The sequence below is a fragment of the Solea solea genome, chromosome 1 (genome assembly GCF_958295425.1).
Source record: "Solea solea chromosome 1, fSolSol10.1, whole genome shotgun sequence".
NCBI classification, from domain to species: Eukaryota; Metazoa; Chordata; class Actinopteri; order Pleuronectiformes; family Soleidae; genus Solea; species Solea solea.
The window spans coordinates 12,052,937-12,125,025 of NC_081134.1; the positions used below are offsets into that span (position 1 = coordinate 12,052,937).

A 72,089-nucleotide genomic window follows, 5' to 3' on the forward strand; every position below is an offset into this window, starting at 1 on the left:
TTCTCAGGGAAAAACACACAAGACACAGAAAGAGACACAGAAACACACTTTTCTTTAAGTCTTTGTTGGCGCGGGTTGTACCAGAGGTATTGTCACACGCAGCTCGCAGGTGGTAATGCAAACTCAGACCTGTGGTGGTTTTAAAGAAGCCTGTGTGTGTGTGCGTGTGTGTGCATATACATGTATAGATTATGCAAACAAATATATATATGTAACAATGGACACAAGCGATGAACAGGCTTATCAGAGTTGCTCCAACTCTGAAAGCTACGAGACAGCACTAAGCAACTGCAGTAGAATACAATCCATTTTCATTCATAGGAATAATAATAATGTTTTTCACTATTTTTTTATTTTTTTTTAATTAAATCATCAAATCTAACAAAAGCAGACTTGTGCAATCCAAACCAAGGAAACGGCACGTGAAGAGATCATTAGAGACACATAATTTGTATTTTGCATGCTTCGATATAAAACCCTATTATACCTGTTTGCAGAGAGCAACTCTCAATTATTGATGTAATTAGAAAGAAACGTTCACCTCAGGGTGTAAAAACAACTCTGCCTGTGATTTTAGTGCAAAAGCAATGTCAAATTAGATCCCAATCAACCACCCAGTCAATGTTTAGATAATTAGCTGGGGGGCCTTCACACTGACAGATAGGAATATCTAGCTTTGTGTGTGTGTGTGTGTGTGTGTTTAGGACATGTCAGCGAGGTTGTTATCCCATACACGGGATCTGTGTCTCCACTCTTTGTTGGCAGAGCAACATAAGCAACTGTTGTGTCCGCAAAGCTTGTAAAAAAAAAAAAAGAGAAAGAGAAAAAAGGGTGTTTGTGTGCGTGTACGTATTCAGACGTTCAAGTTAGTGATGGGGTGGTGTCAGTGTGTGTGTGTGTGTGTGTGCGTGCGTGCTTGGGGGTGGCATCGGAGGAAATTCATTTGTGGTTGGAGAACACAGAAGACAAATTGAGGAAGTGTTGTGCTAATGTGTAGGGGTCAGCAGCAAACACACACAGGTTTCTGACTGCCACTTGGGTGGCCTGCTCTCTCTCTCTCTCTCTCTCTCTCTCTCTCTTTCTCTCCCGCTCACCCACGATCAGCCCTGAAGCCATGAAGCCACCCAGCTACTCAGCCAACACCACTACCCCACCCCCCCCACCAACCCAGAGCAGAGACTCCACCTCACCTCTCTGAGCATCAGCGTGTGTCTGTGTGTCTCCTCGTACATGTGTCTCCACCAGCCACACAGGACATCTATCTGGGACTATGGGGGTCTTTATTTTCCATTTTCTCCCCCTTGGGGGCTCAGCAGCAGCAAAGAGAACATCTCAGAGACTACCATGTCCATACTGAGGGTTGCTTGTTTTATAAGTGGAAAAAAAAAGCAAGAGAAAACAGCAGCCAGACTGTCCGGTTGAACGTGTTCTGCTGTGAGTTGTTTCTTAGATCACATCTCACGTCATAAATCAAAGGCCCAACACTTCTCTCGATGATCCACAGACTTTACTTTGGACAGTTTTCACGGTGGCGTCTTCTTCACTGCAGAACTCGCTTCCAACACGAAGTACTGCCACTCTGACAATTGGAGGATTACTCAAGAGTAACTGGAAAAACAAACCACTGATGACTTTTTAGTCAAGTACTGGCAAATTAAAAAAATGGTGTACATTGAAATGTATACATAAATCAAATGAAACCGCTTTGAAGCTGAAAATCGCGGTAATGTGTCCAGAACTGTCACATTATGCATTTATCTTGACGTAAAGCATCACTTGTTTACAACCATTTGAAATTTTATTAACCAGATCTGGGTCCATTCCCAGACTCTAACCCAAAAAACTGAAGGAACGAAGCCAACTGCTATATGACATTAACATCCTACAACCATATTTTCCTGATTCCCTCGGCACACAGACTCACACGAGTACACACTAACCACACAAGAACATGGCAGAAAAAGCACATTTCACACATCAATCAAGTGCAATCAAAAAAAAGAAAGAAAGAAAGAAAGATGAAAAGCCCTTGAAAAGAGGTCAAATTATTCCTCAAGGCGACAAAAACCAAAAGCCCGACAAGTCTGCGGCCGTGACATGTGATTTCCAGATCTGCAAAAGCAAACATACACATTTGCGCGCATGTGCACATGTGCACATTAAGTCACACAGGCACTGATTAGTTTATGTGACACAAGGATAAGTGCAGTCACACGCAGGTAAGCATGCACATACGCACACTGCAGCAGGAAACGAGGGTGGGCTCGGGCCACGGTGCCGTTGTGTGGAGAAGACTCTGGGGTCTTTGTGTAAATATACAAGCCTCTGCCCAAACACACCCGGCTGCCAGATCTCATCATGTGGTTTGAAGAGAGAGGTCAGAGAGTGGGACCGCAAAAAAAAGGGTTAACATAGCCAAGACAAAGACAAAGAGCGCGGACAAAGTGAACTAAAAGTCAGGTGACAAATGTAGTCTTTCACCCTCAAATCGGATCTAGTCTCACTCCTGTGGGGTGAGAAAACCACTACAATATGAGTCATTTTTCATTGGAATGAAAATGAACAAAAGTGAGGTCATTGTTATTTACATTTTCAAGTTTTCTGAATAAAAAGCTGAGTTTAATATGCTGACTCACACATATACAGTAAATATTCACTTTAGAATGAAGTCTGGAAACGGATGGATAGATACGAGATTCTTTGCCGACACTTAAAACGTCCAGTAATTAAGTTGCACACTAAAGATAATTAGAGTTATTATTGCAACTACCTATAGGAAAAGCCCACATCAGCAACCGTGTGCTCTCGAAAAAAAAATGGCTGCCAGCAGGGACACAAGGTAAAACTCTTTTTTCAGCCATTATAAAAGAAAAAGAAAGAACAGACACCTGCTTAATCTTATTTATAGAAACAGTAAAGTTTGTAACCAAATGTTCATAAAGAAAATGTTTCCACGTGGAAACACAGGAGCTGCTACTGTTCTGCTGCTGCTGCTTGTTTGGTACACTTAGGTCACGTCGGTGGATCCAGACGAAATATTGAAAATATCAAAGTCACAAAATACCACGTGTAAAAGTATTGATGGAGGCAGCAGTGGATCAGCAGCTCCCGTGTGTGACGATGTAGAATCGCTTATTTTCTCTATGGACTTTGGTGCAGGGAGTGAGCAGAGAGGCAGATATTCTCTCAAGTTATGAACAGGCCTAGATTTCCCTCGAGTTCCTGCCGACGGCCATGTTTTGAGTAAGAGCGTCCTGAGCTGGGTGTTGAGGTTGGCAGCCCTCGACATGGTGTTGACAATGTGTCAATACCTCAAAGAACTGGACTATCCTTTTAATTCTTCACTGTGTCAGTGACGCAGCACTTAAAAAAAACATAATTTACAGACCCGAGGGTCATGCTAGCAACTGTGATATTTTTGGAGGAATAATCATAAAAACATGACATTTTGACAGATTAACAAGCCGAAAATATTTAAAGTACAGTAGAGATGGAAGACAACATCGTTTTTCTCTTCTCCGCACACAGCAAAAATCACATAATCGAGCCACAAGAGAGACGGTCTAAATGAGTCCTGCGCGGCCACAGACACAAAAGAAAACAGAGGACAGTAGATCACAGACACCAGCACATGTGCACACAAAGCATCCCCACAGACTTCCCTGGCCTCATCCCTTTCCTTCGTGACTAAGGAACTTCAAACCTGTAATTTAAGAAATGCTTTGCCGAAAAGAATGCAATAAATCTTGCGACAGCAAAGGGAGAGAAGAGGTGAGAAAAAAAAAAGAAAAGAAAAGAAAGAAGAGAGTCAAGCGCGAGTTAGCGTCTTCCTCCTCTGTGTTCGTGTGTGAGGGTGGGGTGTCGCTGATAACTGATACAGGATCAAGCTGGGTGGTCCCGGGCCTACGCATAGACCAGTTCTGTATACAAATAAACTTAACCCCCACACCATTGTGGTCACCCCTCCCACTGCTTTCTCGCTACATCTCTGGTCTTCACAGCTGCACAGTGTGCACATGTAAACACACATGCACAATTCAAACATGTACGAGCCTGCGCTCCTCCTCCTCCTACAGCAGGGTAAACAGAGTCCCGCTGTTAGGTGACAGCAGTGATCTGATAATAAGTAGTGTGGTAAAACAATTACAAAGATCCCAACGAGACGCGGAGGAAAAACACACCATCACAAAGAATAATGGCTGAAAGCAGACCGGCCTTTATTTGGACACAATGTACAAAAAAAAAAGCCAAGAGTGAAACAGTCCGGCAGCATCCGGGCTTCTGTCCGGTCATCAGCTGATGAATTTAGTCGGCCTTCGGGGTTTTTGCTGCTCTCTGGTTGGTCAATGAGACGTTGCCACTCCTTATCCATGGGAGCTAGATCTCCATCAGCTGGTCCATTCCAACGATGACCTCATTAGTCCTCTCAGCTGAGAAAGAGAGATTTATAAGCTGTTTGTATTAAAAGGCAGATTCTATTGCTAACATGAAATGTGGTCATTATTGTGTTTTCAGTTAAAATGATTTTGTTCTTCTCTAGGAAACGAACAAACAACAAAAAAAAAGCCATCCATCAGAACTCATAAACGGTTGATTTACACCCTACAACATTACCTGTTAATTGCTCTATGAAATAGTTTTGTGTGTTGGAGTAAAATGAAATGAAAAATGAAAACATACTCGATTGACTGCGATTGACTGAAGTTGCGTCGGGTCTGTTACCCTCAACAAGTGCTGACTGGTGCAGATTCTGCCCAACTGTGAATTGTGGGTAAATTCGGGCAAAAAAAAATATGTCCCCGGCTAAAAAGTGCGATATTTTTAACAGGAAAAACATACACATAAAGAGGAAAAGTCCATCATTAAGTAGTAAGGAGACTCTCGCACATCGTCTGAACTTGCAAGAATACTTTTAAAAAGTAAAAAAAAAAAAAGATGTTGTTTCTTATGAGTTAAGACAATGATATTCATACTGCCATATCCATATTTTGTCCCACTCACAGTGGTGTACTCTATTTGTCTGTTAGCCACACCTATGTAAATACTTTGACTGTAATATTGGACCAATGGTTTCCCACTTTCCCACTTAAGAAAGTCATGAGCATGCAAATATAGTAGATATATGTTAACAATGTTTTGATTTATAACATGAAAAATCAAAAAACAATGTAAATGACATTAACAAACAAGATAAAGCTTATTTCTTCGAGAGAGTTTGTCATCATTCTGCATTCACAGACATGCGGGATAAATATTTATCACACAAGTGACCCACAAAATCATTTCTAGTATAAACAAAGTGTTGTTTGACAGGAGGCTGTTGGCTCCTACAAAGACATTTAAGTTAGTGATGAGGGACAAATACTTGGCAACTTTATTACTGTACACACATGCTTTTGCCAAGAATATAAAATTAACATTGGATTAGTCATCAAGTTATTTATGTGTGTTCAATGTGCTATCACACTGACAGAAATGGAAAAGAAAGGATGCCCAATTTGTAGTTAATGGGCTACAACATGCATCTCCTCTGTATGGCCCTTTCATTTATTTGAGTTCACTCCCAGAATCTTGCGTGTGGTAAGACTTAGGTCACACTGACCGCTACCTGAACCTCGCTAAAAGAAATAGATGATGCCTGGAACAGAGTCTGCCAGCATTTTCCTCACTATCTCCCTTTAAGAACCCAACTCAGTTCAGCATGAGGAGAGCAGCCTCTCCTCCCTACATCCCTCCATCCCCGAGCACCAGTGCTGATCCAAAGCAAACGGTGGATGAGAGTAATGTTCCATCCACAAAGGCAGGTTTTAGTGTGAAGGAATCTGCTGCTCAGACTTGGTTTATCCTGCTGTGCCATGTGTGTGTGTGTGTGTGCATGGGCATGTGTGCAGGGGAGGACAAAGCAGAGGGAAGCAGAGGGAGTGACTGGGGGAGAAAAGGACAAAAGTTACTTAATTTGGGCCCTTTGATTTGTCAGTAACTAAACGAGTCTTTGTCACAACATATGCCTGCACCGTGTGAAGTGAGGCGCACACTCGCACATGAACACACGCATGACCACTAAACAACATGCAAATCATGTGCAACTATACTTTTATATTGTTGTAAGTTATTGTCCGGAGGCCATCTCACAGCCCATAACAAATAGAAGTATTAAAGTAATGTAAAGGAGGAGAGGTTGGAGTTTCTGGGAGAGATTTGACTAATTCTCCTTTTCTCTATACACTTCTTTTCAGTTTTAAAGTGTTGTATTTTTGGCCAGGCAGGCATGTGTGTGTGTGTGTGTGTGTGTGTGTGTGTGTGTGTGTGTGTGTGTGTGTGTGTGTGCTGTCACTGTATAGAATAAATATACCTTCACTGCATTTCTGGGTCTTGTCTCAGACCTTGTGCTTTCAATGGTCAGTAAGTTAAGACCATATGTATTTACAAATCAAGAACAGAAAATAGCCGTGTGTTTATAAACAGGATTATAACTTGATTTGGAAGCGCTTGTTTCGAACCAAATATAGTTACAAATTTAAAGCAAATCCTTTAATCGGAGTCAGCATGCAACAAAACATCAGGTTAGAGTTTTACAGGGAGGCTGACAAGAGAAATGTGTGTTTGTCCGTGTATATAATGTATAAATACATGCACGTGTGTGCATTTGTCAAAGCAGCCAGGGTGAAGGTATGTATCTGTTGAATATAAACACCTGATATAGACCTACATGTGTGTATTTTACCAGTGTGTGTGTGTGTGTGTGTGTGTGTGAGAGAGTGTGAGAGTGGCTGCTGCCAGGGTGGTCCTTCACCACTAACAGCTTCAGCAGTTGAGTGGGTGTGCAATGTTTTTAGCAGCCTGAGCCGATGGTCAACCATCGAGACTAGTGGCAATGGACATTCAGTGCGTTTCCATGCACGGTTAAGTCAACCGACGTCGTTAAGTCGGACTACTGTCCTTGTCTCTGTGTACAAGCACTAGTAGGGAATCAGTTTATTGAATGTGTCTAGCTCTGCTCCACTAGGAGGTGAAACCCTTTCAGGCGTTTTTTGGTTCAGCATGTCGAACCCCATTCCAAGTCTTCCCATCATCCATTAGCTATAAAATATCCAATTGTTTAGGCTGAAAGAGCAGAAAATCAGTCTCACCAGTCCAAAAAAAACTGTACACTGGTCTGATACATGCAATAGTAGTTTGACTTTCAATCGCAGTATCAGGACATTCAGAAATTAGATTTAGTACCATTTCAGTTGGACTAAAATTTAGAAACCCAATTTTAGTCAGACTAAGAAAATTATTCTTTTATTTTTTCCAATGTCATGTAAACCAAATATCATGTTTTTTCTTAATGTCTAATACTAAGTAAGAGGGGCAAGATTCTGTTGAATGTCTTTCTAATTAAATAAAAAACATTTTTTTTAATTTACATGAAGAAACTGTATTGGGGTACTTGTTAGTGACAAGGACAGATTAAAATGTTGTGATTAGGTGCATTGTGTAGAAACACAAGTTGTATAAGAGCACGTATTGCATAGAATCATGACAAAATGAAATCACATTTGTTTTAATTTTTCGATGTAATATGGTTTTGATTCCCTTGTTTTCTTTTTGTTTTGCTTTTTAAAGGAGTGTTTGTGTCCACATGGGGGCTGTATTCATATTGTAAAGCCTTGAAAATGTATGGCCTTTATGATAATTTGTGTTGATTGTATAGAGTCCAACCTGTTTATAATACTATCTGAAATAATGTGAACCGGACAGAGAAACTAAACTACTGCTCTACTGAAATTTGTCTTTTTAGTGTATAGGCAGAACCACTAGGATTTAAAAATATAAAGTGATGTATACAGGAAAGTCTGATATATAACGCCAATTTGAAATGCAATAAAATGACCCCAACATCACATTTTGATAAAAAAAAGGTATTAGAGTGCACAGTTTTTTCACACAATTAGGCCGCTCAGTGTGTAAGCCAAGCTCACCCTCTCTTTCTCTATGTGTGTGTGTGTGTGTGAGCATGGACGTGGCTGGAAGCTGCTGCTGTTGAATTCCGGGTGGTCCTGCTCTGGCCCTGCTCTCTAACCTCTCCATCAATGTGACAGACACACACACACACATACACTTACACATACACACACACACAGAGCTAGTTTTGGGCACAACAGGATTAAGGAAATAAAACAAAAAAACAACTAAGAAATCTATCACACAGACTTCAGAATTAAGAAATGATCCTAGTTGGCAATTACTGATACCACACACATATATTAGTGCCTTTTCTCAGTCAGCCAGAGACAGAGAAGGCTGGACAAAATAACAGCAACAATAAACCTGGGCATGACAAACTTGAACAGAAAGCATTAAATCGTACAGTGGTGCAATGTTGTATAGCCTCTTTGTTTTTAGCCATTTGCGTCATTGGGACAAAGTTTTCAATCCATTTTGAAAAGGCAAAAATAGTGAACCTTAAATCCACCCACATTTATACTGTGGGAGCATGAAATACCACACTAGATCAAGAGCAATGAAGTCAGTCAAATGACTTGTCCCAAATAGTAAAATCACCATGGGTGTGTGTTTGTGTTTATGCATTCATGTTGGCCTCACCCTCTGGATCGATCCGCTGACCGTTCCCCACCAGGCAGTACTTGAGGTCCGCTCCTCGGCCGATGACAGCGTTACTGCAGATCACGCTGCCCTGGATATTACACCTGAAAAATGACACACACACAAATAAGATGGATCATAACATCATCATCATCATCATGCTGTGTTTGCCAACGGGCTGTTCAGACCTCCTGTGCATTCCCAAGATTTAATATGGGGAAGTTAAAACCTTGGGTTAGTTCCCTAGGAGGTGAGCCAGTGTTTAATTTCTGTAACCAAGTGAACTTCTTTGAATGATTAAAGATGAATATTTTGCTGGGAAACTTTTTCATAGGCCACACTGGATATTCGTACATGGTTCACATTCTGTTCTCACACGCATAGAACGGTACATACACACAGCTAAGCACATTCATACTGGGAGCTGCCCAGAACAACCACAGCCTTCCACTGTTGGCTGCTGACCTTCTACCCTCCACAGTTGTGTAGTGAGCTTCATGAAGGAGGTCAAACTGACAGAAGAGACATTCAGTCTGTTTCCTCATCAAGCTCATAACCCTCCCACCTGCTTCCAAGAGTCAAACATATCCAACCGAATGACCGTGTTGACGTGCCATTAGCATGTACATGTATATACAGCATCGTATAGAACAACAACAGGTCATGCTATGTGGCGGGATGTTTGTGTAATTAAGACATTGTTGGCCCTGTGCTACAGTCCCACCTGAACTGGCAGTGCCAACCCACCATGCAGCAGGTTCACATTCAGCCAAACCATCACCATAAAATTCTTGGAGAGGAGACACAGACAGTCTTGTGTGTCCTCCGTTGACTAATCGTGGAGGGTGTGTATGTGTGGGTTTGAGAATGTGTGTGTGTTTCAGTAGCACGGAGAGCCCGGCGGAGAACACATGTTGATCTTGCCCAGGTTGTGACGCACACACACTTGGCCCTCTGCACCGCACACACAGACAGGTTTGTATTGGCCCAATCTGTTCAGGTGGTTAGGCCTAAAGGGAGACTGAGAAAGGAGTGTGTGTGTGTGTGTGTGTGTGTGTATGTATATGTGTGTGTGTATGAGTGTCTCTGTGCGCGTGTGTGTGTGTGTGTGTGTTTCTCTCTGTGCGTGCATGTGTGTGCCCAGGAGGTGGTGGTGGTGGTAGATGGTGATGGGAGATTACAAGATTCAGAGTTTTGTAACATTAGAGAGAGAGGGAGAGAGAGAGAGAGACAGAGACAGAGAGAGAGACCACCAAAGAAGCTTCAGAACTGAAACACCGCTAATTACTAACACCAGGGCTCCTCCTTGCCATGACCCCCCATCCTTTTTCCCTCTCCTACACACACACACACACACACACACACACACACTTACACGTCAACCCCCACCTTCAGTGCCAACCCCCCTGTAAATTTGACCCTTACTATCCCCCTTACCAAACACGCAGCGCTTTGTCAACAAGCTCTGGTCAGCTCCAAACAAAGAAACGAGAAATGCTAGGGGTTTCTGCGACATGGCTGAGGTCTACTAATCCCCTCATACTGGCTTTTTCTTTCCCTTCTTTCTCCTTCCTTCTTATGTCCTCAAAGAAAGAAAAGCAAGACTTGCAATTTCTTTATTGCGGCGCTAGCTTGCTTTCCCCTCTCACTTCTTTCTTCCCTTCTCCTGTCTTTCATGCCTTTGTGCGTGCACCTACATGGGCATGATGAGGGTCCCCATGTTGGCTGGCTGGGGTCCCTCAAAGGCTTAAGAAGAGATGGAGAGACAGAGAAAGAGAGAGGACAGAGATGGCGTTGAGGCCTTGATGGAAAGAAAAGAGAGGGAGGAGTAAGAAATGGAGATAAAAGACAAGGAGCTTGTGAACGAGTGAATTAAAGTTTCTTTCCACCACAGCTCCTATCTAAGAGACAGACCAATCTACATGCTAATTTTACAGTTTGCACAAGTCCTCTTTTAATGCAACAATACTAACCGGGATGCATCAAGTCACAAAAAAATTAATTATTAATGATTATTAATGCATTTCAACATGACAATGTAAGATCTGATTATGTAGCAGCCTTTGCAATTTGCTAAATGTTTCAAATTTCTTTCTTTTTTTTTGCTGTCTGGTAAACAGCTTTCAATCCCACATGATATTCCCCAATTCCATAACCAGTGTGTTTGTTTGGAGCCGGTCTCTGGCTGGTTGCACACCAAAAGATGCATTGTTCACTCAGCAATCTCTGTTTGACCCCACAGAGCTCAGAAAACAAAACCTGTTGCACCTCCCTTCAACTGACACACATGCACAAGCATCTGTCTTAGACACACACACACACACAAACACACAAAAAAGCCCACAAACACACTCATTTGTACACCAAACATTGAATGGACAGATATGCAGTGAATGTATTTGTAATGGGGGGAAAGAAAACAGAGTAAAAGAAAAAGCATGCATAAATAGGGATGGGTACTACTACAATACTGCTTATTTATCCGGTACTTTAAAGGTACTCTTATTGGTTATTTTTAGGAGAATTAATTTAACAAAATAAGTAAAGAATTACCAATTTGGTAACATTTTTCATTCTTAAATTTAGGAGAACTAAATCAGGAGTAATTTTAAACCAGTTATGATGAAGTTTAATGTTAACAAATGTTAACCTTGGGTTATGGTTAGGGTTAGGGCTAACCATGTTTTAGACAACAACAGACACTGACTCTTATGATTAAAGAAAGGAAAACCAAACTGAATAACTATTTACAACATCAAAAATACTGGTTACATGGATTAGGCTAGGCCATTCATTTAATTTGTAATTCATTCAATATATGTTTATACTTAAAAGAAGTCAGTATTCATATTCATCTTTTATCTGACTAACAGTTACTATTAACTCATGGTTGCATAATTTAAGTGACTCATCGTGGGTTCCTACTAGCATAACATACCTGAGGTGGAGGGGGACACAGGAGACGTGTGCTTTGAGCTAAGCTGTCGAACACTGTGCATTTTTCAGACTGAACGTGATGTGCTTGAGATGAGATTGCTTGTATTTACGATCTTTACGAACAAAACTCTTACTGCACTTGGGGCAACGACTATTATTCACATCAATTCTGGTGAAATATCACCAGACTTTGGAACCTTTAGCTCGTTCCACTGCAACTCAGTTGGTGCAGGTCTCTGTCTGTGTGGCTCTCGCTGCCCAGACAGGCAGCAGGAGCTAGCCCCGCCCCCTGCACAGACGGCAGCGGGCTGTGACAGAGATGCATACAGACCTCTCCTCATGATTGGGAACTGTGAAAATCTGTCACAGACAAATGGCATATTTTTTTTACCATTAAAAAAAAAAAAAAAATACCATTAGCAGCACCGTCAACGTCAGCACTTATTGATATTACGACTAAGTACTTCAAAATACATCCCTGGGGCCCATTTAGTACCAGGTTTCGGTACCCATCCCTATGTAGCAGCAGTAATATTAATAGTAGTAGCTGTTCATTTTAATGAAGATTAAAGTTGTTTATTCATTTCTATGAATGGAGATTAATGGATTGTTCATTACAAGTTTTTCCTGGCAATGACAGATGATTTATTTAACTGTGAAACCTTTGCTTCCTAATCACCACAGTGTGCATGTACTGACTGAACACCGCCTGATGAGATGAAAGCGAACAGGAGGATTCAAACTTTGATTCATAAACATGCCTCAAGGGCGAAATTCTTATTGAGGCTAAATTAAAGTGTTGGCACAGGCACTTCAAAGTACATGTCACCAACGAGTGTCTGCATGTGCGTGTTTTTAGAGATGCATGTGTTCTCACCCCTCCTCAATGGTAACCCCGTGCATGATGATAGAGTTGGCGACTTTGACCTTCTCTTTTATAGTGGAGGAGTTGCCAATGGTGGACCTCTTTATGGAAGTCTTATCCGCTACCTGGCACTGAGAACCAATGATACTGTCTGATCCCACCTGAGGGCAGAGAAAACATACAGGAAACCTTATAATTTGTAAATCTGAAAGACATAATAGCTGGGAAGCTAAATAGATAAACTGACTGAAGATGAAAATGCAAGATAACTAAACTTTAATTACAGCTAATATCGAACATTATTCTTACCTGACATCTCTCAGAAATAATAGCACTTGGATGGACTGCTGGCTCCTCAAACATCTTTGGGGCCTATTAGGGAGATGGCATAGAGTTAAAAGCCCAAAGGAGAAGGTACAGATCATTCAAATTAAAGTCTACCCTTATCTGAACATAATATGGACTTGAAAGTAGGGCTGAACTACTTGGGAAAATACCTTATATTGCAATTTGATTTGGGCAATCATTTTTTGAGTCAAAGTTCAGTTCATTATTCACTGTGCGATACGTTTATGATGGAGCATTGCAACACAACACCATCAAAACTCTACATTCCATTGAAAGAGAATTTAAAGATATGAACTGTTCCCAACATACTTGAGTTTATTGTTATAAAAGAAAGATCAATCTAGAATAGGCTAATTCATTTTATTTGAAAAATAATTATTATATCAAACCTACTTGAATGTTCTACAGAAACAAAAAATGTTTTTCCAAGATTAACAATGAATGACCAAACTGATAGTTTGACTGTCATCAAAAATCAAAACAAAGAATAGAGTGCAAACTACTAAAAAGAGAGTAATACAATTATACAGGAGGGATATTGTGCACTCAATTTCAAATATATATACAAGATTAGCTCTCCAGAGTTGGGTGATGACTCACCAGTCTGTTTGCCTCTATGTAAGCAGCTAGAGTGTTGACACGGTAGCACAGGCCCTGTTCCATAATGTGCACATAGCATCGCAGCTTTCCTCCATGGTAAGCCTCACTCATGTCACCGTGATGGTCGTTCCAACAAGAGCGCTCCTGGGCCAGCTTGAGTAGAGGCTCGTCCCATGATGAGATGAAAATTTCTAAAGAACAAAGTGACACAGATGAATTAGCAGGTACAGGGTTAAAAAAAACAAAACAATGATATATGTAAATGTTTTTTTTCTCAGCTTATTACAAAATCTAAGCCAGTGTTTAATCACAGCAAAAGCCAAACATATCTGTTCTCAATACTGATGCTACTGAATACAATCTAAAGCTATTTTACAAAAAAATTACATTGATGTGGTTGAGGATGATTGTGCTTCTTTTCTGATATTGTTATATGATAATGTACAGTACAAAAAAAAAAAAAAACTGACCGTGGTTTGCGGGGCAGTCTGTCCTTTTCTGGTTCTGATCCTCTGCATCGTCTTTGGGTCTGTGACTGTTGGTTGTTTTGGAAAATTGCTTACGTACCAAATATGGTACCAACTCACCACGGATTGATGTGATGGATCTATATATATTAAAAAAGAAAAAAGAAAAAAAAAAAGGAATAGATGAAAACCAAAGCAAACTCAATATCAGTGAAGGGGGAAGATGTCCTGATTTAATGAGCTTTCTTGAGATGACGCTAATCTTCCTGATTATCAGTAGGTAGAAAAATGGTAAATGTAAATGAAGAGAGCACAGATCTCTGCCAAGGCATCTCAATATCCTATCTTGATCACAATAGTAGTGCTCACAAGCAAAAACTGACAAAAACAAAAACAACCTCTGTGGAGGTAATGTAAGAGAATATAATGAGTTGATAATCAACTGAATATGTCTGCACACAAGATATTTCTGTATTAACTAAACACTAACACACATAAAATAATGCTTAAATGATTTAAGCATTTACTGTGACCTTGCACTGACTTGAATCAAAACATTTTGCTGCATTCACTTCCACCTTAACTGGCGATGTCTTTGACAAGAATTTGGCTGCTTAGCCACATTTGCAAAGAGGAAAAGAACAAGGTTGTGCTCAAAAAATTTAAATAAATAAATAAATTTTTCCTTCACCCTTCACCCTTGAACATCATGTTACATACACAGTGCACTACTGCGTTGGCAATGTAGACATTTACAAATGGCACAATTTAAATTTGAATTGCACATGATGTGTACAATTGATACATCCTAAAGAACATGCATCAATAGCAGGGGGAAGTTAAATATACTAGAATTATTATTTAGAACAAAAACACCCAAACATTATTGCCTCAAATTTACTGTCAGAAATATGCATTATTAACCACCACATTTGAAGCAAATGTAATGGATGAAACATACATTTAAGTCTATGTAAACCTGAAGGTAATTTCGCCAATCTATCCTCTTTGCTCTGTGCTCTGCTCAGTGCCCCCCCCCCCCAACTTGCCCTCACTTACTTTCTTTTAAAGGGAGATTAGAATTTCCATCTGAATGACAGGAGAAAAACAACAGTTACTCTGTCCATTTCTCTCCTTGAGCAAGAGAGGCAGATAAAGAGAATGGAGGCGAAAGCAAGCGGGACAGAGGAGTCCAAAAAAAAGCTGGAGACAGAAATGAGTCATCTAACAAGGGAAGTGATATATGGTGGAAGAGGGTGTAGTAGTGATGTAATGATGTAAGATTTATATCTACGGAAATTTAAGTGTAACCTCCTCTCTTTACCAAAACGAGGTGCAGAGATATAGTTGTGAGTGAGTTGTGGGATCTGTTTCAGATTGGGTTTAGGTTATTTATGAGGGAATTGTAACTCCTCTAGTGAGGACACATTACATTTAAAAAGACATAATATAACTACTGGTAACAACAGATTTCCACAATTATACACTGGCGCTAACTTTTCAATGGGACCTGTTCCAAAAATTGACTAAATATTCATGAGAGCAAGGAGAGACCACAGCCTTGTGTTTGAAAATGTTGGCTCTATAGTGTTCTCAACCTTTCAAATGTATCTGGAGTGCATCTACATCAAGTTGTTTTTGAATGTTTGATATATATATACACACATGTACAAATCCCCACTCGCTCACTTGGGCAGTCTTGTGTTTCCTCAAAGCTTAGGTCCTCTACCAGAGGCCTGGGTGTCTGAGGGTTCTGCTCACTGTTCCTAGGACTGAGCTCTTGTGGACAGAGATCTTAGATGTTGTTCCTGGAATCTGTTGGAACCACTCTCCAAGTTTGGGGATTACAGCTCCTAGTGCTCCTATCACCACTGGGACCACAGTTGCCTTTACTTGCACATCTTCTCTAACTCATCTCTCAGCCCTTGGCATTTCTCAAGCTTCTTACGTTCCTCCTTCTTGATGTTGTGGTTGCTTGGGATTGCCACGTCTATCACTACTGCCCTCTTCTGCTGCTTATCAACAACCACCATGTCTGGTTGATGAGCCACCACCAGTATTACCAGCCATCTTAATTTGCTACCAATATTTCCTCTTTAAGTGTGCACAGTTTGGAAGTGTACTGACTGAAATGTCTTTTCTGAGTTATTAGTGCCAAGGAATAAACTTCTTTCTCAGTGGTTGCATCGGTGCTGTAATATTACTAATCTAAGCAAGTGGTATTTCAATACAAAGTGATATTGCAGGGCATTTTTGGCTGAGTAACATCTTCGTATTGTTGGTTTATAGGATACTTTGGTTTATAACACACTGCACTGACCACCTTTGATTATGAAATGATGAAGTTGTGTTAATAATCACAGCCCAACCAAGTTCAGAAGTTCAATTCTTATATTCATGGGGACATTCTACCCTGACAGTTTTACTCTCCATTTTTGGTTTTTATAAAGGAAAGGCTCTGCTTGTAAAATAAGGACTATTTTCCACTGACATCTCAAAGAATATGGAGAAACTGAGCCTTGCACTGTGTATCAAATCAAACAGGGTGGTGACTTTATCATTACACTCATCCCTAATATTATTTATTATTATATCACAAATCCCAGTTCTTAGAGCAAAAGATGAAGTATATTATTGTACATGGGAGTCAGTGCAGGTACAGAAGGCTCTACTTGTCATTGCTTCACTTCTGAGGCTAAAGGCCTAACAAGCTGCCTCAGTGGCACATAGTAAAACAAATTAACACCTCACAAGAATACCCCGCTAACAGGACCTTTCGAAGCCTTACACACCAAGCAAGCACGTTTAGCACTTCATACAGATTAAGCAGAAAATAGGAGTTCCTGTCAACTGTATGTAAATGCTCAACAATTCGGGGAAATATAATTATTATTTATTTTATTTCATATACGGTTAACATAGAAATTATTTCCATATATACTGTGAAATAGATTTAAAAAGTGATGATGTCTTACCACATGACACCATAAAAAAAATAATATATATATGTATATATATATATATATATATATATATACACTGTATCCATTATATCATGTATATTTAATTAAATAGATTAAATAGACATAAAAGTGGAGCCTTTATGATTTGCCAATTGTGCTTTTGCGATTTCCGTTTAATAACAACTAACTGGTAATACCACTCACACAATAAAGAGACATTTTCAAATTATTTAAAAAAGAATTAAGGCTAATCCTCTCTGCAGGACTCACTTGTTTTCTACGAGGAAGTCCACCACTGCTTTTTTCAGGCAGTAGAGGTGAGCGTCCACGAGGCCTGTTTTGATGTGCATCCTGGGATGTCTGCAGGGGGAAGACAGAAGCAGACACAACATGCAGTTATATTAAAGTTACTCTTTTTCAGATTTAGAGAATCAGAAAAATTAAGTTGTCATATTAAATCCATGGATCAGCGTTTCTCAAACAGTGATGACATCCTCAAAACCATTGTTTCGTGCAGCAAACCTGTGCACAAAAACTACAAAAATATGTAGTATTTACATTTAAGAAGAACTTTTGCTTCTCCTTTACTAAACTCGATCATTAATTCACCTCCTTGCAAGAACATGAGATGAAAACCAGACACTGCCTGTTGTCGTCTGTCAGCTACCATAGTTGTCACACGGTTTATGCTGATTGGAGGGCCACATGCACAGACTCATCCATTCATGCCTTCACACATGGACACGCAGATAAGTCTGAACATGTGACATTTATGAAGCGAGACCCAAAGGAAACCATTGCATCCTCCAAGGTTCAATAAAAAAAACTTCACCATCACCCCTTCATCCTCTCTGACAACCTATCCTGCTCTTCCTTTGGCCTTTCAATCATTACATCATAAAAACTGCAGAGGGCATTGTTCCTGGAAAAAAAAGAGACCAGACCAATGTTTTTTCATGATTTAGTCCATTTACTACAACTCACATGAACCTTCTCTTATTTCAAAGCGTGATGTTGTGATTTCAATTTGAAAGTTTGAAAGATGATTTGAAAAGTCTGTGTCTCATTACCACAAAATAAAGTAACTGACAAAAATGAGTTCAATGTTTTTTTGTTTTTTTTATGTTCACAGTGATGATCAGATCATTAAATATCCCACATTGAAATAAAATAAGTCAATAAATGAATGAATGAATGAATGAATACGCCTTGAAAGTGAGATCTACAATGAATAACATTTAGACACAAGCTTAGGTTTATTTGTTTTTCACCCAACACAATGTTTATACAGTGTATATATAACACACTATGTATACATAGTGTTGAGGGGAAAAAAAGTAATTTTTGATATTTTGTGAGCTGTGACTCAGCTACCTTAATTTATTACTAAAAAAAAACAATTATTAGCTGGATAATCACAGTACAGAAAGCCAACCCTCCAAGTTGATGGTTTACGGTAGTTTCAGCATTTGTGTCCAACAGGTCACTTGACAGGCTTCAAACTAGGAAGGTGACTTACTAAGGGCATCGGTGTGCGCAGTGCCAACTTTGTTCGGATAAGAAATGCAAGAGATATTGTTTAAAAAAAAACAACAAAAAAATAGAAAACTAACCCATTGAACTGATACTGCACTAGTTGAGTGCCAGCAAGGATGCATATTATCTCCATTTGGAGACCCTAGCACAACATAATCAATAGTAAGTTAGCAAATTTAATACAATACAATAATACAATAATAACTTCATTTTAGAAGCTATAAGTATAGAAATTGAAAATAACTACACAGCTGCAAAGTTCCAATATGTTACTTAATGTACGTGACATTGTATTATATTGGTAGTGAACTGACTAACTGAACGATGACACACCTGCAGTTGAAGAAACTGAGTTTTCTAAAACCATTTTTTAATATTACTCGCTGTTCCTTTACCTTTCCATTACTCACTTCCTCACAAAAAAACAATTTTTCTCTCTTTACAAGGTAGTGCAGTATAACTAGAGTGACTAAGGAGGATTGCTTGGTCACAAACATTTCACAACCAGATGCTGAAAGCCATAAATCCAGCTGCATGTGTGTTCATCTGTGTTAAGGCATTTTATTTAAAGCATTAAAACACATGTGCGTGCACACACGGACACATTCTGTGGCTGTCAAATGTAGTTATTCATACAACATTCCCCAGGTGTGTGCCTGCGTGTGTATATTGTAGGCTTAAAGTGGAATTTATGGGAACACCCAGCAAGTGACATCAGTGTTCAACATGAACAGGAGAGAAAAGAGAAAGAGCTGGCAATAACGGTATTGTGGCAAGGTGTGTGTGTGTCTATAAATTGAGTGAATAAGACTGATAGCAATTGTAGGACAATGGGGCCCTAAAATCTATGAAAAAAAGACGACGTGAAAGGTTCTCCTTCATGTCAAAGGCATGTGGGTACTCAGTTGGTCAAAATGAAGGTCCATCCATGTATATGTTACAATTTCTTGCAATGCAATGGAAATATTTTCATTTGGTTCAATTTCTAGCAAGTCTAAATAATTATACTGTGGAAATAAATGTATGCCTGACATTTTGCTACACATTAATGACAAAAGACAATTTTCACCATCACAAAATTCATCAATAAGGCTGGCTTTGCATTGTGTTCCATGCAAGTTGTTGGCTTAATTAGTGGATTAATTAGTGTTGATGTGAGTCTCCGAAGTCAGCTTGGTGTGTCCCAGCCTTAACATCACCAGATTTGTGCTGTGATGTAATCACAACCTAACTAGGATTAATAGGCTGACCAAACAGAAATGTACCACAATTAAATTTGCATTTGTGTTTTTATACATACTGTTATACATTACAAACTTAATTTTTTTCTCCTTTTAACATCAATTTCCTTTTTTTTTTTAAATAGGTATTGTATATGTATTCATACTGGCTGTTTGGAACCATTTTAATGGTTGCCAGCCCTTCTGATTCAAAACACTGCACACTGGCCACATGCTAATTTATTAAAGTACACATTTCCCCAAAATCCCACACCAAACATCTTGCAAACAAGGGTAAACATCTTGCTTTTCCTAACAGCACCATCATGTGACTTCTTGTTGCTGCTAGTGCTGTAGAGCTCAGTGTCAAAGGGAGCAGGAATTTACTGCCTCTGCAGGCAGGGATGACTCAACCCTTGGATTAATGACTGACTACTTAAGTACCACTACAGTCCTCAGTGGGAGAGAAGACTCACATCTCTCACACTCTCAAAAGCACACAAACACACAGCGTAATGTCTTATTTAGTTACAACTAAAATCCCACAGCGGACGATGACTCAGATGCAGCAGAATGACTGTTAATGCCCCTCATTAGTCAGGTTTCCACTACAGAGCCAACAGGGCTGAAAGGCTTACAGCTTATTCAGGACATTCAACTATTGCCTCCAAAATAAAATCCAGTCGGACAGACTCTTCATTGAGTTCACTCGCATATTTTAACCTGTGCTCTTCGACTGAAATACACATAGTGGTGTCATAGCATTTGGGTAGATATTTACATGTGACAAAACCCTCACATTCAGCATGCAACATCATTGACATACTGAATAACAACTTAGCATTTTGAATGTTTGAAAGTCATCTGGCTATGGTTTTGGAGGTTTAGCACTGCCAAGTGTTAAACGTATGATAAATCTTTGGAGGTGCTTGACTGTTGAATAAGACTACTATGAGCATCATGGTTGAGTAAGTTGCAAAGCCCAAAACCACATGACTGCTGTGTGGGAGCATGCTGGTTTTAAGGCAAATGACCAACAAACTGGAGGTGCTTTTACTTTAAATTTGCCGTAAAAAAAAGGTAATAGTCAAAAACAGTTACACCACAAATGTGAAATACAACTTATGCACCCACCACTCCATTCAACTTGCCAAGTCCATGTTTTGAGTCAAAAAATGGCTTCTCTTCTTCATAAGGTGTAGCAGTATTCTTAATTTTGTCTCGAGGAAGATAATTATCATCTTCATTATATGACTTACAGACTGTTGAATTAAGACAGGAAAGGAACACAGAGTTCTGCACAGTGATAATTTATGCAGTAAAACTCTTAGACACAATGTTATCTTGTCCATCCGGTGGAGGTTGCAATGGAAGTCATTTAAAGTTTGGAAAGCAGAAAGTGTAGTATTTGTGCTGAATGGGTTTTTAGCTCTGGTGTCTTGCACCTTCATTGCTTACAGATGCAAACCAAACCTCCTGGTCCAATATTTGAAAAGGTCATTGCAGTTAAGACATGCTTCGATAAACAATTTGATCAAACATCCTCAGTTGCCCTGCTTGGCTGTCTTTATCATGATTTAAAACAAACAGATGTCAACATTTATGTATTACTTGCAGTTCTTTTTTTTCCAATACACAGTTAACCAGCTCTCCAGGCTTGCGTCCGCTAGATTCAGACAGGTGGCAGTGATGTATGAGTGGAAGCTCTGCAGGAGCCCCTTCACACTGTTTTACAGATTCCCAGGTCAGACACTATTATGTGCACAATGTTTTTAGCAAACACACTCCAAGCCTGTGGAAGCTGTGGCAAAAGAGACTTTGCTACAGTCTAAATTTAAACAAAATAAGAGGGTGATAATCAATAATGAAAATAAAGCGCTGTGACTATGATTAAGGATGCTTGTAAGGATTTAATGTAATAACAAAGGAGATGACTCAGTTGTGATAAGCAAGTCTTAGAGTGCACAATAAAAATACACATAAATGATAAATGACAGGGTCCAGATCACCACCCGGTCGGAACAAGCATGGAGTTTGTATGTTCACCCCTTGTGTGTGTGGGTTTTCTCCGGGTACTCCAGCTTTTCTTCTCAAAGTCCAAAAACATGCAGAGGTTAATTGGACACTCTAATCTGCCCGTTGGTGTGAGTGTAAATGGTTGTTTGCCTCTCTGTGTTTGCCCTGACGGACTGGTGAGCTGTCCAGAGTTTACCAGCAGCCCCTTGACCCTCATGTGGAGGATAAAGTGGATAAATAAAATGACATGACACAACCTGTTGTGTGAGCGAGTTGTGCAGTTTGACAACTGGATGGTACCGATGTGCAAAACAGTCCTATCTTGTAAAACTACTTACCGGTGGGTTATAAAAACCCACAAGTCTGGGTTTATTGTGGTTTACCTGAGGCGATTTTGCTCTTGTTAATCTTTTTGTGTGATTTAGTAATAGGTGTGTGTATGAATCATCATTAATGTATTAAATTATCATTATTAACTTATATGTCTTTTAATGTCAGCAAGGAATGTTTAGCTGTGGGCACAATGTGCTTCCATAACACTGTGACAACATGGGACTGTTTTCTTTCCATCTATGGCCACCTCAAGGTTGTGTTTCTTTGTGTGTATTTAAAAGCATTTCTTTCTTACTTGATCTATAAAGTATATAAATAAATACAACACAAACACAGCACACACACACACACACACAAGGGAAGCACGCAAGCAGCTGCTCCGGCCCCCCTCTTATTGGCCAGAATTTACAGTGGCTTTGGCTCCATGAAGTATTTACGAGCTCCCAAAACACCCTCTCTCACACATACATGCATTTTGGGGCTTAGAAACGAAAACCTACCTAGAGTACTCTTCCTGTAACAAAAATCCCACACACCCACTACAGAACACAGTCTTCAAACACACAGACCGTGATTAGAAACCTAAACATCTGCTCCCCCAAAGCTAAGAATCTACAGATGCACACAACATACTTATCATCAAACCACACACATTCAAAGACACACAGAATGAACCAAGGATGAGTTTTTGAAACAAACAGAATTAAACAGGCCCTGGGGCTAAATTATTAAAAATCATAACATTAATAAGCTGAGACATTATCAGTCCCCGAGTGCTAGAGAAAATATATTTCCTATTTACTATTGCATATTTTATCTCACAACTCTGTTTATGATTAGGATGATGCATTTTTGCTACTCCCAAAAGAGAATTCTCCCTCTCACAGAGCCTGTGTACAAGAGGCGGGGGAAACTCTCACACACTGCAGCAATCACACAAACACGTGTGTGCGCACATAAACACACACACACACACGCACCTCCTAAGCTGCTCTCAGACATGCAATTAAGTCTATAGGTGCTGAATATAAGAACATACATTTCTGCACAAGAGGCTCAGGACTTTCTCCTGCCAGCTACCTAGTTTCACCTCATGCATCAGACGGTGCTTGTGTATGTATAATCCACAGTGAGTGAATGGGCGTCATGCTCAAGTGGCAACTGGCTCTTAAAATCAGCCATAAGAATCTCAACTCCTGCTTTGAATCCTTCAGAATTGTGATATGATATGATTTTGCAAAACCTCAAAATGGGGTTTTGCAAGTGCAAGTTTAGAGGCATCACCTGCAACAAGGCTCCAATTGGACAACACTAATTGTCAATCACACTGGTTCCCACTAATGTGTCATACTTAATTGTTTATGTTCCTCTAAATGAAAGCGAAAATCACAATACTGACATCATGGTCTATTGAAGAATACCTGAATCTAGCGACTGATACCATAACCTTATCATCGATACCCCCTGATGGCTATTCAATGTATTGCTACTTCCAGGTTGACTTCACTTAGGAAACCTGAAGCCAATGTGCTTTTTTATATACAGTATATGATCTATCTTTGGAGATTCTCCTGCAGTTGTGAATGTGTCTGATCCAGATAATCTCCCAAACCATTCATTATATGCCATCAGAAAACTCTATACCTAATTCTTCAGGTATTATGCAGCATTACTGTCTGAAAATGTCTACAGTGACACTTGCATCAATGCTAACCATACTAGTTGCCACAAGTCTGCAACAGAGGATGGAAATTATGAAGCAACCGTCATATACAGGAAGAGAAATGCAAAGATTCAAACTCCCATATATCAACAGCTGTTAAATCAAATGCATATTTCTTTTAATAGTTTGAGTAGCCTTCCCTTTGTAAACTGACTTACTTCCTCATGATGGACTTCCTTATTGATAGCCCCTCCTCCAGATCTGCCTCGTTGGCCATGAACAGCAGCCGTTTTCCTGATGGATCGACACCAACAAAGTCTCTCTGTTCAGCTAAACAAAAACAAAACAGACATTCTCAATACATACAACAATTACTTTGCATTGCTTTCAGCTTCGTCACATAATTAAAAAATATGACATCATACAGAATACAACTAGTTCTCTTTTCATTAAATACTCAGTTACCTGTCTTTTTCTTGCCCTTCTGTCCAGGGACTGTCTCTGTAAATTCATGGGCTTTGCTCATCAGCATAGACAGTGTTGCATTGTGGGCTCTGAACAGATCAACCACCTCATGAAGTGCCACATCTGTTATAAGGTCACAGCTCATGACCAGGATGTCCGTCTGAGGAAGGAGGATGAAAAGAAAAAGAAAGTAAAATACGATCAAGTGCTACTTTGTGATTTGTTGTTGCATTAGTGATTTATTTCACTTCACAGCCACTGTAATATCATGCTATCGTTTTGTATTTTTCATTTATTAAGATAATTCCAGTGTTTCATGCTGTATCTGTGGTGTGCGCTCCTAGACTATATCAGTGTGAACACCTCTGATACACAACCAAACCAAAACTGCCTGCAACCTTGTCATCACCCAAATATTCCTGACCTGGACCGTATTTCGATTAGTAAAATATGACAATAATACAAAGAAAATACAAATTCTGGTGGCAAAACACAAGAGACACTCTTGCTTAATACCCTCCTCCATCATTATGGACAGAGAAATACAATTTTTTCAGATTACTCAATTTTCAGTAGTGCAGCGCTATAATAAGTAAACCTACATAGATTAAACAACCATACGGCTACAAAGCAAACAGTCCATCAGTCACTTTAACAGGCTGCCAATGGTGTTGCATGCCTGCATGTGTGTGTGTGCATGTGGGTGCGCCCACATTTGTGTGTCTTTGTGCAGCATCCACCCGTCTGTCCAGTGATGAAGGCTGTCAGCATAACGACTAATCCCACCATTAGCTAGCGCCACTTTAATGACAGGGACATCTTTACACCGCGTGTGACACAGAGAGAAGGAAAATAATGAGTGGAGAGGGGCAGCATTTGAGCGGGAAGAAGAATCTTCAACTATTGTCAAGAGATCAGAGAGAAAAGAAAAGACACTATAAAAAGACAATTGTGTAATGTAGGGATGACTAAAGAGAGTCAATCAGCCTGTCATCAATAAAACAATGGAAAATGAAAAACTACAGCTTAGATGCAGAAATCAGACTAGTCCACTGGAACACTACATCTTGTATATGTTGTATATTTGCTTGCAATAATAATATTGTGAAACAACAGTATTTGGCAAAAAGTGATAAAATTGTGAACGTTTTGTATTAGAACATTAGGAAATGCTAGTCTGACTATAACACAAACTAAGTAGAAATATTTTGATAACAAGCCTGAAATAATTCACTTAAGTGTGTTAATAATGTGAACTGTTTTTAACAGCTGAGAGGAGATCTGTGTGTGAGTGAGTCAGTAGACGGTGATAACACTGGGGTCAAGGGTCACTCAGATGACCAAGAGCTAACTCTGAGCATAACCTGGTCTGGACCTGGCGACAGGAAGCTGCCACAGCAAAGCTGGAGGTGTCTGTGGGAGATCGACTGACACCAAGACCTTTCAACACTCTCCTCCCTCTATCACACACACAGGCTAGCTCGCATGTTCAGAAACAGAGCTCACAAGCATGTGCGCACACACAGACACACACAAGGCCTGCACAATCCCCACAAACAGGCACTCAGTCAGGCGGCAGCAGAGTGGAGTCAGCTGGAGAGACAGAGACACTTTGGCCTTTCAACAGACAGAATCTCTGGACAGGTCAGGACCACACACACTGATGCACACGCTTGCTCACACACAAACACACACAGGTTAAAATCTGAAGTTTAAGGATACAATGAAACTTTATTTGTATGGCACTTCTTTTTAGGCTTCCTATTAGAGTCCTCTTTAACAAAAATACAAGTTATAATAATATTGTTAGCACAATAACAGTGCTTAATGTGATGTCACGACCAGATGCCACAAATGCAAAAACTTTAAGGACCAGTTTCAAAATAAACTGCAGCCATGGCATCAACAGAAAATATTACTGTACAGAAGAAAAGAGGAGGACAGGCTCAGTAGAAAAAAATTACTAAAAAAGGACAATGGAAAGGGAAAAAAAAGACCCTTTAATTAGTATGTTTGCTTTGTCCCCTTCAGCCAAATCTCTCACTCCTTTTTCTCTGACTAACATTTTCAGACCAAAGGTTCACTTTTGAACCTGCAACTCTAATATACTGTGCATCTCTTTTGGCCTGCATAGACGCATTCTGCCAGGTGATTAAGCCTGAAGGAAAAAGAAACAAGTCAAAGGGGCTTTAAGTAACCAAAGCAGAAAGAGCATGTAAAGTACTCCTTTCATTTGTTTGGATTATTGTGAAAGACCTGAGCAATACTCAGGCATATCCGTCCACTTTTGTGTTGCATCGCTGTTTGAAGAGTGAACAAAATAAAATATGCTGCTTCTAATCTCTCTTTTCAGTAATCAAGAAGGATGACCCACTGTGCTCACCCGGCGTACACACCGGTTCCTGTAAGCAGTTTGTTTGATAGGACACACCAAATCCCCTCATCGGACAGTGTTTGTGTTAAGAGATGAGTGGGTGAGTGAGTGACTGTGTGTGTGTGTGTGTGTCTATACTGTACTCATGCGTCGCTTTGACAGTTTGAGTGATATCTCTGCTGGGATTTGGCAGGCCATGGTTACGGTTCTTCACTCATCACCCTCCACTGTGTGAGCGTGTGTAACTCAATGCCTCTAATCTAGCTGGCTGCTCAAAGGATTAGGAACTTGACTATTCTCAATGGGAGCATGCTGGAGCTAGTCCTATTTAAGTGCGTGTGTGGTTATACCATGCATCTGTTAAAGAACTCTTGGGTGAACAAAATAATACAAATCTGTACACACCTATTCAAATGACAGAGGAAAAAATAAAACATTAAACTTGCTTGTCACAACAAATTTGGCATTTTGAGTCTTTGATAAATCTTTTCCAAAAGCAAATCCAAGAGATTTTGCTGTGAAGAATGTAATGAGCTGCATTGGCAGTGCACTTAAGTCATGTACTGTGTGTTTGATGTGGTTAACGCTGAATTAAAAAGGGTACCTTGAAGCATATTTTGATCATGTTTCAACTGTGCCCATTGGGGATAAGAATATGTGGGAATTTAAATTCAATTCAACCTAATTCAAGAGTGAATTAGGTTTGACTAACAAAGTACTACCATCTAGCTCAATTATGTTAAAGAAATGTGAGCGTTTGCTCAACATAATTAAGCTTACTGCCAGTTATGTTTCATACTGTAACTGAAAATCCTCACTGTATTTGTAAACACACAAAAGTAATAATATCAAGCTAATCGCCCCAGAACGCCTCCTCCTCTGTAGCTTCACACTTGACTGAGCTTGTGATTTCTTTTTTACGAACAGTCAAAGATGTAGAAGTGGTAAATCTTTAGTGAATCAACAAGCCCCGAACATTTGGGACACAGTAATTACATGGTATTAAGAACAGCTCTCAAACACTACACCAACTATTTGAAAATCAGTGATAGCCAAACAATAAACAAGAGCAATTCCTTAAGAAATACATCAACATTTCTTAACTACACTGATAAAAACATGTTTTAATGGTCTCAGGAGGCCAGTCAGAACTGTGGCATATACAGAGGGACGACATATACCCAAATACAAATGTTGCACAGATGTGCATGACTACAGGATGAGAATAAATGGTGCGCCGGGTAAACTGGCAGCACAGGGAGTTTTGAGTCTTAACCATGACCTCATCTGTTTAGAAAGAACTGGATGAGGGAAAGGATGGAGGGATCAGCAGGCAGGATACAGAGGGGGTCTGGAAATTGGGGTTGAGGGTCATGGATATCATGTCAGCATGTGTAAACGTGTGTGCCTGTGCATGTGTGTATTTTAAAAAAGGTGAAATGAGGCCCTTCAACAGCCTTGGCCATCCAGGGGAGGGAAAAGCATGGATGAATGGTCACCCAGCAGTACACACAACCTCAACCTCAACTTCAACCTCTCCAACAGAGTTTATCATTTTTCTGCATCCTACTATTCTTCAGGTTTCCATGTATGGGGTAGACAATATACATAAACAAGAAATGCACATCCACCTTCTATTACAAAACACTGGCTTACATTACAGTGGCAATTGAGGGATATGGCATGTGTTATTTGGCCTCCCTTTGACCACACTTAAAACAGTACCTAAACAAAAAAACAAAAACTACATTTTATTAAAAACAATGCAATCTAAGTTGTCTTTCACACATTAAAGTAATAAAGAGCCATTATTACTTCTATAATGTTTTTGTATATTGTATAATGACAAATGGAGAACTGGCAAATTCTTATTAATTCACAACAGTCCTGTTTTGTCTTGCAAATAATAATGAGTCTTCTGTATTTGTGTTGGCTATTTTCTGGTTTTGTATCCAAATATCTTCACATTGATGTATTTATCCTCTTTGACTTATATACAGTACCAGTCAAAAGTTTAGACACACCTTCTATTTACTTGAATGAGGAAGTGTGTCCAAACCTTTGATTGGTTTGTCAAAACTTTTGACTGGTAGAGTATTGGTTAATCATTTCAAACAGAACTCCATGACAGTCCAAGTGCTTGCGTGAAGAGGTAGAGATGCAATAAACAGATTAGGCAGAAACTGACTGGCATAACTAAATCAATGTTTACACACATGTAACACACACACACCTTGATCTTCTGCTGGATGTGTCTGAGAGCGTCTGCAGTGCCCATGTCTCCATCCTCGGGGATACAAACAACCTCCAGTTTCATCTTCACGTCCATCTTCATTGTGCTCATCATCTTTTGAACATCTTTGGTGGTAATTACGATCACCTCTAAAAAAACCCAGTTAAAAACAAATATTTATACATCATATACAGTAGATGTTGTATATTTTAAGTATCCTTGACATTTACTGTTGTCAGAGAAGAAAAGGAGATGTCTTTCTGGCCTTCCTTCTTCATCATTTCAGGACTGAATGAGTTCATCAGAACCTAAATCTATACATTTGCTTCTTCAAAGCAGACAACAATGTATGGAGCATTAAAAACTCTAAATCAATGCAGAGAATTCCAACAGCAACAAGACCACTGGTTGAAGTTGTTTTTATATATATATATATATATATAAAAATATATATACTGATAACATTACTAGACCACTCTATAAAGCTAAAACACATAAGTCCTTCTTGTTTAAATATCATTGTCTGCATACAATGTTTTATACAGGGCATTTGTTCACTCTTGCTGTGTCAGCCTATTAAAACGAAATTGCAGAGCTTTGGCTAGCTGGCTGCACACAGTAAACTACTGGCCACACAGGATGATTATGTATAGAAAGTCAGTTTTATTTAGGCTAGCACGGACCTACAGGCTTTTATAATGAACAGCGCTGTTTACTAGCAAGAACACTACACTACAACAGATCCCTTTACAAGCCCAGAGTTTCTGGGCCCAATGCATTCTGCAGTGCAAACGTCTGGACTGTAAATCTTGACAGGAAACGCACACCTGACAATGAGGTGCTGACACACTGGTAAAGGTATGACTAGAAAAAGCAGCCCAGCTAAAAATGTTATAGGTTTACGCACATTGAGAGGAGAAACTCAACCTTGCTGGAGGAAATTGCATGTGTCATGCACTCACTAGGAGCGGAATTAAGTTTTCTTATTAAAATATAACAGCTTTGGAATAGGTAAGTTTGAGTTTTGAAGCAACTATTATATTTGGTGCATCAATGATACATTTAACATCTAACTCTATCAATTAAAGACGAAATTTTCAATCAATGATATGAATAGAAGTTAAAATACAGTACATATTGGTAGAACGTTAGCCAAGTTGCCTCCTGTTCTTCTAAATTGTAGACAATTTTAGACAATTCTACACCTTGACTGGACAACACGTGTGGTTAATTAAACTGATTTGACCTAAACAGGAAAAACTGCTTATAAAAAGGGCCTATATATGACAATGTGTATCAGAGCAGAAACCAAGGCCACAAGGGGATTCAAATTGTACTAAGCATAGAAGATATATATATATATATATAAAATAATAATATAATAATAATAATAATATAATAATAATATATTTGTTTACAATATGTGTACATGTAATTAGCTGCTACAGAATGTCTAACGACAATTAAAATAGTAAAACTTATTTGAACAAAGAAAACAAAGAATGTGAAAAATAAAAAAGAGTGAGTAATTCCACAATTTTTCACTTTCTTGCAACCGTGTACATTCAGTTCAGTTCAAATAAACATCATCCAGTCCCATTTAGGTAACTAACTTGGCATAAAAGAACACCACATGTGGATACATATAGCAGAAATAATTGGCAAATTATATTATAGAGATATACTAGAAATAACACAAGGTAATTTTTAAGAAAGATGTCAATAAACACAATGTTGTTCATGTTTATACAGCAAATATATTTAATGAGGTACCATCAGAGAAAACACAAGGGATGCAACTAATATCAGCTCTTACCTTCAAATCCCACCCTCTCTAACAGATTAAGAGGATACCACATGAGGGGCTTGTTGCCAATAGGCAGCATAGGCTTGGGGGTGTTGTATGTCAAGTCAGTCATACGAGAGCCCCCTCCAGCTGCCATCAAAACCGCCTGGAGCTCCATGATATCTGCCGAGGATGGCTATGAGATTGGGGCAAACAGACAGCTTGAAAGTAGGGTACTGGAGTTTGGAGAAGATATGTATGAGGAGGACATGATTCCTCCAGATTTTGAACTGATATAAACCGGGAAGATGTATTTCAACAGCCAGTATAAAAAGGGGGTTTTGCAACCATTTTTGTCAAGTTATTTTATCATCATGTTCAGATTTCCTAGTTAAAAGATTTGACCCATCCACCCAAAAAAGTGAAACTGGTTTACACTCAATGACCACACAGTTTCCTTGTATTTCCCTCCTTTAATCTTTATTTGAAAAGCAAGTAACACATATGAGTACAGATAAGTTATCTGTCCTTTACAGACTCTCAATTGCTTTATGCCAGCTACTCTATTAGCTTCTTTAACAGTTAGCTTATCATTTAGCCTATGATAATTCCACATCAAGGACCTTGCTGTTTTGGTGTGTTCTCCAGTCTTTTCTGAATATAGAAGAAATAATCCATACATCAATATTACAATTTAAAAGGCCATAGTCTAAGGAAAAACATCATTGATACTGATGCACAATTCAACAGATTTGTGATTACCTTTAAATGTTTTTATTTGCTTTCAGTTCAGCATAAAGCTACTGTGAACTTGAACTTGCTGGTCCTGATTCTGGCAGTTTGAATCACTGAATCCCCATTATGAGGCTTAGCCCCGATTAGTTATGTTTTTTATCAAGAACAAAGTTATAAGGCAAGATACATTAGATGATATGAACCATACTGTTGTACTGAAATTAAGATAATGACAGAGGTGGTTTACGAGGTGGTTTACATGACCAGGGAAGTGAAGCAATGTTGTTAATCACTTAATTTAACAGTGCTAATACAGGTGTTCATAGTGCAGGAATGAATGAGGACCAGTCATCCTGTTAAAATTCAGTAACCCATCAAAATGATTGAAATTTGTTTTGTTTTTTAACGGACAAAAATGCATAACGTTTCTTTAAGCACAGCAGACCATTAACGGTCATTAATTAATGACCGTTAGACTAAACGTTATGCGTTATCAATAACTGTCATCAATAACAGAGTGTAGTTATGACAACACACAGCAGCACAGTACTGTTCCACAGTTCAGTCAGACTCACATCAGACTGTGCATGTATTGAAGCATTTTAGAACAAATGGGAAGGATGGGACTTAAATAAGCATTCCATTTGCATGTCTTTGTGTGCTAGTATGTAATATACTGTGTACTGGCATATGATCGAGTCACAGTGCTAACAAAGCCCACGTGAGGACATCCCCAATTAAGTCAAAGAATCACACTTTCGCTACGAGGCTGAAATATGAGACAAACGTACCTGTCAGAGTCTCCTTTGTCCCTGTAGTTCGACTACCAGTGAAAATGTCAACAGTGCTAAACACATGTAACTAAGTTGCTGTCAGAGTTGTTAGCACTTGGCTAACGTTGAGCACAGAGCAGCTAACGACAGCACAGTTTCGAAGGCAGTTCAAACGCAGTCGGATACGTCCTCTGAAAAGCAAACAAACCGGGAGGAAAGGGACAGTGACTAAAGTCAAATTACTCCCCAAACTGAGTGATATTGCTTCTGTAGAAGAAAGCTAACCGGTGGCACTTGTATGATGACATCTGTGTGCTTACAGGGAAATGTGTCCGTGTAGAAAACCATTTCCTCCGTCAAAAGGTTCCTGCGGCAGAGAAGAGAAGAGAAGAGAAATAGAAATTGAGTAAATCATTTAAATGTAAAATAAAAAATAAATAAAAAACAGAAACACTGTAACGATTGCAACGGTTTATTGCAGTTTATGTTTTATTCCCCAAAACCTAAACCACAATATGTCTATAACAGTGAGAATTACTTTCATAGTTTTTGTCAGTTGTTGCAGATTAGCAGACATGCGTTTATTTTCCCTTTGGACCACAGACGTAATTCCAAGAAATTAGTATGAAGAAAGTAGTGTGAACAGATAAGCAGCTAGAAGCCACCCAGCTACTCCTCCAGACTTCAAGCTTGAAAACTCCCAATTCACAGAGCTGAGACGTAACAGCAAATTGAGCTTGGGGAATGTGGCTTTGGTTTTGTTTGCTCTGGCCAGGAGATGAGCTTGACTGCTCATTGCTGCTTGCTCGAAACCAAAGAAACAGACAGGAGGGAAAGAGGAGAGAGAGAAAATAGAGAAAAAGACAAATGAGTGTGTCAGCCTGTCGGTTGTTGTCTAAATGCCAGTAATGCAATTAAATAAAAAATGGAAAGAGGAAGCCTAGTGTGCTGACATGCTGAATGAGGAAGATTAATTGAAATGGAGGTCCCTACAATTTAGTTCTTTACAAAAAAAACATGCATGCTTGAAAGACATACACAGAAATATTCTTATGCAAAGGCATAGGCAAAGGAATAAGAAAGAGGCCACCTCCTCTTAGATTGCACGGTGAAGTCAATTGTAATTTCAGGTTATTGAAACCCATTTGGGTTCAGCCATTGAAATGAGCCACCAAAAACCTAAGTTTGTTTATTATTTATCACGTTTCTGAGAGCAAAAATGTTTTAACTCACATGAATAAGCAATAATCAATAAATGAAGTATCTAAAAACAATGTTTATGTGCTTGCAACAGTAGCAGCCATGACTGGAGACATACAGTGTGCCTTTGCTTTCCCACATGAAAGGCCTTCTCAGTGGCTAACTGCGAGAAAACATTGTTCATAATTAAACTGAAAACACCTCTCTAAAATGGTTTCAACATATGATATGGTATTATTATGATTATTATTATTATTATTTACATGTAACAGATTATAGTTTCCATTATGGTCAATAACAAAAGACCCTTTATGTTTTTTTGTCTCTCCTCCACATCCCTAGGTGTTGTCATTGTGCAGGTGGAATCCCCTTCTCTGCCTAAAGAGGGGAATCTGGAGGGAAAAAAATGAAAGCAATGTAGAAAATGTCAACCCAAACAGCTGACACTCACAGAGATTACAGATTGGCTGGTTTATCACAGATCACATCATTGCTGTGTGTGAGACATCTACAGCTTTACTGGTGTTGCTGAAAGCTCATATGATGTGATTCAAGCAGGTTACACAATGGGCATATTGAAGAAATAAATCGTGAAAAGAGATACAGATTGTTGCCCTATGTTTTCTGAAATAGAAAGTGCTTTGACTTGGGGTGGGAGAATCCACAGACAATTGGAAGTCCAATGATCCCTTTCCTTTTGCATATCATCAAAGCCTGGCTAATTTGTCAAATCAAGACATCCATTTGAAAGGATGAGTGTGGAACAAATAAAAAAAAAATCTAAAAAAAATCACAGAATGCTAAGAGAGAACCAGATGGATATTCACATGTGAACAGATGTAGCGACGAGGGTGCACGTCCAGTCAGAGAATGACTGGAAACGGAGCCCTAAGATTTGCTCTAATTTCCTTCTCCTTGCTTGGCCCTGTAGCTGCATCTTGTAAATCATTCTCAATTCACTGAAACAAGCCAGTTGGATTAGCTTGGTTTAGATCATAAACATTTGCAGCACAGACCACCCAGGGAGCGAGCAGAGCCCAGGCAAGATTGTGTGCAAGCATGTCTGCATGTGTGAGTGTGTGAGTACGTGTGTGTATGTGTGCTTGTGTGCATGCATGTGTGTGCACGTGTGTGTATGTATTTGAGACGCCACCCTTTGAATTATTCAGACATGGGCACTGCAGCACTGTGCATATACACTCAAATGAGGTTTCTCTCTTCTCTCTCTATAATACACACACACACACACACACACACACACATACACCTATTCTGTGGTTTAGAGTTTGCACCACTTCCAGGGCCAGTGCACTGTGGGGCCCTGACCGCTGCCGTGGAAACCAAAACAGACTCATCTGACATTAGCACACACATACGCACACAAGCCACAGATGAAGTTATCTCACTGCTCAACTACGTAACAATGCTCCCAATATTCAGTAAATCTGTTATTTTATTTATACTCAATTCATTAAGTAGAGTACTGGTTGGTCTGTTTTAATTGTTGTGATTAAAAGCTTTGCACTTCTGAATGTCTACAGTGTATGGGTCGTCGTCTTGTTTTGTTCCTGCCGCAAAAAACGTAACCAAAACAATTGATATGAAGCGTGTTTTCCAAGGACTTTCACACATAAATGCATTCTTTTCAACGTGCTATGTTCAACAGTCTGCGTCACCAGACCTTAAAATTCATTCTTTCTCACTTGAGCGCTCTTTGAGTAATTCTCCTCTTGGTTCTCGCCACATGCTGGAGGGACCTGGGAGCCAAGCTGGTGTCAGAACCAGGAAATATCTGGGTTGGGTTTTGAAGAGCCTCAGTGGGAAAAGCTGGGCAACTCCCTGCCGCAAGGCGGGGGCACTTTTCTCTGTAAGCTGCTTGTCTGCCTAACTCAGGGTCTGCCTGACATTTCCAACCGTGCGGGCTGTCAAATTACCTGTCTATTTACAGTACTTGTTTACTCCTCTGTCTAATTGCAATCTTGCCTATGTCTGTATTACATGGCTGAGTTGGAAATCAATGGGGTCAGATTATATTTGAGGGGTTTTATGATTTCTGGATGCAGCACGTAACACAGAGAGTTGAAAAATGCTGCACTTCCTTTTTTTAATTAAATTTGACTTTAGACATTGGGGAATGTATGTATACATATATATATATATATATATATATATACATATATAATACATTTATTATACGTATATATATATATGAATAATGCAAGATGGAGTAAAAGAGAGAGAAGACAGAAAAAAGACCATATCTTTCAACAGCAGCCTCCCTGTCTTCACTGTATGTGTTCTATGTCTTCTGACCACACTATGTCAGATGGACTGTCCACTGTCTGGGAGGTCCCACACACACACACACACACACACACACACACACACACACACACACACACACACACACACAGGTTTGCACAGCTATTCTTCTTAGGACACTACATTGACTTCTATTCATTTGTACAGCCTAAACTTAAGCGTCACCATTTGATGCCTGACCCTAAACCTAACCTAACCACAATTCAAATCTTAGGCCTAAACTTAACCAGTACCTCAGAATTAAGGTTTTGACTACTGATCCTGACAAGATGAACTGCAAATCATCAGTGATTGCTCTTTTGTAAAGGTTTTAAAAGAATGACTCAGTAATGTGGTCAGCTCTTTTTTATGTATTAATATGTCTCATTTTATAGGCGACACACCCAGCATAGTTTTGGTCATGTTGGATCTCTCTCTTTCGAAGGTGGCCTATATTAAACTTTCCTTCCTTTTCAGCAACAACAGACAGCACACCTACACACACACACACACACACACACACCTACACCCACAAAAATCCCTTTTCACCGAAATAAATGTTTATAGCATTCCAAACATTTCATGTTTGAGACAGTATGTGTGGTCCTGTCTGCACCTAGCATGAGGTTTGAGGTTAAGGTGTTTGTCTGCTAGTGTGTGAGCGGCAGTGTGCATGGCAGTGGCATGTGTGTGCGTGTAGGTGTACGTGCGTGTGTGTGCGAGAAGAATCAAGGAACACCCATGCTTGCTTATTAAATGATTGCGTCTTGAAAAGGAACAAACAAGCTTAGGAATTATTTATAAAAAAAAAATGATGTATAGTGTTTCAGACTGGTTTAGGAACATGGTGACATCATGTTTACTGATCAGCAATCAGGAGAGGGGATCTAGTTTAATGGAGTTTGGTGAAGTAGTTTTTATAGTTTTGTAGTTTTTAATATATATATATGTATATATATATATATATATATACAAAGCTTCAGTAGAAAATGCAAAAAAGAAATGTCCATAAATTATGAAAAAGTAATTATTTCTTACCATTTGCACTGGATTTGTTGACAGCAGCAGTGAAATTGCCCCAGTGTGGTTGACATATACAGTACACAAACACTGAGATCATATTTTTACATGGATCTTGATGTGTTGAATTTCCGTGCAGTTTCAGACACATAGTCAGGGGTGCTTCAAAAGAGAATATAAATCTAGCAGCACCAAATATGTTTAACATGTTAAATGTTTATTTCACATTTATTTTAAAAACAAAAAATGTGGAGTCATTATTATAAAGTAATATAATTCTTCTTCTGACTTTCAGACTCTAGCACTAAAACAATAATAACCCAGTCTTAACAACAGTAAATCCATTCATTAACAAATAGCACACTATGCATCTTTAGTGGGTTGTGTTTTTGTTTTTTCTTGTTTTTAAATATCTGTGTTGTTTCCCTGAAGGATTGTAATGTCAGGCAGTATAACAAAATCTAATGGCCTCTAAATGCATTTAAAGCCTATTAATGAAGTAAATAGCAAACAACAATTATGCATGAGGACATTTTCACACATGCACACAAATAATTATATGAAAGATATACCACGGGTAGCACTTTTAAACACAGTTAAATCAGTTCCCCTGGTATTCTGTTTAACATTATGTGATCATTTTTATTATTACGTTTTTACCTTGTTTACTTTGGCAAACACATATGAGTGTCTGTCAGCTACATTGCATTACACCACGTTGAGATATTTCCAGATTGAAATACCTCAACAACTAGCTCTTCATTGTCCACAGAATATTAACCTGGAACCTAGAACTGGAGGATCTTCTTTTAATCCCATTTACAACAGGTTACCTTTTGTCAAACAGGTCACATTTTTCTCACTCAGCTCTTATAAGGGTTAAAATATGCTCCCAAATGCTTCAAATGATAAGAGTTAGAGTTCCCTGAAAAGAAAAAGGAAAAGCTGTTGATGGGCCATATGGAACACATATGGGACATATGTGTATGTGCTGATGTGTATGTAGCAGCATTGTCCTCTGTAGTCAGTATATAGACTTGATGTGAAATGAATTTTTAGAGAAGCAGTAACTCAAATAAAAAAAAGCTCTCAAGACTAATTCACTCAAAACGTAAGCTATTGCCTTTATACACTTACATAAGGTGCAAACTGAAGGGGCAGTAACTAATTTTTGAAACTAAGCAACTAAACAAAATCAAATATTGCTGAGCCTCTTGTGGAAGAAATTAGTATTTGAAAGTCTCACGTGTGTCTGCTGAGCACAGGGAGTCGCAGTAGTAGTATAATGAGTGTAAATTTAAAGGTCTTAAAGAAAGTCAGAGACAGAGGGAGGAAAGAACAACATAAAGGACGTGTTGCTCCTTGAGATAAATACTGTCATTTCTTGTAGGAGGCTGAGTATCATTTAAAAGGGTTTTGTATTAGAACGACAAGGGGTGCATACGCTTACACGCACACACAGACACGCGTGTCTGCTCCAGATGTTGAAAATATTTAGTTTCAGTGAAGGCAGTGCAGCCTCACATCGGAGAAAAGATAAATCACAACCCCTGGACTGCAGCGAAGACACTTTTAGAGGTCTTCGTAAACCCACAGCATTCACTTTGTTCCCCTATGGCAATACTCGCAGATGCTTTTTGGAATGACACTCATACGCAGAGAATAGTAGAACATGGGTAGCAGGGCCAATTATTTTCAATGCTTCTCATCAAATTTTATATTCTACTCTGGGGGAAGAGTATGAAATGGGAATATTGTGCTACATAAAATAGAAGATGCTCAGACTTGTGTGTTTTATTTTCAAAGGTCATGGCATTGTCAATGGTGACGTGATGTCACTGAGGAGGAGGGTGTTGTATAATATATAGCCTATTGTATATAATATAGTACATCAGATATTATTGAGACTATGTGAAACGAGTGAGTAAATCTGCTCTGTACATATAAGGTTGACGCTCTCAGAACAGCAGTTATTCATGAGCAGTCATCACAGGTTATGTGTGCCAGTTTTAAAGCAGGACTGCAATGTACATAAACAACGTTACATTAAGTCAGGATGAGATCAAACAAAGCTCAAAGTCAAAGTCAAAGTCAGTTTTATTGTCAGTTTCTGCAATACATACACAGACATATTCAGGAATTGAAATTTCTTGACTCTCGGTCTCCCTGACAACACAGTGTAACAAATAAACAACACAGAGTAGCAGATAAAAGTATTTAAAGAAAAATATAAAATATACTATTTTGTGCAAAAAAAAAAAGTGGCAAACAGTAAACTATAAATATAAACTATAAGTACAAATATCAGAGACAGTGGAATACAGTGAGTGAGGTGTGCAAATTGAGCAGTATGTAAATAATTCAGAGGGATTTGTATAAAGCTGATTATATAAATGCACTCTGTGTTTCACAGTAGAGTAGAATTTTCAATCTGTAATACATGGTGACATTCCCGTGGTGGTTCATTGGGAACATTGTGTTTTATGTCAACCAGCAATAATATATATTTGCTGAAAACTAAAGCAAAGAAACTGCAACAGTAACAGAGACAAGAGTTGGCTACAGCAATGATCGGAATGCCAAGAAAAGGTTCTGATTCTCTTGGAAATCATAAAACTATTACAGCAGGGTTGTTGAACCCTTATTTCCATCAAGAGTAATTTCAATTTTCATTACTTCCTTTGAGGGCCACACCAAATTAGATTCCACATATGTCATATAAACTTCTCCAACATGACGGCTGCAGGCAGCCTTGAGTCTTTGCATGAATCAGTTTTGAAAAGAACTGCTCACAGGAGTTTATCCCAGAGCAAGTCTGAATGGTACAGGGAGGATAATCTTGATCAAGCTTTGTTCTCGTTGTTGCTCTTAAGCTAAACGTTTTTAAGTTGTCAGACACATCAGCGTACGTCAGTTCTTCATATATATATATATATATATATATATATATATGTTATTATATGTTATTTACTTTTAAACTCACCAGCATATTCAGTTGTCATCGCAGCCCCTTTCCAGTTGCACTTGTCACAGCATGCGTTGTAATCCCTCCCTTGTATCACAAAGGAGTCAATGTCCTTCAGTATTTCTATTTTCTATAGGTTTTCCCCAGAGGTGGAAAGTCATGAATTACATTTACTCACGTAACTGAGTAGGTTTTTTGTGTACTTGTACTTCTTAAATTTGTAATTTTTTTGGAAGTACTGTTGGCCTGAATTAATGGTGAATTGCCGTTAATTAAGGTCCTTGAGTGAGTAAGTTGAAGCATCATTTGTGACTGTAGGAGCCAGAGTTAAGTTAGTTTAGTTCAGGGTTAGGCCGGGTGGCTGATGCAAGATTTGACACTTGTTACAATGTAATTTATTAACAGTTTTTGTTCTATTTTGTTCTTTAGATAAAAGTTACCATGGACGCTTTTATGTCTTTGACGGCTATGATAGATAAAAGGAATTGGAACTGAATGTGTACTGAAAATGATCTAGCAGTTGGATGGATGTGATGTGTCCGTTTTAGAAGCTGTACTGTATGTTTTGGTGTAACAAGGTTTTTTGACCGTCAGGTCACTACGTGACATCAGGTTACATTGTCTTACCATTGGAATCTATAGAATGTCATTCACAAACTGAATATTAAGGGAATATTTCTATGTGATGCTGATCCTCGAGTAGCTTGGATACATATGGATGGAAATGTAACTTGGATCTACGGCAAGTGGAAATAAACGTGCACACCCTTCATACAGTTCTCAGCTCGCCTTATTACAACAGTACCTACGAGTCAAGCCAGTTGAAACCTACTTACAGCTAACGACTATTCAGTGGCTTTGGAATTAAGTGTACTTTCGCCACTACAGTGACCTTTGACCCATTTTGACTGATACATTATGTGTTTTCCTATTTTTTTTTGTCAGCACTTTCATTAGTAAAGGTTTGCCCTTACTTAAAAACAATTCATGTGAGATTTGTGTCCCCTTGTCCTTTTTGCACGTCACAAGAGTACATTTTTTAGATAAATTCTTCTACTTGTACTTAAGTAAAAGGTTATCAAAATAGTGGTACTTTTACTTGAGAAGAATATTTCACTACTCTTTCCACCTCTGGTTTTCCCTATGTGATTAATCAACAATGAGATGTTTTCTGCAACTGTTTTAGGTTATTTTCTTTTATTGCTGAAAATAGTTATTGCTGTCCTTCAAATGTGTTTGGGCAATTGACCTCACTACCAGAAGGAGAGACACGCTCCACACCACAGGTTTATTGTTAGCAATGTTTGGCTGGAAAATACTTGGATCTTCAACTGGCACAAAAGGAATGGTGAGCATGAACCTCAGGAGAGAAATGCTTCCAACCTTTGCTTCAGTGGAGTTTGCACACCAAAGGTCAAACAACTGTACAGTATTAGAGTTAAAAAAATATGACTTCCCTTATACTTTAGGGGAAAGGAAAACTCGCTCATGCCTATCATTGTTATTGCACAACAGTTGACTGGAAAAGCAGATGTGCAATGAGACGCATGCAACTACTCTCTGTAAAATCACTCTAGGTTCTATCATTCATGGCTACACCACTGGATTTTTGACATCGTGACTCAAGTGACACACACACACACACATACACAGACAAAATATTACCCCAGCCACTGAATATCATCTCTTTACAAGACACCAGTAGAGAGAACCTTTGGGCCTTCATTCAAGGGAGGGATTTAAAATCCCCATTATGGTTTTGTGAATGACAGCAGTTTCCTGGTCTTGACCACTTAAATGGTTGTTCTCCCTCTGATCTCGATATGGAGACTTTTTGTGCACAGTAGGCGTCATTAATCATACCTTCAAATTTGCACGCACACACGCTCAAACTTAACCTCACCACAATTCAAATCTTATCCCTAAACTTAACCAGTTCCTTCAGAAATGAGGTTCTGCCTCATCAGAACCATTAGGACTACTGATCCTGACAATGACAAGTGCAGTGTTTTGCCAGAAAATAAAATCCCAGAATAAAAACAATACAAAAATGTAAAGAACATGCACATTTCACTTTCATTTACATTAAGCAGGTTTAAATAAATTAATCACGCAAGAATTCAAAATATCTCAAATATATAAATATAATATAATATAAATGAAAAATGTATTGATTTGTTCTACATTTTGCCCAAGTTAGACTTGAGTGAAGTGCTTCTTATCATATGGGAAACACCAGACATAAGTTGATAAGTTGAAGACCAAAGAAAACAACAAATAAAACTATATGTAAAATAAACAAATTGTGCAAAAATCATAAAAAATTTAAAAAGTAATCATAAGAAATAACAACAACAGCAATAATAGTAAGAAAACAGAAAATGGAACTAATAATCAACACAAAAATGAGACATAAAGATCTGACATCAAGACTCTTTACTTCCAGCACAACCAGTAAATGAGCACCATCTGGTGGTCTGGGGGGAATACTGCCATTAACTTCTCAGTTACATTACATTGTGTGTTTTTAATTGGTATTTGCAGGCTTTGATTTATGGTTTCATGAATTTGTTTTTACCGTCTGTTTTTAATGCTGTGTTTCTGTAATGCTTTTATTTTGTAAAGCATGTTGGTCATCTGTGGGTTGTTGTAAAGGGCTATAGAAATAAAGTACTTTACATTTTTTTGGAAATAGATATACTTTCTTCTATACTTTCAAATGAAATGCATGACATTCCTGCATTTGGCTGTATATTTAAATGTGTATTATGTATGAACACATTCTTAAAAGATGTAGCAATACTCCACGTCCATAAAAAGGTACTTTGATTGTATGATATGATTTCTACATTTGTCTAAAATAAGCAGAAAGGATACTTGATTTTATGCACAACATTGTCTTGTAGCTCGACTGTTGTAGAGAATCAGGCTTAAGACTTTGCCAAAATCCTTCCCTTACATGTGACCAATTGAGATGTGAGACAGCGGGGGAAACTTACTGCTTAATTATTGAAAGTGTGCGCTGTCTGCTCTGAGGGGGATATTCCCTGGACATGATGTGAGTGACCTCGCTGCTTTCAGCCCATTCACATTGCTGCCTTGCTTCACTGGTGGATGTCACAGTGTCACCCACAGGGACGATGGAGCGAGAGAGAAAGAGAGGGAGAGAGATGGCCGCTAGACATTCTTACACTGGATCCTACTTACAAGCTCTGCATTTACACACACACAATACGTCCCCCCAAACATATATACACACGCACAGCAAGTCACATCATCCTCACATAGACCGCTGGCAAAGCCAAAGCAATGCAACTGCTACTCCATTGTCAAGCCCCTTAACTCCCTCCCACCTTCTCCAGCTCTTTCTCCTCACTCACCCCCACCACCTCTACCCCCAGTCCCTGCAAGCTGGCCCCGCTTCTTTTCTCCTGGTTGTCATGGATACGGCTAACAAAGCCATCACTTTTACCAATTTCCTCAGAGACAGGTGCTGGCACAATGACTGCTTCCTTGCTGGCTGAAAGGGGAAGGGGCAAGAGGGGTGCATGGGAACTCCAGGCGGACACTCTGAGGGCCGTCCAAGTGTCCTCCTCCCTGGGTCCTGCCGAGAAAAGAAGGCTAATTTGTTGTCCCTGTTTTCCCAGGGAGGGGGGATGCTGAAGGAACATGGTGGTGGTGGTGGGGGTGTCGACGGAGCGTGAGCAAGTACGACAGAATTAGGCAGAAAGAGAGAGAGAGAGAGAGCTTATGCAGATGGGTGTCCACCAGTTTTCAAAACAGACCGCCTAATATGTCTCCCCTTACTTCCTTCTGCCAATGGGTGGCACCATCCTTCATCTCCTCTCACTTATCTTATTCTCCTGTTCCAACAGTTTGGGGCTGGAAACAATAGCGAGTCGTGGCATCATGACTGCAAGATGTTTCAATTTCGCTTGCACCAAGTGTTCACTCCTCTTCTGTGTGGTGTTTTTGTGTATATACACGAGTGTCTGCGTCTGCTTTGTAGTATTTAGCCACAAATGAGGAGACCAGTCATTAAAATCTGTGTATTTTCTGTTTTATTGCACATAATTATTCTTACTTTTGTTTGTTAATTAGTAGATTTAGCCAAGTGTTTTTATTTATTTTAGTTTTGATTGTGTTTTATTGTATGGTGGCTACTTTTACGCATGTTTTATGTCTTTAAGTTCATTTTAGTTGTTTAGGTGTATTTTATTGCCTTGTGTGAGCTTTTTATGTCTTTATTTATCATTCCGTGCAGCACTTTGGTCCACTGAAGTTTTTTTTTATTAAGTGCTTTGTAAATAAATAAAGTTGGATTGGATTGCAACTAACAAACCTATTTGGTAAAATATCTTACAGTATGGGAACAATCTATATCAGTATTTAACCACAGTTTGATACTGCGATACAGATGATACTGAGAACTCAATTCCAGCTCACATCAAAGTCCATCATCACTAAACAGAATATGCAGATTTTGTTTTGCTGAAAGGTTTTACATTACTACTTGATGCGCTAATGCTTTCTTCATGTCATTGTTTACCGGTCTCTTTCAGAGCTCGGCTGACACTCTGAAAGAGGGGCTGTCTGTTGGCACAGCTACAAAGTATTTATTGCCCCGGCAAGCAGAGAAGCCACGGTCTTTCTATTGAGGGAGCTCTATGTGTCTTTACATTTGTGTCTGCTTATAAAGTTGTGTGAATTTGTATACGTGTGTGTGTGGGGAGCTCTTGTTTGAATAGACCGTACAAACGGTTTTGTTGGTGGCACAAAAGTTTTTGAGGTAACTTGTAAAGCACTTATCTTCTGTAATGAATGTGCCATTCAGCTGCAAAAGACCCCAATGGCTGTTCTATGAGATTATGAGCGAGAGAGAAGGAGTGTGTGTGTGTGTGTGTGTGTGTAAACAGTGGAGCATGTGCACATTAATCAATCCTGGACACACGGTTCTGCACGTTTTAGATGTTTCCCTGCTCCAACACACCTGAGTCAAATGTCAGCACATCAACAAGCGCTGCAGAAGCCTGGTAATGACCAATTCATTTAAATCAGGTGTGTTGGAGTGTGTTGAGAGACACTGTGATTAGTGATTTGTCTACATTCTCTTTTTTCACCTTGTGAATGCTGGGATGTCATTGTGACCAAATTAAATTATGAATATATATTTTGCTCGTGTGAAAGAATCTGAAAGTTGATTTGAAATCAAATGTTGAAATATTAATACAATGGAACATAAATATCCCACAATTGTTTTCTTCTTAAGTTTATTCCAATGTCAATGCTGAAACATGTTCAGAGTAATATAAAGTAAAAGCAAAAGCAGCAACAACTGGAAGTAGAACATCATTAAACATTTTGTACATATCTGTGATTTCCACTTATTTTGGAACTTAACCCATAAATGACCGTTTGATTTACATTTGCAAATGTCTTTAGTTTATATTAAGATATGTAAAGAATGCTACATGTTATTTAGATGGTGGATGTTTAAATGTAAAGTTTTAATAGCTGCTTGACTTTATCTATTCTCCAAGGCTATGACAATCATGCAATAATGTTCAATCTATTGTATCTATTGTATGCTGTGGGGTCACCAAAGTTGTTCATTTTCAAACATTGCAAGTTTTGGAGTTTAGTCTTTCCTATAGAAACATTTCCTCACTTGGATTCATTTCATCTCATAGCTTCATTAAGTCTGTCTTCATTAAATCTTTTTACATCAGTTCCACATGATTTTAGATGATCTGTTTGAGGCAGACTCCCTGACAGTTACAGCTGTGATGAGACACTGGAGACTTCTCAGCCGTCAGCTGACACTCATGTGTCACAAACATCAGATCCATGTTTCACATCTATTTACTGCCCTCACTGTGACGCCAGAGTGAGATACTGGACTTGAGCGTAGTGGACTTGGTGCCAGGAAAATGTGTAAAATATGAGCCAACAATTTCCACAACAAAGACAATGAATGAGACAAGACAGGTTTGTCCTTCGATATGTCACAGCATGAACCAAAATAAAGTTTGTATGATTCTAAGGACAAATTAGAAAGCAATTTAATCAGTGTAGGCTATTCTAAGTGTTTTTGACAGACCGTGAAATCACTTCTATGATTTCTGTTATTCAGTTTGCATCTTGTTGCCAGGACACTGGCTTGTTGGCAGCATGTGCATCAGTCAAGTGTCACAGATCCGTTGAGCTGTCCTTTCCCATAATATGTTCATCTGAGGGAAGTGTGTCATTGATACCATTAAAGCATGTGCTTCATTTAAGACCTGCAGCTCACAGTTACTGTTGGACCGGAATAACCAAACAAATACTAGTAAATGATCAGTGACTCAGAGGCTACTGCTCATTCTGAAATGGTGATGGGAATAATAAAGTCTCTCATGCAACATTTTGGAATTTTAATCATTTAAGAGGTGACTTCCCGTTTCTGTCCAGTAGATGTCAGTGAAATCTAATATGGAGATTTGACTTGGCTCAGTTCCCCCATACAGATCCATAGAGATATAAATATATAACAGGTATTCATTCTGCTTCTGTAGAATAATATAAACTACACTGTATAGCATTTCTATTTACAGTATAAAATATTCAAGCTGCTATAGAACATTCAAAATCTGCTAGAATGGAGTATAAATGTAACAATGAAAAGAATGAAAAAAAATGTCTTCCTTTTATATTTAAAAAAAATTATATAATGCAGAAATATAATTTCTCTTCCACACATCAACTGAATGTTGACTGAAGGGAAACATCATTAAAAACGGAGCTACTTTTGTATATTATGGCTATATATAGAAAATAATATAGATTATTATGTAATAAATCACAGGAAGTCACAAGGGAACATAAGACATACACATGCTGTGACTGATTTTATTTACAAAAATAATTGCTTTTTCTATTTGTCATTGAAATATTGAACGCCACATGCAGAATGTTGTTTTTATCCGCCAGGGGGAGCCATTGGGCAAGCTAACTTACTTATCTGCAATCCAAGTGTTATGCAGCTGTGATGCTTGACTCTCCTCCTCCATGCCATCCATCTCCTTCTCCCTGCCTCACCACCTCCTGAATTGAACTGTTGATTAGCTTCTTTTCAAATGAGCACAGAGCAGTGACAGAGGGCAGTGAGTGGCTCTGATTTGTGGCTTCGTTCAGTACAGTTCAGTGATGCATTTGTGCGCCAAAGCCTCTGTTTGCTGGGTTACATCCTAAGCTCCTCTGCAGTTCATGCTCCAAATATATCTTGTTGATTAAATTCAAAGGACCGAGCAGTGGGGCATTGACCGGCTGACAATAATATACGTGTTCTTTGCTGAAACGTTTAATCTTACCACATCAGTTGTTATTAACTGAGCATGTTTCCCACGTTTCACCATCATGTGTTTTAATAAAAGTCTGATGAATGTTGCTGATGCAACTGGCCCACATACATAGATCACCTGACTTAATCACTCATAGGAAATAAATAAATAACAGTTCAAACAATCAGCAAAACAATAATGCACCCAGACACAGATAAAGCTTCTACTGAGTATTAGGGTCACATAATAAAATAAAAATAAAACTGCATTCTGACTTTTATCTCAGAATTCTGTAATGCCAAAATGTTGGCTTTTTTTTGGAAGAAAGAAATAAAAAAATCATGCATGAATTCTGAGATGAAAGTCAGGAATCTCAGATTAAAGTAAGTGCTGTCAAGTGATTAAAAAAATTGAGAGATTAATTAATTTTGATCTGTAATTAATTAATCTAATTAATCTCTTTTTTAATCTCACCTAAACATTGCTGAGAAAAGCACTTAACTTGATGTATTTTTATTTAAATTCATTATTATGGCAGATCAAAAGATTGATATATAACAAAAAGTGGCTTTATAAAGTCATTTATTGTTTTAACAAACCTGAACAGATGCAGCCATTTAAATTCTGCTGCGTTATTTTGTCAAACTCCAAATGATTAGAAAATACAAATAAAATAAAACATCAGGTCCATAAAGACAATTTCATTTCATACAAACATTCCAAGCCTAGTAGCCTGTCGATGAGTTCCACTTCTACTTGTACTAACTTGTACTAACTTATACTACAACTTCTACTAGTTCCAGGCCGAGTGTGTTTTCTGACCCCAAACTGCGCGCGCACATTTCTGTGACAGGTGTACTGTCCTCCTCCAGTTAAGTTTGGCGAAGAGCTTAGCTATGGCCCGCTAAATTGCTAACGTCTTCGCTGCTAACGTTAGCTGTGGCTGTACTCGCGACTGGGTGCTTTGCATTGACGTGGTAGGCTAAACTTGAGCTGCTTCGGTGGTAAGCTAACTCCTTCTAACACAGAAGGCTTATCACTTTACCTTTATTAATGGTGACGTCGGCGCGTTTTTGAAATGTAAATGTCCCGTTCATTGGGCCGAGGACTCTCACATGCTCCTCCATTTTCACGTCTCCTCTCTGTAATCACTGCTCCTCACCCTGCCCTGCAAACACAATGACAGCCAGTGTCTACTTCAGTGTGCGACTGACCATTGTTTTCCACCCCCATCAACTATCCCAACTAACATATACCAGGTGAAGTACAGTACAACACATATACACAATGTTCATGTTGTTAGAAAAGGAGATTACAATGTTAATATCAGAGTGTCATGACATGAGGCCTGCTGATGTCAACTACCTGTTCTCTGCACCCATGCAGGTGTATATTTTTACTTAAAAATAAAACATGGGAGAACACTGTGTCATTACCGTAATAACCCATCTTTGCTTAAATATGACCCTGTAAAATGATTGACAGACGCAGACAGTGCCAGGCTAACAGCAGCACTCACTTAATCTGATACCGAGTATGCAAAAACATATGGAATATCCATCTCTTTTATTTAAAATGTGTCTTTTTCACGGTTTTGCTAACACCAACCATGTTTCAACCCATGACTACATTTACATTAGGAATGGCAGCAGTTGTATTTATAGTAAATTGACAGGTTGGTAAAGTCCAGATGCTCTTATGGCTGCAGATTAATCTGCAGATGCACTACGCTGTGATGTAATCAGTGATGCATTACTCTGTTTTCTGACCCTCTTAATATGGACTTTACTTTGCCATATTTGCCATTTCCATTTTGCCGTTTAATCTTTTTATATTCCACATCAATGTCCTACTTTTAGCAAGGCATAATTCTATTCTAGTACAGAGCAGAGACAGACAAGAGCCTGTCTTAGTTAGGTAAACATGTTTTAAGTGGGAGAAAAGAACATTGTTTAATTCTGAGGGTGATATTTTTGCAAGTGTGTTTGTAACTACTAATAGTTTTTTTTTGGAATTGTAATTTAAGATACAGCTAAAAAATTGTCAATGTGGAGGACATGAATAGTTATCATAATTAAAAAAAAATGCTAGATAGCCTACAGCATATGCTAAAAGTAAGCAAGAAGAGGACGTACAGGTGTGCATTCAACTTCTTTCTTTTATTTTTGCCTCTGTGTTAAATTGACATCAAAATAGGTCTATCATGTGAATATTTCCAGCTCACCTTATCTTGGTTATTTGTCAAAACTTGCTCAATAGCATGTCCTGTCTATAACCACAGTCTCATAACAGCATCTATTCTAAAACAATTTTTTTATTTTTGTTCTTGTTAGATAACAACTCAATTCCGTACAAAAGAATTGTGTTTGTATGAAGTACAAAACAAAAGCGCCAATAAAAAAATAAATAACAATAATTGAACAAATAGCAGCCTCTGTTTAGTCTGCCTCAACAGGATGCAGAGGATGCTGCAGTGAACGAAGAGTACAAACGCAAACAGGAAGTCAGTTCTATCACCTTGTTGTCTGGAAATTTCAGAGAATTTCTCTGCTCACTGTTAACCATACTGTTGTCAGCTGAATCCTCACCTGCATGTTTGCATGCTGGATTTATCTCTCATGGGATAGTGATTTATTTTACTCACTTTATTTAGGCTGTAATGTATTCATTGACAGATATTTATCCCCTGCTGTACAGTGTCGCATTCACTACATGCTCTGTGAGATCAGAATCACAAATAATCTATAATGTAACGATCAGTAAATCATTAAAAACTTAATGAAATACTTAAATGTATCTTAATTCGTTGTTTATTCAAGATGTTTATGGCAGTGGGTATAGGCAATTGCAGTAAATGTGTGTGTTGCCATAGTCCCTACCAATATTTGTTCTGAAAATGTATCTACTGTTTGTTGTTTAGTAAAAAAAAAAAACAAGGCTACAAAGGTTACCTCAAATCTGGTGCTTAAATAAAATCCTGCCAAATCATACATTAATAACTTTTGTATCTAATGTAGAAAAACTGTGACAATTAGTGGAAGAGTATAATGATTACATGCCTACACTTCCTTCACTTCACATTGACTCACTTTTTTTTGAACTGTAATTACATAATACACCATACACTGATTTGTTTCTGATGTATTTATACCGTTATATTAAAGGCCTTCTGACAATGCTCCGGGGATTGTTCAGTCTGCCACAGGGCCAGGATTTAGTTTGTCAAATAGTCTCGCTTTCAAAATTCGCCATCTGTTATCATTTTCTGTTTTTGGCTACATCGGCGGTTTTTTCGTCCACCCTTTTATTCTTGTTCTTGGGATTCTTGTCAAAGTCATTGTAGCACATGCAGTAGTGTAATATACAGTATGAAACATGAATTATAATCCATATGTAGCGTAAAATACAGTATGGAACTTGTATTATAATAAAATACAGTATGAAACATGTATTGTCATCCACATGCAATGTAATATGCAGTATGAAACATGGATTATAATCCATATGTAGTGTAATATGCAGTATGGAACATGTATTATAATCCACTTGAAGTGTAATATACAGTATGAAACGTTTGCCATTACCAACCTTAAGATTAGTTTAATGCTTTCTTTTTTTCTTCAATAGCTGGTGAAGCAAACATCACTTTTAAACAAAAAGGCTATGACCATACAGTATCTTGATCATGTGACCTGGAGATGGGTACATCCTCTCTTCAAACGTAATTCCCTGTGGACCAGAATCCCAATTACACGCATTTTTTATTTGGTTATCAAGAAACTTTTTTGTTTTCTGACCTTTGAAAGAATAATAAAATACTGTACATCCTTTCTGGTAACCATATAAACATCTACTATAAAGAGTTGTGATTAGCCAAAAAATGCATGATACAAACACTAATGAAGAGGTTATGTAAGACGTGAGTGTCTTTGCTGGCAGGTAATACAGCTGGGAAATAATGAGAACTGTACAAAAACCTCTCATCATCAGTTATTTAATGAGCGTGGTGGAGTGTTGTGTATTCAAACAACAGCACAGAGTCGTGAGGATTTGTTGGAGGCCCTGCTGTCGGAGCGTGGAATGGATCATTTTGTTGTGCCGATGTCACCTCACAACTCCATTTCTTTTCATCATCGTATGATGAGCTGCTGCCATCACCTTAAACGATCAATGAGAACAGGCCAGAATGTGAACAAAGAGAGTGACATGACATTGCTCTTCACATATGAAGTCTCCACTGGTCATGTACACATTACTGCATTAGCACACTCGTCAAACATTCAGCTCTATCACTAAAGCCTTTGCAAACAGCTCTCCTTTGAATGACTTGCATTGACTCCCATTCATTTGGACAGCCTTTTAAAAATGTTGAGTATTTCAAACTAATGCATTACAGATTCAGTGAGAGTATTCTTTCCTGTTTTCCCGGTGCTGGTTTCGTGGACTTCCTGGCAGATGCTGTGATTGCTGATTGCTCGCTGGACTCACCTGTGGCAGTGTTGATTCACTGAGTGCTTAAGCTCCAGTGTTCTGCTCTATTGTCACCAGATTGTCTGTTATCCATATGTGGTGCAACACTGGCCAGCTATTGACTAGTACTAGAAGTGTTTTTGTTGAGAGTTTTTCCCCAGCTCTGAGCTTATGTGTTTTCACTTGCCTTCTACAGAAGTCGCAAATGTGTTGGACCACAGAGCCACAGCCACTTGGACCCGCCACTGCTTCTGCCACTTTCACTGCATAAAACCTTGTCCCTGGAAACACCTGCCCTGGTTTCATCCCAGCACTGGTCTGTACTTTGTTTTCCTTCTCTAAAGGATAAGTCAATTTTAAGAACTCTTATTTCTTGGACTTGTGTGCGTGTGCGTGCGTGCGTGCGTGTATCCTGAGTTTGATTGTTAACCTTTTTAAAATGAAGCGGTTACTTTTTACTTGCTTGCCACTGCTGCTCATCTCTGGATCCGACCTGTATATGCTACTGCAAATCCTAACATTCAGCCCTTATGTTACTGCAATTTTGCACAATGTGATAAACATGATAACAATGCTGTTTTTTGAAAAGCCATTTTTGCTTTGAATGATGTATTTGAAAATGAGATTTGATGATTCAAGAGTTACCTGGCACAGTTTATCCAGAGATGCAGCTGGTAGACACTGGGCACCTTCTGTCTTAAGTCAGCATGAGTATATGACTTAGTCTTGCTTGTGTAAATTCAGTAATACACAATGCAAATTTAAAAAGATTACTTCACACTGAATTATGTTTAGCTGTACTATATAACAAACAATTCTAATTAAACACCAATAAGGAGATTATATTTAGCGTTATGAAAAATCATCAAAAACACAAACTCTCTGTGTGCAACAAATCCACAAATCTCTCTTTTTCTAACAAACACACCTCAAAGCTCCAAAGAATGTTTATAGTTGAGTTTAAGGCGGTTGCTCTGTGTTTCCCTTCTAATCTCATTGTGTCTCCGTTGGCCTCTGATCTGTGGCATTTTCCACATTCCAGACATCTGCTGCTCTCTCATTTAGCTGGCAGCAGCCTAGCAGCACTAAACTAAACCGACTTTTATTTCTCTATTTCTTTAAACCTCCAGTCCTCCAGAAAAAAAACATTAATCAACACATTCCACTATGTGCAATGGGATCACCAATGCAGTGACAGCACAGTGACATGTCACACGGGAGATTTTACTTAAGCCAAAAACTGCACTGTGTCATTCAGGCAAATGTTTTCTCTAACATGATATTAAGCTGAAAATGTGTGCCAACAACAAATGTCACTTTTATTGATCACGACCACAAACAAAGGAAGTTGTGGTAAGCATTCAAATGCCAGTGTAAGACAAAGATTTTCCATAGAGGTAGTTTGTGTCATTCAGTCGGTTTCAAATGAAAGGCTATGATGTGGTTGCAGAAACAGGATGTTAGAAGGTCAAAGGTTCTGTCATTTCTGCTCCCTCCCTACGTCTGCCTTTATGTTTTCTTTCACATTCTTACACAAGTAAACGTTTGTTACATGTCGAACATGTTGTGTTTCCAGTTTGTTGAACTGCTTCAAAGTGAAAATTATACTTTGAAAAAGTAAAAATATTTAAAATTTTATAAATAATATTACATAACACACTTCAGTTCCTTCTCAAGGTTTTATTACACATTCATTCACAGGGAGTAATAAAGAACGGCTTATCTGAGACATCAGTGTGACAAGTTGTCTGACAATTTTATCTAATCGCTAGACAAGCTTTCAAAGGTCGGTCCTTAAGAGAGGTTTTTACGTTGATATATACACAAGTGACACATAGTTTTATAGTGACAGTGGACACACTGACTACCACTAACACACGCTTTGCAGCAAAGTTCACACAGTTGCTGACTTCCTCTGTACTGCACCCAGCCACGCTGCTGTAAATCAAGGCTCTTGTGTCACTAACAGGCAGGGGGGATTTTTTTTTTGGTTGTTTTTTCCACATAATATGGGACATGAATGTTACAGTGTGACATGTATGTGTTTTACCCAAGAGGAAGTTATAATAACTGATGAGTAAGAATGACAGAGAGGGGGCACATGGAGGAAAAAGTGTGAGACAGACAGACAGACAGAGATAAAGAGAGGTAAGGTGGGGGAGGGAGGGAGAGGCAGAGAGGGAGGGTAACAAAAGGACAGGGGTTTCCTTGCCTCTCCCTTTTGCAGTCTCATCAAGGTAATGACGCAGAAAATGATGCCACACACGTACACACACACACACTCACTCACTCTTATACACACACACACACACACTTGTTTTTACATCTTAGTGAGGACATATCATTGACATAATGCATTTCCTAGCCCCTTAACCTAACCAAAGTGACTAAGCTTAACCCTTTACCCTAACCCTAAAACCAGGTTTTTACCCTGGAAAGGCATTTTAAAGTTGTAGGGCCGAGTAAAAAATGTCAATGTCCTCTCAAACATAGGTTTGTAATATATATACACACACACACACACACACACACACTTGCCCCAGACCATAACCCCATTTTGCAGTATCGCCCACAGCATCGCAACTGCATCACTCTCTCCTCTGTTTTCTCCTTCCTTCATGAGCAAGTTCCCTCCCTTCTCTCGCTCTCTCTCTCTTCCCTCTTTCATTTTTTTCCAATCCAATGCTGCATTCAGTTATTTATTTATTTTACATTCCGGGTCCCTTGTCATCAGCACTGCCCTGATTAAAAAAAACAAAAAAACAATGACAGTGGCTCAGAATCCCATTTAGAATGTTGTAGAGAAAAGTTGCACTCACACTCAGACCCATTTGATGAACTACCAACAAAACTAATTATCTACCAGTAACCGTAGCCTATAATGAAAACACCAGTCTAAAATCATTCTGACTGAACTGAAATGATTAAGGTGACTCTGCAAACTGATATGGTTTTATCTGATTTGTATATTTATGTCCTACAAGAAAGCTGATGTCAGTAAACTCAAGAAAAAAAATGCCCCCAAAGCTGTTGACAGAGGTGGCGACACTTGAGGCAGCATCTCTTCTCACCTAGAATAATCCGCAAGTGTGGATTAGTAACAGTTATTAGGTTAGTTATTTAGTTATAGTTACTTTACTTTTTAGCCAACGAAGGACTATGGAAATATTCATTGAAATCATCTTCATCAGATTCAAATGACCAGATAGGCATCATAAAAAAAAAAAAATCCACATCATCTTATGAATAATGTCGTACACGCTACTTGAAATCATGGCCTTAATATAAAGGTGGCCATATTTGGTTATGATAAGTATTTGTTTATGAGGATATTCTCTCAGACCTGTCCAGGGTGAACCCGCCTTTCACCCTATGTCAACTGGGATTGGCACCAATGGATGGATGGATATTTATTGCATTTCCTCGTTGCCTTGGTTCAGTAACTTTTGCACAAGCCTGCCAACAGATAAGCAAACAAACAAATAAATAATTAAATGAATACCTTGGAGGAGATAATAAACAGGTTGCAGTTATTGCAGTTTTATAGCTCGGTTTGTCTTCACGGTCGTACAACAGTAGGTGGTTATTTATTTATTAATATCAACTGTGATAACATGAATTCACTTTACAGACTGCGTCAACATTCTAACATGCCAACTACACAGAATAACTACAACTACCACTACATTTGCTTTAGAAAACATTACACTTGGTTTAAATGATGTCATATATATTACGCTGCCTCCAATCTGTCTGCAATAAATTAAAAACAGAAAGAGAGACTCATGCTCCTTGCTTCATGAACCGTTACCTACTATTAAATAATTCTCACGAGCCAGTGCTGACCCACTGCTCCCCTGTTACACTGTGGCATAAATCTGCAGTCTTTATTTCCAACAGTGTAACAGGGCTACAGTAGATTATGTATTATTTGTGTACGATCTGCCACGTTTGCACAGAGAATGCCTTTGTTTTCCACCCAGATCCCTTTATATAACATTAATCTCTCGCTCTCGAGTATTTTATCACACACTAAACTAGTTTCCATCCGTCAAGTTTTATTGGCCTGCTCACTGCTCTGTAAGCACACAACTTGTTAGACCTTTAGGTAAGACCTGAATGATCCTCTAACATTAAATGACTTCACATTTTTTTAACGCTGGGACATTTAATGTACCAACATAGTATTGTCTCCTAGGAAGGAAACAGGGAATATTATTCGAAGAATATCAAATGTTTAATAGTGCAAGTCATTTGCTGATTTGATTTTAAAAATGATCCCATTCTGCAAAAAATGTGTCTAGTTCTCTTCATGCGATGGGCAACAGAGAAAAAAGACAAAAGATGCAAAAACTAAACAGATGCAAACAATAATTCATCACATTTGTTTGGCTTATTTCATGCACATAGATGACACCACATACTCCCCTGCCCAGTGTTGGGTATTTATTTATTTTATTTAACTTTAGAAAAAACAAAAAAAATCAAGATCAAAAGATCTCTTTTGCAAAGGGAGACCGGGCCATTAAAAACAACAAACAACGGATACAATTATAGTTACATAAAACACTCGCACATAGACAAGGTAGATTGAAACGATTTCACCAGAGCTTTGCTCTCATTCAATCTAACGAGGCCTTGGATTTGATGTTAGAAAGGAATTTATATAACGTTACTGCCAATTAAAAGTAAAGTCCAGTTGTGTTTTGTGATTGCTTTTTTAGGAACTTGGCTCATAGCTGCAGTGACTTTAAATTCCAACACAGACCAACAGGGGGCATCAAAGCAAGACAAATAGTGCAGGCAGCAGAGTTTGTACACTGCAGCCAGGGCCTTCTGTGGTTTGAGAATAAACCTTTCCCACTCACAAGCAAGTATGGTAAGTATGTCTTACTTGTGTGTTGCTGTTATAATCATTTCTGATATTTGACACTTGTTTTGTAAGTTTACAACTAGGGAACTCAAAGGTAACCTGAAACACACAAAAGTAAGATCCAAAAAAAAAAGCTTCATTAAACCATTATATATTTAGACTTGCTGCCTTGATGAATTATTGATTTGTTCCATCCAAACAAAAGTGCTGTGGCTTTCAAATGTAGTGCATCTGATTACAGTGATCAAAGACAGGAAGGCACACGGCAGATCAAAACAAGGGCCTGAATAAGTTTGTGTCATCAACACAAACCTTGTGTAAACGACACAAAAAGCCACAAGAATGTAAAACAGACAACATGCAAATCATGCACACACACACACACGCACACAGCACAGCTATATCACATGACGCACACATGCAGAAGATGAACTGTCACCTTCAAACAAGCGAGGCCAATGCGTATACGCACCAGACACAGACACGAAGGGTGTCTGCATTTAAAACATGCATAAAAACTCCGAAAGTGTGCCGGAGAGCAGCTTCTTTTCAGCCCGACTGAAAAGAAGCTTCCCTCCTCCCTCCACACACACACATGCACACACTGACCTTTTGAAGGAAAGCGACAGATGGGTCTTTTTCTTTGGCCAGGTCCCTGCTGACAGCTGTGCAGGATATAGGGAGGTGAGGCGGGGTGGCGTGTGTGTCTGTTAGTGATGGGGGTGCAGGGAGACGGTCAAAGGTCAAACATTCCCTGGAAGAAAGAAGTGAAGCACGCGCAAATTTATATGGACACACGTGCAGGCAGGCGGGAGCTCACGCCTAATCTTGCATTCATGTAGACATATACATATTCATAAATGTTTTTGTTTTCTGTCCATCTGCTTGACCTATCGTCATATGCCGCTCTCTCCCCCTCTGTCTGTCTACTCAGGCTGTAGAAAGAAACAGCTCATAGAGAGCAGGATGTAACTAAGACAACAAGGCACTGTTGATTTGTCATATTTCAAACCCATATGTGTGCTGCGTTTCTTGTATTTACAGGTCAGTCCTGTAATACAAGATCCACATTGCCTCCCAAAACCATGAGCAGGGGTTTCCCTTAGCGTGGACATGTCTGTGCATGTTTGGGAGAGGGGGGGAGAGAAAGTGGGGAGAGGAAGTGAGTGATCAAAGATAGAGGAATGTAACCCCTCTCTGTAATCAGACCACATCCAAACTCCACTTATTACAGCAAACTTCTGTCTTCGTCTTCCGACCGACTGATGCTTTGCTCTCAGAACCAGATTCCGTTTCGCATTTTCACACTTTCCTCTGTGGACGTGAACGTTGTCTGAGTCGAGTTAAGCGACACAGACAGTTACCACAAAAAACTTACGGACAATTTATGTCTTCTAGTAGTGAGATACACATCTTATTAAATTTGCACAACAAACAAATTATTGATGAGAGATTTTTCTTGTTCCAGCTCATTTAAAACCACACAAATAAAAATACTTTCTGAATTGTCACTACCAGCTTTAACAGCTTTCACATCCTTGCTACACACACTGTCTTCTGTTCGTTGTCTTTTCAGCTTAAGTGAGGCTCTACACCGCTTCCTGTTTCTGTTTTTACATTCTGCATAATTCTAATACACACTAAAACAAAAGTGGGTCAGTACTAAAGTTTCCATGAGGTGTTTTTATAGACAAGCTACTATCAACCAGGAAATGTAAAAATCAGCTTTGTCTTATCTCGCATGTCACTTTACGTTACTTGCCACATCTTTTGATAAATAAGCAGTTTACAGAAGCATGGGTCAGTGTTTTTACACTCAAAGTAGCAGAGGCAGTGCAGAAACAGCAGACAAATGAATCCTGTGAAGTTGTACATCAATCAATATCAAACTTGGAAGTTAGTTTGTTTATTGTCCCAGAGGGAAAATACATTTTCACACGTCTGTACAGGTATTTAGAACACGTTAAATTTAGGACATCATGTGACAAAACATTTGGGGAAAAACTGTATATGATTTTACATAATTATTTGTTTTTGTTTAAAACTAATACAGCAGAGGGGATCAGGCTGTTTTTAAAATCTGCCTTGTTGCATCTTGTGTACCTGCGTGCGGAGGGAAGGATTGTGAAGTAGCGTTGCAGTGGAATTGTGTCTGCGATGTGTGTGATGGCTCTGAGGTTTAGCTCTGGGAGGTTGGGAGTGCGGAGTCCTATTATTTTGGGGGGCTATTTTGGTTATGTGAGTGAGTTTGTTCCGGTTTTTGACACAGCTTATTGAAGAAGCATGTGGAACAGTAAAGCAGCGCAGGCTGAGTAATGCTTTTGTACAGCAATAGGAGGAGATGAGGTGCTTTTATGTTTGCGGATGACAAACAGTCTCTGGTTGATTTTTTTTGTCCATTATGTGTCTGATCTGGTCTCATGTTAAAATATGACATTAAAGCTTAAAAAAAACATGCCAAAGACAATGCAACAAGCATCACAGAATTAGGAAAAGCTTAAGTAAATGTACATCAATCTAAAAAAAAATGTAATCCCGGGGAACTAACAGTGTATTCAGACATATTCCTTAATTTCTTATTGGGTTAGTAGTGTAAGATTAACCACCAGGGATCATTTGGATACTAGGCTATAATCCAACAAACCAAGAGCTGCTTGTATTCTAAGTTATTGTGGTTCCTGTAACACCACTAGACGCTTAAATAGTACAGGCTGTGTCAGCTTTAGGACACAAACAATAATAATTGTCCCTTTAAGAACTGTTTGGACACACCAGAGGTGTCGTACATTTATAGTAAGGGAGTTCATGTAATCATGCATACGTCTACGGTTTGTCCATGTGTTTTGTAGGTGTGTGTGTGTGTGTTTTGTGGGTGTGTAAGAAAGTGTGTGTGTGTTTGCCCACAGAACTGGATTTTAATAGAAGTTTGCACGACAAGGTTACACTGTAAATATTATTTAAGAAATATCACAACCAGAAGGTCAAATAAGTTTGGAGCTGAAAGGTTGATGCCAAACTGATAAAAGCCTTTAGACAAGAAGGCAGACGATGAAAGCAGCAATATATCAACAGTCCTGCAGTGAACCGCGACAGTCTGAACATCTGAAAGGACTTCAGATAAAACTTAATGATGGGAAAGAGAAACACAGAGAACAGGAAGACACAGAAAAAAAACATCTGTTTTGATTCCAATTTTAGATTTATTCATTTATTATTTCTCACTGACAACTGCCATTGACTGTGTTTATGAAGCATTGTTTTAATATCGTCCCTCAATGGTTGGAATGTTGAAAACAAGTCATAACTAGTGTAATGTCCTGCTTTGACTGAAAGATGATGTCTTATGATGTTGATTAAAAAACGGTTGCGACATCTTTTTGCCAGTTGTCAATAGAATCCGTGATCCAGGTTTGTGAAGCTTCTGCCCTTTCTGAGATGAACTTTAATAATCCATCGTGTTAAAATTTTCATTCTCACAAATGCACTCGAACATAAACTGTCACCTGTGTTTATTGATTAGAGATGGTAAACCAACCGTGTCTCTTATGACATTATTTTGTTATTGCTCAATCACGAGCATGTGAGGCAAACTTTCATTCACGTCTTTTCCTGATGTTTTTTTTTTTTGATGTTGGTCCAACAAGCAACTCTTGTTCATTGGCCTTGAACTTCCTCATGGCTTGTCCCAACCTGGAAATCCATATCAGCCCACATGTATCAAAAGCACACAGAGATAAGTGATATGGGCTTTATGATTAGTGTGGCCTTTGAAGAATCAGTTAATATTGAAAACATGGGGGGGGGGGGAGGTTTTTATTTAAACAGTTGGTTTCTTATCTGCAGTGTTGAGCAAAAAGTCGCATGCACGCACACACACACACACACCATAATTCCAATCTGAAAAAACAGTTCCTAAGAAATGAGGATCTGCCTCAGAAGGACCATGTTTTGGTCTCCATAAGGACTCCTGGTCCTAACAGGTCAGTGTGCCTGAAAATTGAGAAATCCAAGTACACACACACACCCACGCGTCCACACCCGTACACACACATTGCTCCGGCACCCTGCAGAATTCTTTTTTCACGAGTACAGAGACACAAATTTAGATGATATATTTAGCCTGTTGGCAGTTCAACTGGCCAATCTCTGCCCTTCAAGGCTTCCAGGCAGAGTAAAAACATTAAAGAGTCATTTGTTTTTGTAATCTGGCCAATAAACGCTGTTCTTCTCTGCTTAGTCAATCTATAGTTCAACATTCAAGCTATTTTATTTGTATGTTTTCAGTGTATTTCAATGCTATCTAAACTCAGAGTGAAAGTACATTAGATATATCTGAAAATCCCATCCTCTTTTCTTAAGTATTGCAGTACAAATGAAACATGCTGTCGGCACAAATATACGAGAACTACGAGTTGCTCAGTGAAAACAGCTGGTTTGATGGAGCATCGACACATTCCTCTCCCTTTCCCCCCGCCCCCTATCTTGTCTTCTTGGGTAGGCATGCTAAGCAGACAGGTGTGAGCCTATTGCCTCCACACATGCGCTCATTTGGAATTGGGATTTCAATAATGTCATTCAGTGGAGCTGAATAGGAGTCAGTAGGGGCCCCACTCTGTCCTGCGCCTCTGCTTGACAGACGAGCAGCCGGGTCTTTGTGCTGGGCCGAGGGGCCCTGGATCACTCAGCGGAGGGAAGAAGGTGGAGGAGGAGGAGGAGGAGACGGTTGGTGGGTGTGTGGGGGGTTTAGCAGTGGCAGTCCCTGAAGCTTGTAGTCCCTTAGACAGGAGGAGGAGCAGTGGCACTTACGATTGTTGGGCCAAAATAGTGGCTGTCGTCGGGGCTTAAGGTCATGTGTCAAGTCACTGCACATGTCCTAGCAGATGTCTTTTGTCTCCCTCAGTTTGTTCCTAAACTTGTGGATTTCAGCCATAGATGTAATTGTACTGTTTGTAACTCTTTATTTACTATACTGTACTGTTTCATTATAGAGTGGCCTGTGCCAGTGAGCAAATAAGACACTAATCTGGCCTCTATGCATAGAATACTGTATCTGTGTCTGCATAACCACCTTCAGACCTGGTGTTACAGAAATATCCATACGAGAGATCTGATGTGGACAACGTTAAGACTTTACTGTTCAGACTTGGCATCAACATGTGTCCTGGATGCTCCATAAGTCCAGTTTAGACTTGGTACGTTTGCTTACACAAGGCAGACGTTTGTTGATCAAGGCAGACGGGTACTTGTTGATCCCTCCTGGTGAGGACCATTCAAGGCTTTGTAGTGTCATCTTGCCACAATGGCCCAAAGCTGCTGCTCCTGCTGCTCCTGCTGCTCCTGCTGCCGCCTTTCAGCCAGTTCCTATCAGGGGTCCTTTTTTTTCCTCTACTGTGACGATAGTAAACACTTTTCTAAAAAGATGTCTAACCCGGTCTGCTCGGGGTCATATGCATATTAATGCGTGACTGCTGCTGAAGCTGCTCCACAGCATTCACATTTACAACGCTTACGTCTTCTTTTCTAAGCCATTACCAGCTTGAAGTATAGCCATCTATTAGGTTAAAGGTCAACGTTATCACTACATCACAAAGGTTCAGGTGGAGTGAGTCAGGTTAATATTAGGGATGATGGTGCCCTAATTTTGTACATTTCCCCATTGGGGGACTAATCTTATCTTTCACTGCTTATCTACATTTTTCATGCACTCTGTAGTTCAAGATCTCTAGCTGTGCTCTCAATTCAAAACTACACCCAATAAAGTATTTGCAGGAATCTATATGTTTATGGATTTTTCCGGTCATAAACAGGCCTATATTTCTTTTTATATTGACATAAGGTGAATGAAACCGTGTGTTATTTTCTCCACTATTTTTAGACACTGACATCACAGGACTTTAAAACATATCAGTATTATCAGTATCATCATTAGTTACCATTGATCAGAATCTTTCTACTGACAAACAGGTTCACCTGAAACCAAGGAGTGACTGACCAGAGTATGTAAAAAAATATACAGTACAGTAGTTTGCGTCTTGTGTTTTAATGCATTTTACCTTTTTGTTTTCTCTTCATTGACTCCTTAACAAACTCACTGTGCTGGATGGAAGTGCCATTGTGAATTTGCACGCCACTGCCAGGGATGCGTCATGAGGAAAAGTTCTGATGTGAATAAAAATGAGCTGAAACTGTAATATGTCACGAGGCCACAGCCACACATCCGATCGCCAGTGATGAGCCGAGCCAACGCTCTGAACCGCATTTTTAAATATAATGTGAGCACAAGGGTCCACAGCATCTTGGCTGAGTCACAGTTCTCGTCGGGAGTGACTTACATAAAGTGATGAATCACCCAAGCCAGAGAGAGACTTCAACATTTTGTTTCTATTCATTATTAAAGATAAAGAAAGCATTGTGTCAGGGCCATGGGTTACTCTGCACTGAAAGAAAAGCACTGAAATATTTGGGAGTGGAGTCACTTAGAGGATGCACAATATTGGCAACAGGGAAATCTGTTAATGGTTCACTAATGTCTGTATCAATCACTGCATGACATTTAAAACTATATGGCAAAAAGAATTATATTTAGACCTCGGGGCTCTGAAAGGCATTAGACTTAACCGTCAATCGACTGACTATGCCTTGACTCCACGAACTTCTCGCAACAACATCATGATCACATTTCCATTGGTTTTGCTATTCATATTTTCAGAAAGGCATTTCATTAATAATCTCATTAATCATGAATGAACAGAGTGCATTGATCCATAAAACAGTGGATGCTGATAGCGAGAACGACAGGTGTGCTGGTGGTAACCCTGTTAAGAAGGCAGATCACGTCTGCAGTGTGACATCACTGTGCTGCTCTCTCTCTCTCTCTCTGTCTCTCTCTGTTTCTCTGTCTTCTGCTTCCATGTTTTCCCTCTGCTGTGGATTCCACTCCCTGAGACACTGCACTGCCCCCAGCTTGGTTTGAAGTAAGGATAAGGGTGGAAACAGAGAGACTGAAAGCAAAAGAGAGGGCGAGAGAAGAGACAAGAAATAAAGACAAAGGCTGTCTGGCAGCTGAGAGAGACTTGTGAACATGTGAACACTCCAATGTTCATTCACCATGCAGCATATATACTGAAGCTATTAGCCTATATGCCTCTCATCTCCTCCTCTCCTCTCCCTGGTATCTTTCTCCTTCTCCCTCCTTCTCTTCGGCACAGCAGACCCTTGTGGCGAGACATGATGCACACTGTCACACTGTCCTAATCTCATCATTCATGCCTTCTGTCTCACCACTGTACCCTTCTAAAAAAGCATGAAAACAGTTTGCAGCCCTGCAGACAAACTAAAGCTCACGAAAAGGCCTTATTTCAAATCATTCAGTTTGACATTACTTTGACATGCTAAATTGCTTAGCATGTGTTTTGATCCCTGGGGCATGAACTCCTGCACTGTCTCCAGTGAAAGAATGAATATTGGCCGTCGTGATTCATTCTAATTGAAATTTGTATCCCGTGTAGATCCAGTCTGACAACATGCACGTCACCTGAAGATTGGATTTTTTTGGCTATGTAACGTTGTACTAGATTTACATATGTTAGGTAAGGCAGCTAGAATAATATTACCACAGTAACAGTGGTTTAAGTTGCTATTTAGTTTACCTGCTATTGAGCTGTCAAGTGTGACTTCAGTTTACTTTTGTTAAGATAGTCAATTTTTGAACGTTATACTCATCATTTACTTTCGTCCCTCAGTGGGAAAGCATACTCTGACACACAAAACAGAACATACAGTTTTCCAGAACCAATGCTTCACAAGACACCTGGAGCAGTCATTACAGCTAGAAACCAAAATCCCCCAACTCCCAAACCGGAAAAAAGAAATGTTGCCATTTGCTGATCTGTTCTTCTTTTCCGTCGCCTCTTTTCCGCATCGCTTGTAGCTGCACCTGCAAAGTGGAGCTGAGCCAGATCCTTCGTATGAAAAGCGCATGATTTCCATCTCAGACCCCTGCTCACGTGTCTGGAGCTGCCTGATGAGGTATAGCTGTGAATATTTTCACACCAACCATAGATCATCATCTCCACATGAGGCCAGGGCCATGATTCACCCAGGAAGTGTTAAATACAAACACAAACCCCGGTAACACACACACCCACATACAGTATAACTGTCTCATTCAGTAGTAAAACAGTATGGGGTGTGGAGCACTGTGAAAGCTGCAGGCAGTCTTCTCTCGAGGGGAAAAAAAACAAACACTTTGAATACTCAACTTTTCATTTTTATTAAAAATATTAGAGGTATAATGATAACCTGAATGTTAAAAGTAGCGTCTGCTCACTGGAATTAGCATGTTAGTGTAGAAAATGTGCAAATTACATTAAGAATGCTGAGGAATATAGTTGTGGAAATATTCTCTGCAGCAAGGCTGAGTAAGATTATTAGAAAATGGATGGATTTGCACATTTAATATATCTTTTTTTTTTCATCTTTAACTAATTAGAAGACATTTGATTTAGATTTAGGTTGCATTTGAATGTTCCAATGATCACCCTAACTATTCATATACGGTATATATGCAAAACAAGGTGTCCAGTGATTTATTGATTGCACTGTACAAAGAGGATTTTCCACTCTACTGTTTTTAGCTTTGCACCTGGAACTTAACACATCTTTAGAAGCTGGGAGGAGCCTCGGGATAAAAAGCAGGGACCTAGATTCTGGTAAATAATGAGACAACAGTGAGGCACAGATAGAGAAGCAGGTGGTCATTAGGGACACTGCACTCAGTAACTAACACACACACACACACACACTCACACACTATCATTTACCAACCCATGTGCGAGATGGGAGAAAAACAGGCAGTTATGGCGTTCATGTGCTAATCCCTGAGACACAATGATGACGTTTAGTGTCACAGCTTTAAAGTAATCGCTGACTGTATGTCACCACACACACATCAACACTCATGGAGACATTTGCAGGGGAAAAAAAGAATACAAATTAATCGAGATGAGTGACTCACTAAGACACACACACACACACACACTCAGTGTGATTATGGGTTGTCATGTTACCATGGCAACACATCCTGTGTTGTACTAATGCCTCATTTCTGTGTCGGAGCATTTTGTGCATTTGTTTGCAGGTTAGTGGGTGGGAGGCGACAGTAAAGTCACACTTGCCCTTAATTTACACCGAGCACAGATATTTCCAATGTGTCACGGGGGCTGCTGCACAGTGAGAGCTTCATTTGGAAGACATAGCTGCCAAAAAAAAAAGATGATTTGACATTTACAGTGTTACTTAACGCTGCGCTCACATAGACTTTCGAATAATTCTTGCAAAAAATCACTCGGTATGTTGTATTGATATTGTAAGTAAACAGATGCACGTGTTTCAATAACCAGACATTTTTGCATTATACACAGGGCCACTAAGAATACTCATAATAATATATAGATAATAATAATAAACGAATAATATAATTGACCTCTAACAGTTATTTTTCATGTTGTACTTGGCATCAGGGACTTCAGGCTTGATTACTGAGTTGGTGGTTGATGCAGAAATGCACAAGTGAGTGTAAGAGTCAGTGCAGGACGCACATTTCTGTATAATACTATGCTGTTCATAACGTATTAGATTTATATGTACGCATGCAAGATTTTTTTCAAAGTGTGCCGTTTATGTGGTTGTTTTATTACACGTTGGATAGTCACATATGAATGCACCTTTTGCTTTGTTTTCATATATATGTGTGTGTGTGTATATATATATACATATATATATGTGTGTGTATATATATGTATAAATATATATACATATATACACACAAATATATATTGTATATACACATATACCTATATATAAGTGCCGGTCTAAAGATGTACTCTAGTTAAAGTAAAAAAGGATCTTGTTTAAAATGTACTTGGAGTAAAAGTTACTTAGTTACTTTTTTAACAAGGTTCTTTCTTGTGTCATGCAAAAGGGACAAGGGGACACATTTGTCACATGAATGAACAAATTAAAGTGCTGACAAAATAAAATGTGTTAATCAACATGGGTCAAAGGTCACAAATGCTTTAACTTTCTCACTCACTCAGGGACCTTCATTAAGGCAAATTCACCTGTCCTCCTGTATTCACCTGTATATTTATATATATATATATATATATATATATATATATATATACGTATATATATATATATACATATACGTATATATATATATATACATATAAAATTAGACTCAATTACAGTAATGCAAATAAATGTAATTCATTACTTTCCACTTATGGGCATGTTACTATCTGTCTGACTATTGTATCTTTTGGATTAATAGTCTTTACTGTTGTGTTGTGTTGTGTTTGGTGACTGGTATGTATTGGTATTGGACTGGTATATGTACTGACATGTATTGATAGAGTGTTGCACTGTTGAAACCTATAAAGTAATATAAAGTCAACTTGGACTTTACCACTGAGAGCACACACGCACACACACACACACACACACTTGGCAAGTATACATGAGCATTAAAACCAGATAAGAATGTCTGTGACATGGCAAAACATTCACATCAGATCAGAACACAGCCTTTTGTGTTTCATCCCAGCAAAGATTAGCCTGGAATTTCTGCAGCCTCATTGTGGGAGTGCTGATCGGTTACAGGAGAAAGACGGAGCTTGACACAGACTGACACAAGTTTTCTGTCCAAAACTACGGATGAGCTCAGTGCTAAAACAAAAAAAAACCCTAACACTTTCATAGAGATATGTACAGATATGTGTAGTTGTGGGAGAGCACAGTTGATGTTAGGTGTGAATCTGAGTGTGACTGTTACCCTGCCTCTCACCCAGTGTTAAGGACCGACTCTAGTCCTAAAAAATAACAAAGGCTATAGCTGGTGGTTGGTTGTTATCACCAAGCTTTGTAAAGGAGCATAACATAGGAGTAGGTGGGAAGCATTTAGTTTATTCTTTCTTTTTTCACAAAACCCGGTTGCCATGACACTGTCCATCACACTGTGATAAAGATTATGTAACCCACTTTGTGAGTGTGCATGCATGGTTAGGTAACGTTAGGTAACGATGGTTGTATTTTAAGACCTGGATATAATAGAAAAGTTCTCTCTTGTGTGGTTTGAGTGACAGCGGCATATACAGTACGTATAGCGACATATAATGTAAACAAATAGTGTTTTTTTTTTTTATATATACTATATATCCATGTTCTTCTTTGTAGTGTCTGTGTGTTCGGTTTGGCATTTAGTTTTGTTGCTTTGTTCTTGTTGTTGTGAATTGTGACCATTAAAAAATAACTTTTAATCCTTTTATAATCTGCATAATAAAAACAGCAGAAAAAAATCCCCAAGAATGATTTACAACAGTCAAACAGCAACTGAAACTCAAAGACATTTGGACGTATTTTGAGGCTAACTTCTCTCAGTTCAAACACCCTAGTTATTTTTATACTGCTTTCTTTTTTTTGATAAAAGATAAATGAGGTTTTGTTTAAGGTACTTTTTGGAGGAAACTGAACTGTGTCTAAATAAAAGTCCATTGAATATGTGTCTGTGGGCAGTTTCTTTGAAAAACCATACTGCGCCATTTCCATATTTCTTCCATAATACAGTTCCTCTGTTTAGGAAAGTGGTTGCAACTTTAGTGACCAAATTTAGTAATATAACAGGCCAAGGTCACCTGTTTCTTTTTGGAGAGCTGATTTTGGTCTTATCACAGTATGACTTTCATAATGTCAGTGTTTCATTTTATTCACGAGTAGCTGGATAGAGCTAAAGTGAAAACACATAAACCGAGGGTGGAGAAAAGATAAAACTTCATGTATCAAACATTAAAAACTCATTTGAACTTTAATCAGTCTTCCAGGGATTGAAAATCCAAGCTCTGTTTTACAATGTCATATGAAGCCCTGTGAGAATGTTTTATAGACAGAAAAAAAGACTAATAAATTTCACTGAGCAAACAACATCAAAAAACTTCCACAGCAGTAAATACCAGACTTATCTGTCACTACACACAGCTCTATCTACAGTCAGCTTTATTTCAGTCTGAAGTTCATAGAGGTTATTTGACATGATTTGTGATTTGACACAGGTGTCCTCTCTGCCATCGACCAGTCAGCCCTCTCCACGACCACCCTGACTGTATGAAAGGCATAAGGTGAGTTACAGTGGTACTGCAATTTGCATGTATTCCCAGGAATGGGTAGACCAAATAACAAATAAGTTCTCAGCTCCATTATTTGTTTGGCGGGGGTATTTTTCGTTAAAGATTGCCTGATTTTTCACTGATTTTAGAGGCTTTGTCCCCCAATGATGCCTTTTTTTTTGTAAATAAAAGAAGAGTACTTCAGTTTGCCATGTATTGTTTCACTTTAACATACTGTGTTTTGATGAGAAGTATCTTTTACCCGGTGTTAGTGATGGTGTTACAAAATTAAACGTTAGTTCAATTTTATTTGTATAGCGCCAAATCATAACATACATTATCTCAAGGCACTGTACATAGACAACATCAAGGAGAGCAGAGAAACCCAACAGTTCATACAATGAGCAAGCACTAGGCATCAGTGGAGAGAAAAAAAACTCCCTCTTAACAGGAAGAACCAGGCTCAGAGATGTGCAGTCATCTGCCTCGACCGGTTGGGGTGAAAGGAAAATGGGGGACAGCGGAGAGTTGGGGGACAGAAAGGGGGGAGAGAGATGTGGTAGAGACAGAAGAGAGAGAGAGACCAGGAGCAGATACACAACAACTGTATCAAGTTACAAGTTTATACAGTCAATGATATTGTCACATGTCTTTGGGGACTACGGTGGTATAAATGCCACTTTAATGTCATCTCCTACCATGGTCTTGCAGTATTTGCTCCTCTGGGCACTTCTGGGTCTTTCTGTGTCAATTTTAAAGTAGCTTCTCATTTCAGTTTCGTCCAGATGCCTCAGACACACACAGGCAATTATTTACAGACTGTTTATGAAAACACAGCGTGGGTTGCTTTGATGATGGTGGCATGTTTGGGACAGCCCCGCAAGTTTTACTGAAATGTATTAAAGAGCATTATGAAAAGCAGGGGAGGCTAAAGGTAGGGAGATACAGAGTCGGTTAGTGGGGTGTTTTGCTGAGTAAAAGAACCATTGTTGTCCCTCCTCCACACTCACTTTTGTTATGTGCCAATGATTTTCATCGTGATGAAATGGCTTATCTGGTTCCTCTTAGAAGAATTTCCCTGTTTCACTATTGTGGGTGTTGGAAAGTCAAATAAATGACATAAGCTTAAACTCACAAGGCAAGTTTATTCATACACAGGGCAACTCAAAGTGATCAAAGTCACCGAGGAAAATTGCATTTAAGTCGACTAACGAAAATTCAAAAATATGAAAACACACTTTACCTCAACAAGCCACAGGGTAAAAATCCACGTTTCTAAGAGATAGAGTCGGTTACTGATAGAACAATAAGTTAGTCGGTAGATTAATCTGGAATATTTGCATAATCTTCAGAGCAAACATATTTACTTGTACAACATACATTCCCTTGTGATTATCTGATAACAAATACAGGATCCAGTTTCTCAGGCTTATCCTCGGGATGGGATGCAAAACGGGCTGTGGACAGAAAAGTCATCATTCATCATGGTTTCATCTGTCGCGACACGCAGAGCCTGAGACTTTTGTAAACAAATATCTTATCTGTCGGCACATGACAGCTCGACATTTAGAACACCGATCCCTTTATCATGGCTATCCGAGTATGCTGTGGGTATTCCCCTCATTCCTTTACTCCTGGATTAGATTAAATTCTTCCTATCTCTTTATGTGTATTGTTAGCTTGCCTTAGGGATTCATTTTTTTTATTCAGGGCCAGTAAATGACAGCGGGCCGTATTCATGGCTTTTATATAAATCTGCCACAAGGTTCAATAATGTGCTTCTCCGTCTGTCATGACATATGAGTTTTGTTAGTAATGTGCTGCTTCATTTATGCCTCGATGTAAATTCAAAGAACTAGTCGGGGATTTTATTGGCAGACGTTTTGTCTTCATGTGTGTTTTGGATAAAACCCTGCGTGTGATGTGGGGGAATCACACCGGAGGTGTTTCCCATGTTGTAAATCAAACACTTTCCCCTCATCTTTTTTAAAGAAATTAAAGCTAATGCAAAAAATAAATCTTGACTGAGTCGCTCCACAGTGTGGGAATTCCCCCCCCTCACATCAGTCACTCTGGTCTGGAAAGTGTCTACAGCACTAAAGTTTGTTTGGGTTTGAGGAGATCAGAAAGGGAAATGGTGAAGGAGTAGAGAGGAAGAGAAACAGAGACAGAGGGGGAGGAAAAAAAAGACTGTGAAATTCAGATATCACATGCAGACTTTGGCTAATCATCAGATCTGTTTTTCCTTAACTCCATTTCTACTTTGAGTTCCTTTCCATTTTGTATTTATCTACTGAATCATTACTTTGAATTGGGGAGCTAATAAAGCCCACCCCCACCCCCGTGGGCTTTCAAACAGGCCCACACAGTAATGGACACAGCACAAAGTGTGCCATTGAGATGTGTGAGAGGGCCCAATGCCTGGTGCAACAACAAGCTCTTATTCTACAACAGAAGGCATGAAGCGCTTACATACTTGTAGTAGGAGGCTTTTCTTTGTCTTGATTGTCCCACAGAGAAAGTAGCCTTCGCAGATTATATTGCGATTAGCAGTGAAAAGAAACATTTAGCTGAGACTTGGCCCAAATCTGACGGACTAATCTTCTGAGGTGCTGGATCAAAGGAGTCATTTTACCCAAATGGAAATTATTTTTGTGTATTTCTCATGTGTCTATCAAATGAGAACCACATTGTTAATGTCTTAAGGATACAGAATGCCCCATGTGATTGGATCACATGATGATCACATGCAAAGTTCCTCTACAGGATTTACACTAGACATTATGGATGGTGTCGGATGATACTGTGATGAAAACAAACAAAACGCTCTGTTGAATAAAACGAAAAGGGAACATTTATGGTTGTCTCATTCTGTTTTTGGAGATGTTTTATATCCTCTTCCCATCATGGACTCTAAACAACAGCTCCAGGTCAAGATGTTATTGTTAGACTTAGACTTCCTTTTAGTTGTCGCTATTGGGTTTTTGACCTAAATGCTCTTTTTATATTTGTAGCAAATGATGTTTACGAGGTCAAATCGCTGCCTTGCTTGTCAGTTTTCATGGGTGTCAACCATGTGAGCAGTCATCCTGCGGGACAAGCTCCATCTGCTATCATATGAGCTGATGTGCCCGTTCTCAATGATGTCACTGAGCAGGAGTTGAGCTGTCATGCATCCTATCACGAGTGTCCGTGGCCACATTGTGGTCTGATGACTTGAGGGGAGCTTCTTCTATGCTAAAGCTCACGTGTGGTGATGATGTCAACGGTGATGACTGATGAACCAGCAAATAGACGGAAAACAATGAACTTAAGATGCTTTTTCTGAAAGTCTTTCTCCAGGAATTTATAGCAACCATCAATTTAACTTGCCTATAAGTGATCGACTGTTTACCGGTCGATGAAATCCTTGAGGAAAACGTTCACCGAGAGCCTTAGTACGTCCTTTGTCTCCAGACCATCTGTTTCCAGGCAGTGTATGTGTGTTTCTGTCTTGTCAGCAGAGTCTTTTCCTTCCAAAGACATTAGTGGATTAACAGTCTCTCACAAAAGGTGTGTCCCCATAATTCAAGGGTGTGGACACACTGCGTACAGAGAGATAAAAAAAAAAGAAATAAGGAGAAGCTGAAAAAGTATCAGTGCAGTGACAATATACTCTCTGACTTTGTCTTTCCTTCATTTCTCTCAACGTTCACTTGCCAACCCAATTCACCGTAAACTTGCTGGGTGTGTTTCTGACGGCGAGACATTTGAAAGTCCCTTCTGAGGTATTTTGTGAGTCTGCAACCATTTCTCCCACTGGGTTATAATTTCTCTAACTACATGACTCCACTTTTTTGTAGTTTTAAATCAGGGGTAAAATGAGAACAATTAA

The 72,089-nt window shown here is 39.0% G+C and overlaps 1 protein-coding gene across 3 annotated transcripts; it reads right to left on the reverse strand.

The window, feature by feature from the left end:
* Positions 1-4,193: 4,193 nt before the first annotated feature.
* Positions 4,194-39,704, reverse strand: eif2b3 (eukaryotic translation initiation factor 2B, subunit 3 gamma). 3 transcript variants are annotated; one of them, XM_058644742.1, is made up of 14 exons: positions 39,408-39,704; positions 32,224-32,270; positions 31,922-32,094; positions 30,426-30,591; positions 28,610-28,758; positions 24,003-24,162; positions 23,756-23,867; positions 17,040-17,129; positions 13,810-13,946; positions 13,340-13,530; positions 12,701-12,763; positions 12,404-12,552; positions 8,590-8,693; positions 4,194-4,430 (listed from the first exon to the last, which is right to left on the reverse strand). In XM_058644742.1, the coding sequence occupies exons 4-14, from the start codon at positions 30,571-30,573 to the stop codon at positions 4,378-4,380; spliced, it is 1,356 nt and encodes a 451-aa protein (XP_058500725.1). In that variant the 5' UTR covers positions 30,574-30,591; positions 31,922-32,094; positions 32,224-32,270; positions 39,408-39,704; the 3' UTR covers positions 4,194-4,377. The 3 variants fall into 3 exon arrangements, with proteins under 3 accessions (XP_058500725.1, XP_058500716.1, XP_058500708.1); XM_058644733.1 differs by having other exon boundaries at positions 32,189-32,270; XM_058644725.1 differs by lacking the exons at positions 32,224-32,270; positions 39,408-39,704 and having other exon boundaries at positions 31,922-32,217.
* Between the last annotated feature and the right edge of the window lie 32,385 nt (positions 39,705-72,089).

Coding starts and splice junctions, on each gene's coding strand:
- eif2b3 (XM_058644742.1), bottom strand. CDS start 30,573: ATGGAGCTCCAGGCGGTTTTGATGGCAGCTGGAGGGGGCTCTCGTATG. Junction 13,531..13,809: donor AGACTGCCCCGCAAACCACG/GTCAGTTTTTTT, acceptor TTTGTTCTTTAG/AAATTTTCATCTCATCATGG. Junction 12,553..12,700: donor TTATTTCTGAGAGATGTCAG/GTAAGAATAATG, acceptor CTCTGCCCTCAG/GTGGGATCAGACAGTATCAT.